The sequence below is a fragment of the Lineus longissimus genome, chromosome 2 (genome assembly GCF_910592395.1).
Source record: "Lineus longissimus chromosome 2, tnLinLong1.2, whole genome shotgun sequence".
NCBI classification, from domain to species: Eukaryota; Metazoa; Nemertea; class Pilidiophora; order Heteronemertea; family Lineidae; genus Lineus; species Lineus longissimus.
In genome coordinates this window covers 14,937,179-15,009,267 of record NC_088309.1, presented here as the reverse complement: position 1 = coordinate 15,009,267, position 72,089 = coordinate 14,937,179, and the positions used below count along the sequence as shown (strand labels likewise).

Sequence of the window (72,089 nt, the reverse complement as noted above, 5' to 3'; positions counted from 1 at the left end):
GACATGCGCTGTGACATGCGCAGAGGCGAGACGCTGATACATTAGCATAAGCTCCGCCCCGTCATAATGACGTCATTATTCTCAGGAGTTGGTCGAGCGATGGGACGATGGAGGTATTATAAAGAAACCCAATTCGATTCATGGACTATCGCAAAACGATTTTTCAAAACTCAGAATATTTCGATGCTTTAGATGCGTTTTTATGACTCCAGCTCCTCCCTCTCTGGGAGCTGGAGTTAGTATTGTTTTCGCTCAGGTTTCTCGTCCAATCACGTGACCTCTCCAACACTCGATAATGCACTCTTTTCGTCCACGTTTTAGGCCAATCTTCGGCATGAACATGAAATCTAATAAGCGCAGTACTTAAATCAGATGTTTCTCTCGCCTTGAAAACATTCCTGGGTAAAATCCATTGAGATTAGCCGAGTTAATCTACTTTTTCCGTGATTAAAATCTCTGCCGCTGAATTCTATAAATAGAAACTATTAACATCGCGGCAGTGTGGTTCCCATTGTGCGCCCTCCCACTTCACACCATGTCTGGAAGTTTTACGGAGAGGGAGGGCGTGCGGTAAGAAGAATGGCCAAAATGACGTCACGTTTTCCTGGCAATGCCTCTTGCCGGACCAGTCAAGCATTGGGAAAGCATCTTTAATTCTCAATGCTATTTCAATTTCATCTCAAACATGTCTTTTTACAGACCCACCCCTTACACAGACAATGGGTAACATCAAGTCTTCTGTTTTCAAAGTGTTGGAGAAAGTGTTTTAGGCCTACCTCAGTAGCTGAACTGATAAAACACTGTCCAAGATCAGCAAAGCAGCAACTGAGAATGGTGTCAACAATGTTTTTAACAGAAACAAGCCTCAAACACTTTCCCCAACACTTTCAAACCCAAGACTTTACCTCACCCAGTGAGTGATGCACTCTGAACTATACTTACCAAGAACTGTCTCCACCCTCATTCTCTGGCTAGGATAATGTAATCCATACAACAGTTTACTATCGCTAGGATAACCAATGCTCCCTCCATCCAATACTCAGGGGCCCATTTAATTTGCTGTTAAGCAGATTTCTCAATCTAGTTTTGGTTTCATAAACACAGATGGACAGTCAATGTGTACTTATGTACATGTTGCTTAGCTTCCTATCAACAGTATAGTTATAATCCTTAGCGTAATGGTTTTGAACATACCTGGGTTACCGTTGATGTGTATTTCTTCAGGCGTGTGGTTGAAATCAAGTCTGGGCATTTGCAATCTGCATTGATTGCAGCATCATTTAACACCTGAAATGGAAGGGATATAATGCTTTATTATCCCACGATAAAAGTTTCGTGATTCTTCCTACTAGCTTTCGGGAGATAAGGATAAAGATGGTTTTGCAAAGCGCCCCCTTTATGCCAGAATGGCGACTCAATTGCACTAACTTCTGGCTAACAAGCTCTTGCCACAATTTGTCCACGCCCCAAGTTTTAAGTTTCTAGGTCTTGTGGATAAGAAATGTGTCCATATGGAAATAATTGTAAACAATGGACAATGGGAGATGCTGAGAGCTCACCAGGTGAGCTGAAATGAAATACATGTACATACATAATGATCCCTTTTAATTGAGGAATGTGTCATACCTTCCATGGTGACAAGTGGGTTTTCCTTCCAGGCACACCAAAGTAGTATTCGCTTTCAACACCACAATCAGCCCTTTTTTCTACAAGCAACTGCATTGGTTTCACCCATTCTTGTTCAAGAAGTAGTGGAACTTTCCGATCTCGTTCGCCAGGAAGATGGACCATATCGAGACTGCAAGGATAAAATCAAAAAATATCATCAATAGAATAAAGCACTGCAGACTTCCGCCAGATGTGCAAATAACAAAGAACACAAGGCCTGTACAAACATTTCTGAACTTCATCAGCTGCTCAATCAGTTTTGTGAGCAAAGGGAAAAAAGATTCGCCAACCAAGGGTCCTGCAGTGCTGGTAATTTGAAACATCCTGTTCGGAACTGCAACATTTCGAAAAAAAAGATGGCAGTTAAGTCATGCATGGCCGAACAAAAAAGCATAGCTCGTCCACATTACTACCATCAAGCATAGATTAATCTCTGCTTGCTACCATGGAGGGGAACTATGCTGTATGTGAATGAAATGAACACTATATAAGCCCTACCTTTTAAGAAGTCGCTTTTCTAGTGGTGACAGGGACCGCAGAATGTCTTCATTTCCATCAGCTCTCCAACTTGGACGCTTGACGAAACATGAAGTATGCATTTTGGCAACTTCACCACCACGACGTTTATTGAACAGTGTCACTGATGTGAATACGGCTTCTGACAGCCGCCGCCATGTTGCCGGAGATGGATTATCAGCTAATTTCTTCTCTAATAGAAGGAGTCCTCTCGCTGAATGGTCCTTCAATACAAGGACGTCACTCGTAACCGGCAATAGCTCTGTCGCATTGTATCGCCTCTCCTTCAAATTTTGCAGTGCATGCGATGAAATGTTTTCCATCCACTCGGCATTGAACAGATCAGTGAATCTTCGGGCTTTGTCGAGTGTTTCTTTCCGTTGTTTTCTTAGACCGATACCTTGTTTGATAAGTGCACACTTTTTCAGGGAGTGACCTATATGCAATCCGATTGATGGTGTTCCTAACAGAGAAACACCATTCATTGTGGTACCATCACCGGCTTTGCAAAGCACTTTAGTAGCTTTGATGACTTGGTCGAAGTATTGGCCATCTAAAATCTCATAGAGGGAAGTCGGAGACGTGCGTAGTTGTCGGAATTCAACAAGAAGTCGCCCTAGCTGTCGCATTCGCTGAGCAATCAGATGATGCCTTTTGCTCCCAATTTTGTTCAATAGAATCGATCTAAATTTCAGAATCATTTGGTCATTTTCTATAACGGATTTTGCAATACCTGAGCGCATTCTGCTGATCACGTTATCCTTCAATGATTGATAGTCCTCAAACATGGGAATGTCAGCTTTCGCAGCTCCCGCCAGGAACATTCTGCACTGCATCCTGACAGACTTTTTTCGTATCAAATCGGAAGAATCATCATTCTTTTCATTGTCACAGTCCTCAATTATATTGTCAATAGCATCGTCTGCATTAAATTCATCAACGTCGGTATTGGAGGACTTTGGTTTAAAGAAGCAGTTCTTAATACGTGCCTCCATATTTCGTCCTCATGTATGAATGACAAACAGTGCAAGCATGGTAAATATTCCTCCGCATTGCGGTGGGATACAGGCCTACGAGCAATGATAAGCGACCCTTCTCTCTTTTGTAGAATTTTTATATTGTGATTGAAGTTTCCCATGTGCCTCAGACGTTCAAACTCTTCCTCGTAAATACTTGTCTGAAATGGCAAGAACCTTGGCAACTGTTGTTTCTTCCGAATGGCATCGCTCAAAGTGGCTGGTCATCTTAGACATGAGTTGGCAACAGTAATAACATGCCTGTCTCTTGTCGTATGCACGGGAACTATCTGCTCTTGCCTGATATATCGGAACAACGACTGGAAAGAAAGAAGTGATAATTAGAACAAATTGCATGGAAATAAAATAGGAAATAAAAGTGGAAAAAAATAAATCCCACTGCTCAAGAATCAGGCTAACGACGAGAATTTCTATTATTAACTGCCACATTGACTTGGTCTTTATTCAGTGCCAATAAGTGCCGTAAAAAACTGTAATATACAAAACGAAGAAAGGTCTTACATTTCAGTATAAGATGAGAAATGAACAAGAATACTCTGAACCAAGATATCTAACATCTTGATGCTAAATATAGTTTGTCCTTATGATGACAAGTATCAAAAACAATCATGTCCTGTACAGTGCTGCCATCTTGACTAAGCGAGACGAATTACCTGTGGCTTGGCCCTGTACTCTTACAGGCTCATAAACTAGCACAAATCCCAATTAAATAAGACGAAACTTAATGATACACATCTAGAAATGGTCAAGACCATTTGGGCCCACTTTGAATGGAATTAAACATACATAACATGAATTGATTCTGAGACCAAGATCCTGGTCCAGCCAAGGGGGCCTATCTACAATGTAGGTCAGCCATAAGTTGAAGATGCTTATCATTGGCATCACTAAAACCTTAATTACTCATAAAGGAAATAATGTCAATCAATCAAGATATACCCTGAGGGTGCTATAAACAAAAAGTAAACTAATTACCTCGTGCTGACTCTTAACTTGAACTTGGGAAGTACGAAAAACGAAATTAATCAAGGAGGAAAGTTGCGAACATAAACACTCCTCCTTGCTACATTGGCAAAAGCCCAGACTCCTATATTACAGTGATCAAGTTAACCAACAGAAGTTGAATAGACGAAAGATGTTATAAGTGAGATGACAAAATATCATTTTGCGCAAATCCTATAAAAAACATGAAACTTTAGACTGCATTTGCAATACTGAAAGCAATAAACTTAGAACTAATTTGTAAGTGTAAGGATACACTGGAAGACAAAGAAACATATGTAGGTGAACAGGTACCTAAACTGGAGGTAGACTGAAGATGTAGCCATGGTAACGAAAAAGCCTAAGAGCTGCAGCCACACTCCCGCCCAAAATCACCTATGATTTTATGAACAAAATTTATAAAAGAACCAAGTCATGAAGATTTATCAATTAAAACAAAAAGGCGTCTTGTATATACGCGGGTATATACACTGATGACTTTAACGTCATTTCGAAAGCTATTCTAAACAGTCAGGTGACTAGATAATGATAGATATACGCACCCTTTAATACATGATGTCCCGGCTATTCAGCCCTAGGTGTTGGTAAACAATCTTATTGCAGATAAGTATTCTTACCTCTATTCCAAGCTCCCTTTCTAGGCCTCTGGTAGTATGACGGTGGTACTTTGAGTCCCCGCAGAGGAAGAAATGTTTTCCTCACTGTGAAGGCAAGTTGGGTGGTTTTGGTTACACCTTTTACAGGTGCTCCGTCTTGGGCATCTCTTGGACATGTGTCCATGCTGGAGGCATCCGAAGCAGAGACCGCCTTTTTTGACAAACTCCTGCCTCTCTGCCATTGGTTTCAGTCCTAGGGTTCTACAATCCTGGACACCATGATTTTCTCTTTCGCAGAACAGACATGGGGACTTGGTCGAAGGGGGGTATTTTTCCCTCGCATCTGTCGCCAGGGTACGTGTCCCTGCATGGCGCTTTGTGGGGCTTGTCTGTTCCTGTGCCTTGTCTCGATCAGATGGGCTCTTTAGTGATCCCAGGGACGTGATTGGGTCGCAAGCGATCTCGGCTTCCATTGCGACGAAATTTGCAACGTCCTTGAACGGGGGAAAATTTCCTGATGTTGCATTTTCCTTGGACGCTATTCTGCCCCATCTGGGTATCATCCATTCTGGAAGTTTAAGCAGCATCTTCCGGTTTTCACGGGGGTCGTTAAGGATTTCTAAACCTTTAATGTCCATCATAGCGATTTTACACTTTTTAGGAAATCAGAATACTGCCTCAAGGCTTTGCTGTCTCGTGATCCGATTTTGGGCCACGATTCAAGTTTCTCTCTGAGACCGTACCTCTTTTCTAAAATCGATTTGGCTTCTTCGTAAGCATTTTGGCTCCTTAACAGGAAGCAACCACTTACCGCTTCTCTGGCTGGTCCACCGAGGTATTTCTTCAGAAAATGGATTCTTTCTTGGGGAGGCACACCTCTGTTGTCGATCAACGCTGTGAATGATGCTGACCAGTCTGGGAACATCAGAGCATCCCCATGGAAGACTGTAGGTTCCGGGACGGGAAGGCGTCCCAGGTTGACTGAGGCTGCCAGAGTCTTGATGAGGTCTTCAATGTCATTCCTCGGGGCCGTGGGTTGTGGTGTGGCTTCAGTCTTGGTATCCTCAGGATTCATAAGGGGAAGAGATGGTTTGCTGTTCTCTGCTGGTGGGTACCATGGAGATGCTTGGGGCCGAAGGTTATGATGGATTAGTGGCTCTGTGTGCTACGCTGGCGCTGGCGAAATTTGAGTCACGTTTCGTGCAGGTAAGGCGGGGATAACCTCGGCAGGTGAGATCCTGGTAGCATCACGGCATGTCTGGCTGAGGGTGAGTGGGAGCAGGTCTCACACAACAATTCCTCTTCTGCATCTCTCAATGCCATAGCTTGTTCCAGGCGAAGCTCTTCTGCCATTTCCTTTCTTAGGAGTTCTCTTCTTCTTCTTGCCATTTCAGCCTCCACCTCTGATCTTCTGGCCTTCTCTTACGCATCTCTGCGTAGCTGATCAGCAGCTAGCTCTGCTTCTCTTAATGCTCTTCTCGTCTCTTCAGCGATTTCCAGTCTTTGGAGCTCGTCTTCTCTCTCCTCTCTGAGGAGGGCAACCTGCAAAGCAGCAGCCTTTGCTTCCAATTCTCTTTTCAAGCTTGCCGTGTTTGAGTGGCGCGAGGCTGATCCTCCGACTGAAATATGAGAACGCGATTTGCGACTACTAGGCCTGGCCGCTAAGGCTTGAGCCCGTCCTACAAGTTTAACTATTGTAGCTGACAGTTTATCAGTACCCCGTCTAATTTCTGAAGGGGGTGAGCTCGTGCAAACATTACGCAATTCTCCATACGCACCATTTAAACTCTGGTGTTCTCTTTCAAACTTACTTACCAAATCCTCCAAATCAGATTGGGAGTGGGCTGAAGTAAGATCTCTTGCTACAGTGTCTGTAATGGAAAGACAATGATTGTGTGCTTTCCAAAATGTCTTGGTCAGGTCTTGCTCTTTGCTTTGCCTGGTCTTCTCTGTGAGTTTCCTTGGTCTGGTTGATCTTCTCAGGTCGAGTGGATCATCAGCCTCTTCATCTGGTTCGACGGTTGTCTCTTTAACCGGTTCGGCACGTGTCTCAAGTTCCATGAGTGCCTGCATCTCTCTCTTGTGCTGGTGTTGTTGTGCTTTCAACGTCTCAAGTTTCTCTGGGTCGTTCCAGCACCCTAAGTGCAATCCCCTCCTCTCATTCCGGGAAGTATTGGGGAACATCATACATATTCTCGTATGATATGATAGAACAAGAGAAGGGATCTATCCAAATGGGTGGGTGGGTGGGGAAAGCACGTCCTTCGCCCCATATGTTCGTCCCACCATCCAGTTTCCATTTATCCGCCGTTTGCTCACTTCAGCGCTTCCACGCCCCTTTAACAAGCAAATCTATGGTTGACGTCATTCGTCACGTGGATTGTCACTTAGAGTGTTCCAGCACCCTAAGTGCAATCCCCTCCTCTCATTCCGGGAAGTATTGGGGAACATCATACATATTCTCGCACATTCTGTACAACCGAATATGCCCTATTCATTTCTTGTCCCATCTTCCCCCAATACTACCCAAAACTCCCAATTCTCAATCATAAAACAAGGAGAATATCTGTGAAGCAAATGACCTTTATTATTCATCTTCAGCTAACCGACAAGCTAATACAACGTAGTCACGAGTACAACATAGGACATGAGAATGTGAACATTTATTTAGTACAATCGAAGTGGGCATTTCATAATAGAAACATTTAGAAATACACTCTCATCATACCGCAGACTAGGATTGGTAGGCTACAATTCCATCGCTTTTAACAAACATCTGAAGGATCTAAGCATCAAATGCCGGGGGCAAATTTGTAGGTACGAACTTATTAAACATTTTCTCATAATTGCCGCCATCCAACACGGACTTGGACAACCTTCCCGCCACCACCGCCGCATCCCTCACAGATTCTACCCTACTGTAATAAGGAGCTGATTTGTCAGAAAAACAACCCATATGGTTATTCATTTGATCTTGATCGTCCACAGCACCCGACAAGCCTAATAATACTGCACAACCTGCTCTAAAGCTGTGTAATGTTTCACCCTCATAAACACCCAAAGTGACCAAATACTCACGAAGACGTGGCAATGTATGTGTACAGTACATACTAGTCTAGGACATTGAGTCCCAGCGGTGCTACAGTGCGCAATCTATGGATCCATCTGATTTCGATGGTGTCCCTGAGTACAGCACTTTGGGGCGAGAATTTGGTGGACGACGACGTGAGGGTCGGCGTATGTGATTGATCCTGGGAATTGTTCACGGTTTAAGAGATCAAGCGAAGACTTTTGAGCCTTCACAACGGTCACACAAGCCAATTAAGCTGGTCGCATCTCATCGCATTGCCACGTCAAAAATATCAATTCTTTCCGTCTGAGATGTCTCGTAACCCGCCTAGGTCTTCCCACAGTGAGCTACTCACGGGAGTGGAGGGCATGGACATAAACAACCCGATTTCTTCAGGTTCAGAACGAGGGAACAGCACAGGAAATCCACCTGCAGTGCATCAGGTAAGTCTTTCCTTACTTGATTCCATCCCCGTCATTCAGGTCAATGACTTTTCGTCGTTAACCGCTCTTCCACCCTCCACAGCACTTTGCGCCCACCATTTATCTGAAGGACCCTTTAGGTCCTTTTCGGATCTGGCACTCACGTCAGGATCTCTCCCAACTTCAAGGATGTTCCTGACTCCGATATCATCCTTGGAAAACTACAATTCCCAGGATCAATCACATACGCCGACCGTCACGTCGTCGTCCACCAAATTCTCGCCCCAAAGTGCTGTACTCAGGGACACCATCGAAATCAGATGGATCCATAGATTGCGCACTGTAGCTCCGCTGGGACTCAATGTCCTAGACTAGTATGTACTGTACACATACATTGCCACGTCTTTTAACAACTTTTCCCTATGTGTACTCTACAGGGTTCCCCCAGTCTTACTCCAAAGACAGGGGCAGCATTACTTAAACCGTATCCCGACACACTCCATGTCACATCCTATCCACTCAGGACAGGCTATCCGTCAAGCTATTGACCCCTGGAACTAACATCGGGACCATTCCGGTCCCAGACTGTCCGACGTGTAAAATACTTACAGGTCAACTGGATATGCGGCCTTTTACTCCCCACAGCCGCACATCTAGGATAGGAACATTTTTCTATCAACAGTCCACGGCCCGCCTCTGCAAGGCCAACCCATCTTGATCAATATCGCCTTTATAAGTGTCTGATGAGCAACTCCTGCGAAACCGTTCACACCACCCGTGGCATAACCCACATGGCGCGCCTCCCCGCCATTCCGCGCAACTTTGCCGCCATGCTCCCCAAGGAGCATGACGTTATGTCCGTCTCAAAGCCATGACGTCATAAAGGGGCCCAGCATCACGTCAACCACTGCGTCTTGACGTCAGTTCCAACACCTCACACGGTTTAAGAGATCAAGCGAAGACTTTTGAGCCTTCACAACGGTCACACAAGCCAATTAAGCTGGTCGCATCTCATCGCATTGCCACGTCAAAAATAAAATACTCACGAAGACGATCATACATGGAACTAAAGGAAATGTTCTGATCCAAAACCCTGCCAGACTGATCGACTATCCTGAAAAGGTAACCTGCAGATATATCCACCCCATGATCATTGCACCATCGAAAATAATGATCGAGTGCCTCCACCGGGCAAATCACCTTGTCATCACATCGCTTTACCACAAACCTATTGGCCTTTCCCCTGCCACCCCTAATGGTTTTTGTCAAAGTATGACAAAAGAGGAGGCCAGAGCCATCGGGTAACCGGCGAACTTCTTTTGCCGGAATAATACACAAATCGGAAGCTCTATCACCCGCAAAAAACTGCAACTTGAAAAATGCCTGATCTCTGATCAATACGTATCTTTGTCTTAAGGAAATATCCGGCCTCGAAAGCTGATTATGAATATACTTCGACATGTGACGGATCTTATCTATAAATATAGGTTTTGCCTGCTTCGGCATTACATGTGATTTCGCTTGTTCAAGTGCAATTTGCTGAGAGTAATTAATAACCTGAGGTGCATGACTTGGGTTACCCGACGAGGTAGAGTGATTCCACAGCTTTCCCCTACCCACCTGTTGAAATATGTCAGACAGGCTCTGAATCATGTTTTTGACAGAGGTTGACGCAAAACGGGTAGGGCAAGAACATTTAGTGCCATCATGTGTGGCTAGTAACAGACACGTAAAATCATGCACCTTAGTTTTACCTTTGGTATCTTTCCATACTAAAAATTCACACACTTCTTGAGGGCCACATGTCACAATCGACGGTTTCGAGGGGAGCGAAGACAGAAATAACTCAAACGTATTCTTGATGGAATCCAATCGTTTCTTCCTGGCACTGTTTCCAAAATGATTCTCTAGGTAATCTAATCTTTTCAAAATAGCATCCCTATTAACCGCGACCATAGCATGTTGGGGAATGGCCACCTGGAATCACGAGGCAAACGACAAGCGATGAGCAAATATTTTACACGGCACAACTACATCTGGAACAAAGCCGTGCTTTGAAGGAGTGAGTAACACCCCTGTATCACCCCTTTCTTCTACGAGCAGAGATGACTGTCTGTACATGATTAACAATGGTGCCCATACTGGTGTCATGCCCTCATCAGGCAAGAGCATAGTACAATATTTCACCTTATTGTCAATTAACAGCTGAAACACAGGTACAATGAGCTGCTTTGGAGGGTATACATAATAATTCTCATCATTACTAAACGTCTGGGCGAATACATTGACACCCGATGATTGCGGCAGAGGAAATGAAGTAAAGTGTTTCAAAGGAAGCCCAGCCGATGATTTCATCGCATTGCTGTCCAGCGCCATTAAATCAATGGAGTGTGGCCCATAACGCCTTTCTATTTTCTCCCATGTTTTCAATGATAACGTAGTGTGGGAGAGATCAAGCGATCTTGATGGCGTATCCGCCGGATTATCTTTAGACCTTATGAAAGACAATTTTAATTCTACATTGTTTGTGAATATCAGCTGGAATATGTCCTTCATTATATTTACCAACTTGATATCTCTGCCACCCTGACTATGCCAGGCTTTTACCAATATCATACTATCTGTGATTAGCAATTGATGATTCTAAAGATTGGAGGGCTTTTCTCAACGCATCCGCCTCTTTTAAATGGATTGGGCGATGATCGCCAGATAACCAAAAATCCGAGATGCAGCACTGCTTTACATCCCCGGACAGAACTACCGCTCCATATTTGTACAAAGAAGCATCTGTTGCTAATAACACCTATTTGTGGTATTCTGGTCGCCACTTAACATACCCATCCCAATCATCAACAAAACGCCAATGTTCGACTTCCTCACTCAACTGTTGCGATAAAGGAAAGAGGTTTTTTTTATTTTTTATGGCACTCGAAATGGCATTATTCATCTCATTAGTGTAGAGCCGAGCAGCAGGGACTACAAGCGACATGGAAATGCATTTACCTACAAGCCGCTGCATAGTCCTGATGTCTATCATTTTAGAAGCTAATATGTCTTCTCTTAGCTGCATAAATGATATTTTCTTGTCTACGGGCAAAATATATGCTTGTTTCTCTGAATCCACAATAAAACCTAAATGTCTCAATGCTAAATGGTCTCCTAGGTTACTTTTATGGAACGCAAATGTATAACCAAGACAAGTGAGCAACTCGAGAACTGAATACCTTATAATCTCAATTGACAATGTATGTTCAGATACTAGCGTACTCAATGATTAAGCGGAAAATCTATCATTGATATATTGAGTTGTACGAATACCAAAACTCCTCATGTATGAAGTAGCAAGCATACCAATAGATTGGTACACAAAGGGCGAGGCCTTCCAACCAAATGGTAACGTATTATACACCATAACCCACCCATCGAATTGGAGTCCGAAGCAAGTTTTACCATCTTGAGACAACAAAATATGGTCGTATCCGGACTTATCATCACAACTTATCATTCTTGCGTTATGCTGAACCAACCTATGAATATCACGCAGAGTTTCCAATTGAAAATGATTATCTTTGACCCATAGGTTAAGATAACGTTCATCGTGGCATAGGCGTGGCTTGGAGGGTTCCGCTGTGAGAGGCATAACAATGCGTGGCATCTGGCAGTTATCGAGTTTACCTACAAGGCTAATCGATCCCATAGCTATTCTCTTTTCAAGCTCACACGAAATAAATGACGCGTGATCCCAACAATTAATAGCATTAGGAAAATAGGCAGACGGCGGTGTTTCGGAGTCGTAAGCTTTCCCCTTAAACTTTCCTTTAAACGGCCGAAACATATCCTGAACCGAGACACCATTAACAAGCCATGCTCTTAGAGTATCGTTAGGTGGATTATCATCTAAACGAGATTGCATTAACTTCTCCCACTCATCAATTTGATTATGTAGGCCTCCAGCTACGAATGTATCAGGGTCCCGCAGTGGCAATGTCTGAACGTTGAAACTAGAACCACCTTTTATTACACTTTCAAATCTGATAGCTGAGATTAGGGTTGAGGGTTGGATGTCCTTCCCATTCAATAATCTCCAACGTGGGGTCTTTTTCATACTATTTGCGCCCGCAATGGGTTGAACTCAACTGATTTTTCCCACTCGGGCACATGCATACTTCCTCCCTGAAAAAGGAAAAATAATCGCGTATGGGAAGGACTTCCAACCCTCAACCCACAGGAAATAAATTCCATAGGGCGAAGACTCCCCGGGATGAGGGTTAAAAGATCCTAAGTAACCTATTTATATATGACACTGAAGTGAATGTGGTATTAACATTTACTTTGGTTGTGCTTCTTTCATTTTCTGGCAGTCTTTAACGAGGTGATCCAATGACCCGCAAAAATAGCATGGCATAGGCCTTCCCCTACCTCTACCACCTCTTGAATATGGATACCGACCATAAGGTCTATAATTGCCGTAATTATGTCCACTATTATAACCTCTTCCATATGAAGGATACCCCGAGGAATACTGATCGTGGAGCTGAGGGAAAAGACCTTGCAGTGGCGACTGTGGCCTCACCGGCGACTTCTTTTTACGTTTGCGGGTCACCTCATCACTATCGGAATCGCTGTCCGATTTCGCCCTCGAGGAGCGCTTACATTTCGCTAATGCCTTGGCTATGGAATCCGAGGCTCCTCCTCCTAATACTTGCAAAACAAATGTGGATAACTTCATTTTCCCCTGATGATTACGAGCTTGTCTGGCAAGCTCGTCGTAAACAGGCAACTTCGCATCTTGGGCTATTCTTGCGAGGTTTACCAAGTCATCCAATAATAACAATATCAAGGATTCGTTAGGTTTATTCTGTGACGCCACGCTTCGTACCTTTTCCTTGATGACTCTAACGGCCTCGCTCTTTGCCGACTGGGTATTGAGCATCTTTCAGAATAGTCGTACTAGCTGCACTTGGTCCAGCCATCGGCTCCAGCTGAAATACAGCATGTTGTATTATTTGATACGTATTATTGTAAGTGATAAGGCACGTTGACAAACATGCTCTAAGGTGTTACTTGCACAGGGTGCCGATCTAGTTCCACTATTATTGCCCAATTCTCAGATGGGAATAACGACAGGGCTCGGGGTGAGCTACTCTAATGCCTACACTAACATTGGTTAATTAGGATCGCAAAAAATGCTCACTTACCAAATCCTGGCCCTTAGGTTGACCAATCTCATTCGCCAGAAGAATTGCCGAGTGCACCAAGATCCTTAAATTTACGATGTTCATCTCTCTATCCGTTAATTCTAGAAAATCTTCGGACTCTTTCGCTGTGATGTCTGTGAAGGCTTGGGCTAGGGCTTCCTGCGTTAGGTCCTCCAACCCTTTGTCTGGCTGTAACCTCGCCCACTCCTTGGGTACCTCTGTACTGGCCTTCACCTTTTTGACGAGTTGAATGACTATGTCCGATCCTTCAAGGAGTGACGTCTTTTTAGTCCTGGTGGCAATACCATTCTACTGCAATAAATACCGGAGTATAAGAACTTTTCTCGTACGGTGCCGCGAGACCCGCCCAGAAATCGAGCTCCAACCGGGAAAGTAGAACTTACCTGAATATTCGCATAAACCGTGTGAGTTTCGACGTATGAGTGACTCTCTCTGTCTACCCGTCACCTTATATAGCCAAGCTTCACAATGGTGTTTTAGAAAGTTATGTGTAACTCTTACGCAATCGTCTGAAGGCCGTGGCAACCAAGTTGTTTTCTCAATAGCAGATTTCTGACGAGCGCAAAAATGTGCCCGGCCCGATAACAGCTTCCCTGACCATGTTGTAATACCGACATCTACACAATGGATTTAATCCCGTGCCGTTCTGTACATTACGATTTCCTCTGTGGCACAGGTGTCAGATTACTCTAACCAGCCTTATATACTATGCTTTATACTATATGTCAACAACCGTGTTGTCCTCCTTCCTTCACAACACTCCAACTATGCTGAGATATTATAACCTTTCTCTAGGAAAATGAACAAATCCAAGATATCGTAACTATTTGCCAACAAAGCAACCGTGATACTTAGCTAGTGTTAAAGTTTTTGAATACCGAGCCAGCCTCTCTCCCTGCTGTAGAAATTATAAGGATACCGACACACTCTCAAATGCCGACGCCAATCATCCTACTAGCCATTCCCGGGAGCTATGATCCAACATCATGTACCATAACTACCGATACCAACCCAGACACTAAATATAAGCACCCCTGGTGCTACACTATTATTCACATATCAAAGCAATCCCACATGCTGTTGCCAACAATCCTACATGTTGGACCTAAATCACACAGATACCAGCAATCCTACATGCTGTACTCAAATCAGAAAGATACTAGCAATCCTACATGCTGTACTAAATCATAAAGATACTGCAGCAATCCTACATGCTGTACCCCAATCACAAAGTAATCCCACGTGCCTGCCACCCTCAAGCAGGTGAACTCAAGCCCCGGCCTGGCTATTCCAATATTCGCATAGTGTACACCGTAGTCCAATCGAGCTAACATCAAAACTAAGCAATAAAATACAAACTGGCTTTACAAAATAGATTTACTCAGAAAACGTCGAGAAATAAACCATTATAAATCGGCAGTATTACTTACATTCTAAAAAACGCACGAGCGACATGAAAACGCGTCCTGTCAGCCATGCAACAAGCAAATCTATGGTTGACGTCATTCGTCACGTGGATTGTCACTTAGGGTGGTTTCAGCTTCAATGGAAATAGTGAAAGATTCGATCTTACCTTGTAACTCCAGTAACCGGCTTCCTTGATCGATGGGGGTTGCAGTCTTGTCTTCTATGCTGGCCATTATCACGGTCTTTGGGCAGATTTACAGGCTGTTCTGAAATATTCTAAGTTTAAGAATTAAACCAAATTCTCTATATCACGAACGATTTAACGAATGTCTGCCGCGAATGACTACGTGACCAAATAGCGAAATCAAAAAACTGCTCATAAAACCAAAGATAGGTGATCACTGGGTATGAAGCGTGGCTAAAGCTGTAACTAGTGTAAGCTGAAGAATTAATTTGAAGGTTTGAGGTGTTTCAGATTGCAAATGCAGTACCGGTAGCATCGAAAGATACATATAGGCCTACATACGAGACAATTCTGAGCCGAAATAATATGAGAAACACACCAATGAACAATTGTCAAATTCACGAATGTTCATGGAAGTCTCGATAACCATGGAAACAATGGCCATCAGACAGTGTTCAGCATCACGGGAACAATCAGCAGACAGTGTTCAGCATCACAGGAACAATCAGCAGACAGTGTTCAGCATCACGGGAACAATCAGCAGACAATGTTCAGCATCACGGGAACAATCAGCAGACGGTGTCTGACGTCACGATACAATCAGCAGGCAATGTCCTGCATCACAGTCTGATGAAGACTGATTGAGTCACGGGTAAACCTCAGGTGACTTCTAAAAAACACGAATGGTTTCGATATCCGAAATTCGATGCGAGTGCAGAAGCACAGACGATATGTAGAAGCTCCTGACTAAGCCTCGGCTTACGAGTGCAGCATAAGCTACAAGTAGAGTCCATAACATTATGGTTTTTAACGAAGTATCAACACGTCAAAGCGTGGCTGTCGGTAGGCCCGGATAAGCAGCTTCTTGCACTTCCACGTTGTCGATTCTCTAGCCTTTGTTGAAGGTCTGAGTTTTTTACTGTAAATCCCACTGCTCAAGAATCAGGCTAACGACGAGAATTTCTATTATTAACTGCCACATTGACTTGGTCTTTATTCAGTGCCAATTAGTGCTGTAAAAAACTGTAATATACAAAACGAAGAAAGGTCTTACATTTCAGTATAAGATGAGAAATGAACAAGAATACTCTGAACCAAGATATCTAACATCTTGATGCTAAATATAGTTTGTCCTTATGATGACAAGTATCAAAAACAATCATGTCCTGTACAGTGCTGCCATCTGGACTAAGCGAGACGAATTACCTGTGGCTTGGCCCTGTACTCTTACAGGCTCATAAACTAGCACAAATCCCAATTAAATGAGACGAAACTTAATGATACACATCTAGAAATGGTCAAGACCATTTGGGCCCACTTTGAATGGAATTAAACATACATAACATGAATTGATTCTGAGACCAAGATCCTGGTCCAGCCAAGGGGCCGTATCTACAATGTAGGTCAGCCATAAGTTGAAGATGCTTATCATTGGCATCACTAAAACCTTAATTACTCATAAAGGAAATAATGTCAATCAATCAAGATATACCCTGAGGGTGCTATAAACAAAAAGTAAACTAATTACCTCGTGCTGACTCTTAACTTGAACTTGGGAAGTACGAAAAACGAAATTAATCAAGGAGGAAAGTTGCGAACATAAACACTCCTCCTTGCTACATTGGCAAAAGCCCAGACTCCTATGTTACAGTGATCAAGTTAACCAAAAGAAGTTGAATAGACGAAAGATGTTATAAGTGAGATGACAAAATATCATTTTGCGCAAATCCTATAAAAAACATGAAACTTTAGACTGCATTTGCAATACTGAAAGCAATAAACTTAGAACTAATTTGTAAGTGTAAGGATACACTGAAAGACAAAGAAACATATGTTGGTGAACAGGTACCTAAACTTGAGGTAGACTGAAGATGTAGCCATGGTAACGAAAAAGCCTAAGAGCTGCAGCCACAATGGCTGGACAGGACTCTCTACTAAAATAAAGCCATTACCTTGCGATTGGTCCCTTTGCTTTTGATTAGCACCATCTTGACAATAACCGGCTGATGGATCTAACCCATCTTTCTCTATTATTGGGGAAGATTTGGTACAAGTAGGCGTATCTAGCTTGTGGGGATGATCGGTTTCTTCAACATCCTGGTCGAATGCAAGGTCGAGGGGGTCAGTCTCTCGAACCTGTCATTTATCAAATATGGAGAAAAAATGCTGTCAGTTCAAATGTAAATGACGTTGACATGTGCATTACACTGTTTCTCATATTTGCCATGCTACTGTCTATCTTATAGGCACTGAGTTGTACTGCTTTCAATGTAAATTTTAATTTATTATGAGGACCGACTGCGTGTTATGTGCCAATATACACAAATCGCCTTATTAACTGCTGAACAATTTTCTTTACAGGGATAGATTCCAATTTTCGATTGAATGTAAATTGTAAACTCATTTTTGTCTCCTTGTGCAGATCGATTAGCTAGATAAGACGTTCGAATATTCATATCTTCGCACTGACTGAAGAAGTTAGAAATTTAAAATGTGTGTCCCCAAGTTGCTCTGCCTTATCCCATACTTTAATGAAGGTAAAATGCATCATATACCTGTGATATCTTGTTCACATCCATTTCGTTTCGCCCCGTTGCACCATTGTCTTTGCCCCGAATTGGTGTGGACGTTCTGATATCCTGGAAAAGAAAAGAAACGTTCAAAAATGGTTGTATAGGTTTAAAGACAGATATAACAATCGATTAAACTGTTCACTATGGGCCTACCCACATTAAGAAAAATCAGAGGGGGCAGACCAAAAGGTCACCCTGAGAAAACATTGTTGACCGAGGCCGGGATTTTAGGCCGATTTGCCCAAAACTGCGACCTGCCGCTTGTTAGGTGGACGCGATAACCATTGAGGCTCCCTCACTCTAACTTTATAGCTATCAAAATAGAACGTTTACAAACAAGATCAGACAGCATTACTCTACCTCTGCCTACCTCCGGCATTGCTACTATGCCTTCTTTATTCACTGCTCTTTCAGTTGGTTCGACGTTCAATGCATTGAAATCTGTGACCTCTTCTTTCTCAGTATCAAAACTGATGTTCTGCTCACTGTTAACCAAGGCCTCTACCGCTGAAAAGACCTCTTCTTCTCTCGCATTGTCATAGCTTGTCCACTGGTCTGTCATGTCAATCGGAACATCAAGCGCCTTCTGAGTGTTGACAGGTGTCTGAAGTATAAGAAAGGATATGAAGAGTGCACGCTTGTCAAGATTAATATTCGACGGAGTTCTGGGGACACGCATCATAATAGAAGGCGGTGTATTACGGGAACATCGGGGAAGACACCAGTTTTTCACAGGTGAACAAAACTGTACGTTTTTAAAAGTATTATACGGGGTCTATAAAATGACTTTTATATCCACTGCTGAACCATTCTGTTGATTCTACTAAAACATATTCTACACAACCAGGCAGTAATAACGTAGGAGGGAGGTTCTCCCTCACCAAGGAGTCACTTAATACACTTTTTTTCAAATAAGTCAAAACAAATTTAGGTTGCGATGTTCGCCAAATTTAATATCGGTTGTGATATGATGATCATCCAACATTCCGCGACAGTTTATTCAAAACACGCCGACATTCGATGATTTTGTCCGGTGATCTGACCCAAATCGAAAAGAAAGGCAGGAGGTGGTTCCTCTCAGAAATTGAAATATGTAGGCCTACTGCATGCGCATGACAATATCCAGGGCGCATTTGCAAATATGTCCCCGGGAGGAATAAAATTTGCGCGATTTGCACACAGGGACACCTTTCACGTCTCCAAATTTATTGCCTCCTAGTAGATTTCCTACCTTATTCACTGCTATTTTAGTAAATTATTTTTCCTTTGCATTGAAATCTGTGACCTCTTCTTTCTCAGTATCAAAACTGATGTTCTGCTCACTGTTGACCAAGGCCTCTACCGCTGCAAAGACCTCTTCTTCTCCCATATTGTTATGGCTTGTCCACTGGTTTGTCACGTCAATCGGAACATCAAGCGCCTTCTGAGTGTTGACATGTGTCTGAAGCATCATGATTGATATAAGATGGTGTTCCGGGGACACCCATCATAATAGAAGACGGTGTATTAGGGAGACACATTAACAAGTGAACAAATTGTACGCTTTTTGTAGTATTATATGAGATTATGAAAATTGACTCTGTATTCACTGCTGGACCGCTCTCGATTCTTCTGAAGTACATTCTACACAACTACACTACTATCAAGTTTTTAATAAAGTTATTGTTTGCCTACTGGATTTACTGCTCTTTCAGTATGTTCCTTTTTCTTTGTGTTGAACTCTGTGACCACTTCTTTCTCAGTACCAAAACTGACGTATTGCTCACTGTTATCCAGGGTCTCTACCGCTGCCTGGACCTCTTTTCCCCCCTGCTTTGGTGCGTCAATCAGTACATCATGTGCTGTCTGAGTGCTGACTGTTGTCTGAAGTAAAAACTAAAATTTAACATAAGATATTTTGTAATTCGTCATGGATCACTGAACACTATTTTCTTGAAACTACTGCGCAAATACTTCCTTGGTTCACTTAATACTCACAAAAATAATTCTCCGCAACAGTCGTCATCATATCTGCATCAATCTGTACGAGGTTGCCGAAATATTCCGCTCCACCAGCCAACTTTTGTGTCTGCTAACTGAGTTTGATTCCAGCGCGCCTTGGGATGTCTGGCAGAAATATTGAGCATTTATACTCTATCTGCTACTATCGATTTCGTTCAAGTAGGTTGCTTACCGGTTTCTTTGCTTGTTCGGTAAGTTTCTCTTCCATTTCGATGACCCCTGTGACCTCTTTTTTCTCAGTTTCATAACCGATTTGCTGCTCACTGTTGACCAAGGCCTCTACTGTGTCAAGACCTCTTCTTGTCCCGTCTTGTCACAGCTTGTCCACTCGTTTGTCACTTCAAATTCAATCAGAACATCAAGCGCCGTCTTATTGTTGACAGGTGTCTGAAGTATAAATAATAAGACAGAAAGCGTGTGCGATTGTCAAAAATAATACAAGTCGGTGTTCTGGGGACCACATAAAAAAGCCTTATCATAGGCAATACAGGCCAGGGGCCGCATATCTTATTTTGGTGTAGTTGTGCAACATGATCAAACATCCATGCTGAATGAGGAGGCAGTTGACATCAAATTGTCCCGTTAAATGACAACACACTTGATTGACCTATTGCGTCACATTCTCTGATATATCACAAATGGCTGATAAGGTGGTCCGGAATCATTCATCATACCCGCCCTTGTCTCGATAGAAATGAACATCAAACAACCTGGACCTCATCAACAAATTGCAAATGATTGGCTTAACCAGGGACAATGTTCCTCGGCCTCCCTGTAGAACGCAATTACGGTCAGGTTACCGGCCGTGGATTATACTGCAAAAACTTAGCATGTCATTCCGCCATGTACCCTGAGCATCTGCAGTCGAATCAATATGACCGCTACTTTTATTTTAATCGTGTGCCCATGGCCAGTGGTGCTCTGTCCCAATAACGTATACCGTTACCCTTTTTTATTCATGAGTTACGGTGAGTTCAATATGCAATTTTAACCATTTATGTGGACCGACTGCTGTTAAGCGCAAAAGGCCTGTGCATCAATGCCCCACGAAAAAAACCCCCCCCCCCCCCCCCTCATGATAACATGACAATTTTCACGCTTATACCCGGATATTTAGGCTTATTCTAATTTGAAAGCTCTGTACATCTTACCAATTAACATGTTCTTTTTGAAATTCTTTTTTGAAATTATATCTATTACCATTCGATCTTGTGATTTTACCGATATAGACATAGCCTGTACTTTTAATATCCTGAATGAAAACAAATACTTTTGTCACATTTTTAGTTCTTTGCATTATTATATTCTTGCTGTCAACCATCCATCGCTCAAAACTATCCGGGGTCACTGAGATAGCCTACCTAAGAAACAGCCTGGTAAATGAGTTCATGACCCAAAAATACACCATATGATTAAGTTGTATACATTGGGTACACAGGAACAATCCTTGGCGTTATTGGGATACAACTGCTCCTACAAATGTTTTCATTCAGTTCGTTTAGATAAAGCTCTTTAAAATAATCGAAAATATCCCCTTTTCTGTCCACAAGAAATGAGCTTTAAAACCATCCTCTTGAAAATCATCTTTTTGATGAAGATTCCGAGGGATTCAGCTTGAAAAGTAATAGCATGGTAAAACAAAGAAACATTTACCTTTATGTCTTCAGTTGGTGCACTGGATCTGCGAATTTGATCAATGGACTGGGGTATTTTTGTCTGCAATACAGATAAAGGGATAGTGGTATAATGTAGTGATGTAGGTAAATCTGAAATTGCCAAAGTACCATTCCTTTCCGTTGCTCGATATCTATATGGAAAGAAATATTAAATATTTTTGTCGTGGAAAATTGATGCATGACGCAAGCTTTGATTTTATAATGATGACGACATCTTTAGCCGGAACTTTGGGTGTAAAACAGGTTTCATACTACATTTACTTTGTACCATTCAGTTTTCAGGCAACTAAATAAATTACTGAAAAGTTGAAATTGAAATAAAGGAATTTACCTTGGATTCACGCCATGGCAATTGTCCGACACCGTAACCGTACAGCAGTTGTTCACCTATCTCTATACCCCTTTTAGCAAATAGGGCTAGATATGGATGTCCATCCTGTTAATGAATTTGTTTTTTCATCGCGCAGTTGTCATGGCCTCTCCATCCATCGTTGGCAAGTCGGCCCAAGCTCCCATCATCGGTCGTAACATCAATACTGCCAAAATAAATAAATTCATAAATAATGAACTGTACACACAGTGGCATCCTGCTGTTGTATTTCCACAGGTTACAAAAGTAAGAAGTTCTGATTTTGCCTTCTAACGTCCGGATCCTTTATTCTAAAACTCTTTCACAAGATTTAACTCGTCAAAGTGATAATTGCTAAAGCAGTTCGTCAGGATGACGATTTGTGCACGTGACTAGAAATACTCGGGAGACTGGAATAACTGTAATCACTCTGATAACTAACTCTCTCTCTCTGCCGAGAGCGTGCGGACAGCTGTTTTGTATCCACGCGTAGCTTTGTCTGCACCAATCAGGAGGCAACGTTGATGCGTCTCCATCCAATGAGGAGCCGCATCAATGCTGACTTAATTGATCACGTAATTGATCACGCTGGGGAGAATGGAGGATTATAAGTAGAATGTGGGAATTTTCCACGATTATCAACCAGAATCTTATCTGAACCCAATTCCAATAATCCCGCACACTTAATTCCAAGAATTACACATTACAGGTCTACTCATAAGAAAGGTTTTACAATTACTATACAACATCCCGCGCAACTGGTAAAATATTTTACGAAGTTAAAATATATTTTTAAAACAATTAGAGGAATATGACTTTGGCTTAACACATAGTATTGTTGAATGGGGTACAATCAATGATAATAAGGCTTTAAACGAGGTGTTCATTCAGCGAATGAACTTAAATTACATCATATAGTTCGGGGTTCCCATCAGTGTTTGGCCAGCGGCCGAACTTAGTTACAATATTTGTATTTTGTTGTCCACTTACTAATGAATGACCACTTCATTCATGACAAAGTATGATCATAAGGTTATAATATAATTATACATCAAATCATTAATCTCATGCTAAACAGCATGTTGAAATATGCAATGATACAATGAGAACCTCTGCTGGGAATATTGCGAAAATGACTGGACCGGTCGACGAGGCATCTGAAAACTGTGAAAAAATAAAGTTTAACTCGAAGAACTTCTGGATGACACGCGTATTTACAAAACCTCAACAAAAAAATATTGTTGTCGCTTAAGTATCCAAATTGCTTAAATCATACACTATTGTATGAGCTGTCTCGAAACAGCAATTGCCACAAGCACTGCTTGGAGACAGAAACCCATCACGAAAATAAATCAGTCCCAAGACTGATGAGAGTAAGCCGTACAAACATCCAATAAAATGAAGTATTTAAAATAAAATACTGAAGCTGGAAAATTGTTCAATAGACAGAATACTGTTGCACAAAGCTTCAATGAAGACAAGTAGAAAAAAGGTCACATCCATAGCTAATAGATGTTTCTACAATTATCCAACTAACTACTCACTAGCTTTAATAATGAAATGTCCTGGGGACATTGTGCTCACCTGGGAATCATTTAGTTGCAGATGAAATTACATATGGAGGTTAAATTGACTTTTAGATATGACAAAATGTGGCACTGTCAATGACACTTTTAGAGTTTCACCTCTGTGAGCTTCATAAACAAGGTCACAATTGACCTGAATTGCGTCAACTTGTACAGATGCTCAATAGGTGTCTCCATATAAAATTTGAAAAATCTCAGACAAATAGTAGTGAAATGCATCAACTTCAGTGGAATTTTAGAGTTTGACCTTTCTGATCTTGGAAACTAGATCAAGGTCAAAATGTTCTAGTTATACGCTCTATGTCAATCTTGATTACATCGATTAATGATGCCCCTTTGAGAATCACACAGTGAAGGTTTCTTGATATAACTCACATTGCGTTTTATGACTTGACTTACTTACACTTGAAAAGTAGCTCACATTGACCGGAGGTTTTTGTTAATATGTACAGATGCCGAATAGGTATCTACATATCAAATTTGAAGAGTCTAGGACAATTAATGACGAAACGTGCCACCGTCGCTGAAATTTTAGAGTTTGACCTCTGTGACCTTCAAAAGTAGGTTAAATCAAAAACTCGTACATTATGTCATGTCGTCTCATCAGAAGTATTGACAGTAAAAATTTCATTGTTCTAGCTATCGACGCTCATGAGATATTGAAAAGATAGGAATCACACTGACTTGGTCATTTTGGCTGTTCTACCAGAGGGGGTTCATTCCTGGCACTGCTTTGATATTGTTGTAAGTAGGCATGCAGGCTATTTACATACTTTACTGTTGAAATATTGCCTAATTTAGCTATAGTCTTGAAATAGAGAGGAGCAAATACACAGAGAGGAATCACACTGACTTGGTCAAGTCATGTGTAACCTTGGGCAACACAATTTTCTATAATAATGTCTTCATAGGATTTTACAAACTTGACCTACTTATCACTGAAAAGTTGGTCACATTGACCTACTTTTTTGGTCAACATGTAGAGATGCTCAATAAGTGTCTACATACCAAATTTAAAGAGTCTCCAACAAGTGATGACGAAACGTGCCACCTGCGGTGAAATTATAGAGTTTGATCTCTGTAACCTTGAAAAGTAGGTCAAATAAAAAACCCGGGTATTATGTCATGTAGTCTCTTCAGAGGTATCCACAGAAATAAATTCAAGATCCTAGCTATCAGCATTCATGAGATATTGTGACAAAATAAGGTTTCCAAAGATGGCCGCCTGGAGCCCAGAAAATAGGTCAAATTGCAATGATTTTGGGTATGTCAGGTCATGCTGTCAAAAGACATCCACACACCAAGTTTCAACCTCCTAGACTCAATGGTGAGCAAACGTGCCACCATTGTTGATGGACGCCGGACCGCCCGACGGACCGCCCGACAGACGGACAGACGACCGACAAGACGTGACGACATAAGCTCACCCAGGTGAGCTAAAAATAGCAATGAGGATGAAATAATTATTCTCGTAAAGATTTGTTTTGATAAGCAATATAGCAACGTCTTGTTGCAAACACCAATGACATCATTACCATAACAATGACAACAAGAAGTCACTTGAGATGTTCAAAAACAAACTATATTCTCAATAAATTGTCGTCTAATCACTTTTCTCTTGGCTTTTTGCCAAAATATGTGACTTATCATGAATGGTTTTATCTTTGAACATTTTTACGGGTTGGGACACCCTGTACATCTTATATCCTTGGCACTGAACACAAACTGGACAATGCTGACAACATGTGGTTCAAATTGAGGTGACCACCAATAGCTAAACTGTTTCTGCCCAAAAGGCACAGAGAGCAAGAGTTCTAGGCATCCATTCTTGAAACGCGCACGTTTCAAAGTGGTGTAATCAAACTCTGAGGGAGATTGCCAAGTGAGCCTAGACAAATCATCCTGTTGCTTAGTGGACAACACAGAGGGTGCAACCATGCCATGGTTACCCTCAGCATGAGACAAATGAATATTCAAATCACAAAGTTCAGCCTGTGAGGCATAGATGTCGCCTCTATAGGTGGTGGATTCATGAGCAGAACCTATCTCAGCAGTGAAATCCAAAGCATAAGCAGCATGCACAGCTTTCTCATCCTGTGCCTTGTCTGCCTTATGAAGCAAGTCTTGCAACTGCTGGAGATGTGCTATATTTGTCTGACCTGTGGCCCTCAAAAATGCTGGTTTCAACCTTGCAAAATTGAAGATATCAGGAATGATGTTTCCCTTCAAATCTGCCATGATATAGTGTGTCCTATCCAAAACCTGGTGTACAACAAATGGGCCAACCCAAAGAGTCTTAAACTTTCTTGTGTTGGCTGTCATCCCTGTAGTATTGGGTTTATGTAGATAAACCAACTGACCTTCAGCATAGATGGGAGATTTCTGAAGTTTGTTAGCAATCTTGGCATTTTGAGACAGTTGCTGGTGCTCTTGGAGCTGTAGCATACATTTGGACACATTCTGAAATTTCTGTTGCAGATGTTGGACATACTCAGCATGTGACCGTGGGAGACCTAGACATGGTTTGAAATTCAAAGTGGACAAATCAGCTGGTTCACGCAAGAAGAACAAATAGAAAGGAGAGTAACCTCCCAAGTGAGCACTTGAAAATGAATTGTATGTGTACATGGCTGTGGACACGAATTGAGTCCAAGAAACACCATACTCAAGGAGATTTGCTTTGATGAGGCCGGCAATGGATTTGATTTGCCGATCATCCATACGACTACCATGATTTTCTACAGAGACAAGCTTCTGTTGAATGCCAAGTGTCGCACACAGTAATTCAACAAGATGACCGGTGAGAGATGCTGCTGCATCTGACACAATAACAGATGGGACGCCAAACAGAGCAATCACCTTCTGGAGAAGGGCTTCACAAACAGTGGGGGCGTCAATTGTCTTTAGTGGGACGGCCACAACAAACCTGGTCATGGCACATGTCACCACTAGCATATGACGGTAACCTGATGGAGATGTGGGCACGGATTTGAAATCCATACTAATGGTCTTGAATGGTTCAAAACTGGCTTGAATGCGTTCATGAAATGTCCGCATAGTATCAGACTTTCCCTTAAGTTGCTGACACCTATCACATGATTGAATATACGAGACAATGCGTTGGAACATAGATGGAAAATAGAAATTTTTCCTTATGGTGAGGTAAGTTCTGGTACATCCTCCATGTCCCAGAAGCAAACCTGAGCCATGATGCTGGCCTATGATGGTATTTATATACTTTTCCGGAACTGCCAATTGAAAACAGAAATTCTCAGAATTGGTTGGAAAGAAAATCCTGAACAGAATGCCATTGAAAGTCAGATACTGCTCAGATTTGATGCTAACGACCCCTAGCAGCTTTCTTATCTGCTGGCAAAATATAATGGACTAAGTAATCATAGATGGGTTTAAAATATGGAGATGTCTGTTGTGCTGTACTAAGCTGTTGTGCCTGAATAGGGAGAGTGTAATCCCGAATCACCTTGCGTCTGATGATCTTCAATACCTTATTCAGAGATGCCTGATCAGGGAAATGCTTGGTATGCATGCGATCAATCCTTGGAACCAATGGTGTGGGTCTAACGAGGAGATCTAAAATATCATCTGAATACTCTTCAACGACAGAAGATGGAGGAAGAGCGGAATCAATGAGCCTAGGTTCATCAGCAACCTTTATTGATGATTGAGATTTGTCATTCTGTTGGAGAACAAATGAAATCACTGACACTGTTGGCCACTGTTGATGTAACAATGGGCACACGTGGAGCTTTTGGCAGTATAGGTACTGGTGGCACATGGTTTTGAATGCCATTAACAAGAGGAGTGTGTGTAGGTGCAACAGACACTGTCTGCTGACAAGGAACATGTGTTCGTGGTTTGGGAATTGGTTTTGGCCTATGCAGAAGAGGTACAGGAATGTTCATTTTCTTTGCATATGACCTGGTAACAATCTTTTCAGGAAGTGGCAGTGTATAGAATGCATGCTCCTGAACAGGAGTTGAAAGAGACTCTAATTCATAAATAACAGGTGATTGTGCCTGGAACGCGATTGGCATAATCCTATCCAACTCAGTATCATCATCTAGAGGAGCACGTGACAAGAAATCAGCTAACACAAGCTCTTTGCCTGGCATGTACGACAACTAAAAACTATAGGGAGACAATCGCTCAAGCAGCTTTTGCAACCTAGTGGTCGGTGGCTGCTTCTTTGACTTTACAATCTGAACCAAAGAAGAATGATCAACAAAAGCCTGGAAAGTCTTGTCTTGTAACAAATAAGAATATCAGGACCAATGAAATTCTCAGCTATGACACAGTATACATTGAAATGGTTCCCCTGAATAGTAAGTTTAGGCTTGATAAGTTGATGGCCTGTTTTGCAAACAAAAATTCGCCATTACCAATACGAAATTTGACTGGTTTAATATCAACCTTGGGCAATTTGGACAAATAGGGGGAGTCCCTTACAGTTTCCAAACCAATCAGAGTCTCAGTGGCTCCTGAATCAAATAAAATGACCAAACCTTGACCTGTGGGTAAATAACCTTTGGCATAATTCCTAGAAGTGAGCTGAATGTCAGCAGAGGATTCACCAAGATATTCAGAATGTGGATTATACGATGAAAACAAATGATCACTAGAATGTTGATCACCAGAATGCTGAGCAGAAAATAGAGCCGGAGAGGCATCTAAGTGGCAGTTAGTGCTTCTCCTATCTAAAAATTTTGCTGTTGTGGTCCAGAGTACTGATAAAACCTAGACCTATTATCTGGCTTATATGATTGAAATGGGTAGGGTTGAGGACATCGACTGTCCTGACGGAACTGTTGACCATTGTCGGATGGCTGATAATGAGATTGAGAAAAGGGTGGCGCTGGAGGCCTGACGGGCATGAAAGTAGGGTTCATTCCGCGACTTACCATGTTCTGGTAAGTATAACAGTTTCTCCACCCATGATTGGGTTTGTGGCAGAAATATCAGACAATGTTGGAGGTGGCACGACGGGGAGAGTTACCAGAACGAGAAATACCATAGGATCCCCAGAACGACGACTGTCCCTACATGGAGATCTACTGGATACACGATGACTATCTGAATAGGAACGATAACGGTCTCTAGCCGGACTACGACTATGACGTCTAGACTGATGACTCACAGGAGATGGCGAACTTGAACGGTAGTTCGAGCTATATTCAAATAAACTTTTCAAATAAACTTTATTGTCACCATATAAAAGGTTATTTACATAGGTATATGACATATAAAGTATAATACATGATGTATACATTCCTACACAAAGCTAACCACTAAAGAACTAATAAGACATAAAACAACTAGACAAAATCATGACATCATTAAACAAAATAACCAAGTTATTTTATCAATTTCAAAATTTTCCATAAAAAGGCATCCACGATATGACAAATATTTGTATCATTCCCCAGTAAACAATAGTTAAAAATCTGTTGACTCCCAAACTCCTGAAATATACCATTAATTAAATTTAATTCTTCTAGGGCTTGAAAACGTATTGCCTTCAGATCAGGCTGAACACATTCCATAATGACATGATACTCAGACCCGATCTCACCTGAGTTACACAAAGAACATAGCCTTCTTTCCCTCGGGATATTTTTTCTTCACCCAGACTCAATATCAAAATCATGATCAGAAAGACAAACAGAGTGTTAACCAATGAGTCTAAATACCGTTCTCTTCCAAAGTTGACCTTCAGAGAAGAATACAACTCCAGCTTACTTTTGCTTTTAAGTTCATCCATCAAAGCACGCTCTAACAACTCCCTAATCTTCACCCTTATTTTCCCCACAAATGACTTATTTACAGAATCTAAATCTAAATCTACCAAGTCAATTCCTATCAACTTCAGTAAAACAGCTGGGAAGTCGAAATAGCTGGAGATGCCAACTTGCAAGTTCTTAAACTCTGCTCTCATAGCTAATTGAGCTAACTCATTATTCATAGATATAATATGATTTATAAAATTTAAGACCGATATAAAAATAGTATAAGATAAAGGAAGACGCCCCACCTCAGCCAGAACGGCAGCATTACACGTTTGGCGCCGAACTCCCAAGATTGACTTACAAAATTTCACATGCACCAATTCATGATCAAAAGGTCCACAAAATACCTGTTTTCTAATGTGAGCAACTGTAGGCTTACGAAAAACATAAGCACCCCATACCTCAGAACCATACAAAAGTTGTGGTTTTATAAGAGAATCGAATAAACTGAGCAGAGTCTTTACTTGAGTACCCTGGTAAATATTAAAATGTTTGTTCAACTGATAAACTGCCTGCTTTGCTTTAATTGTTAATGTCCGCTCTGCTTTCTTAAAAGATCCATTACAAGAGAACATAATACCAAGGTACTTGACAGATTCAACAAACTCAATCTGTTCATCACCAATTCTAAGGGAAAGACCCTTCTTGAACCTTTTATTGAAACATATTGCCTTCGTTTTCGATATATTAACAACCAACCGCCAGCGCTTGCAAAAAACAGACACTTTATCTAAAGCTCTTTGTAAACCTTTCGAACTCTGAGACAAAATTAAGAGGTCATCCGCAAACAATAAACTGGAAACAATTCTTCCTTCAAATATTACTGGGTCCGTGTCTGGAGTATTCAAGTAATCTGGTAAGTCATTAATGAATATGTTGAATAATGATGGACTCAAAATACACCCTTGGCGGAGGCCAATATTCTGTTTGAAAAGATCCGAGAGTCTGTCATCTACTTTAACACAAGAAACAGATTTCTCATAAATATCCCTAATCACTCTTACAAATTTCCCACTTATTCCACTTTTTAGAAGTTTATAAAACAAGCAATTATGATTTATCCGATCATAAGCTTTTGACAAGTCTACAAAACATGCATATAAAGGACGATGCTTTCGCTTAAAACTTTGAACAATAGAAGACAACACGAACACGATCAGCAGTTCTAAACTTGGGACGAAAACCAATCTGATTCTCACATAATATTTGATTTTCTGAGAGGAACACATTTAACCGGTCATTTAGAACCCCTGTAAAAACTTTACTCAAACAGCTTGACACTGTCACTCCCCTATAATTATCTACGTTAGTAAGGGAACCACCTTTATGAATTGGGGAAACAATGCCCGTCCCCCAAGAGCTAGGATATGATTCACTCTTCAACACAAGATTACAACTTTTGGTAATAGCCTCAATAATAGCTTGGGGACTTGATTTTATCATTTCATTCAGAACCATGTCATTACCAGCCGCTTTACCGACTTTCATTTTCTTTACAACCCTTGTCACTTCCTCAAGTGTTATCTCACCATCCAGTAACTTACAAACTTCATGTGCCCCATCCTCCCTAATCATCTCATCTAATTTAGATGACATATCCTTTAAAAAACTGTCATCAAAGGACTTGTTCGTAGATTTTGCTAAGTTATTCAATAACCCATTGAAATGATCATACCAAGACGAAATATCATCAATGGGATTCTCTTTGCGGCATTTTTTCAACTTCCGAATAAGAGACCAATAACCTTTCGGATCAGATGAAGCAATACTAGTCAACTTAACCATTAAGGCATGTTTTGCCTTTCTATTTTTCTCTTTCACCACTTTCTTAAACTCTTTCTTCTTCTTCATAAACCGACCACGCAATATAGGATCTCTTGGATCTTTACCAAGGGCCTTTCCTAAAGAAATAACCTCACGCTTCAAGAAGATACATTCTTTATCAAACCCTAATTTATCCTTCTTAATCACTTTCTTTATTCCCTTCTTTTTTAAAGTCATTTTAGCTGCAGCCTGTAAAGTGGTAGTTAATTTTTCCACAGCTAAATTACTGTCATTCATAGAATCACACAAAATTCCCTGAATTTCCTCCTGCAGAAAAGGCACATTAAGGGCTTGCACAAAATTATCTCTATTCAAATTATCCCATACAAAACTATCCAACCTAAGAACATCCCTTCTTGGTATTGTGGAAATACGATCCCTCTTCAAATAACTCACATTCATAAGTAATGACAAGTACGAGTGATCCGACATGTGGTTTGGTGATGATACATAAAGAGATGAAATGTTTTTAAACACAGATTTGTCTGCGATAGCATAATCAACCAAGCTCACTCCAGCATGCGTGTGGCATGACACCTGGCCCAAATAATCCCCACCCACGCGACCATTGACGATTCTACACTCATGTAATTTACAAAAGTCAAGTAAATGCCGACCATAAACATTCAATCAAGAATCCCTATTACACCTGGTTCTTAAAGTCTCCCAAACCGGTGTATCCAATAACTGATTGGAAATGGGTGAGAACCTTTGACAATCATCAAAATCGTCCTCCATTCCCGTCCTAGCATTGAAATCACCCATTAGCAAAACACCACCTAGCTGACTGTATTTCTGATAACCATCTCCCAACAGACTGAAAGCATCAAAATCAGGTGATGCTGTGTAAACGATAGACCCCGTTGGTGGTATGTAAACAAAACAGATATAGATATCATCCTCAGTACCAAAATGAGTTTTTATCAATTTTAACCAGGCACAGTAAGTATTAATCTCCAATACCTTCACACCATGTCGAACATCTTTACGAACAAAAACAGTGGTGCCACCTGATGACCTGCCTCTACCATCACCACTATACTTTCTCCCAGGTTGCGAAAAGTGAATAAATTTATCTACATTTGTTATCTCATCTATTCTAGTGGAACTAACCCACGTCTCTAAGCATGCAAATATATGGAAGTCTTTAATAATATCATAAAATGATGAGTCATTACTGCACTCAAAAAGGCCATGAACATTCCATGACCCAACCCGTAAAGCTTGAACAGATTGCTTCAAAGGCATCAACAGATAAATGCGAAAGAGTTTCTCCCAAGAGAAACTAAGTATTCCATATATTGTTCATAACACAAGGAGTCAAAAGATTGGTCTAAGCTTCCCAACACTAAGCATTTTCTTCCTAAACAACCTCAACCTAATATCAAACAGGAAGCTGACTACACTAATAACAAGGCTGGGGCATAGGCGGCATAGGTGGCATGGACGGCATACCCATCCACGGTACTGGGTGTGGCCTCATCCATGGTGGTGGCATATTCTGATGCTGGTATGGAAAAAAGAAAGGCGGTGGTACCATTGGCATAAAACCCTGACCTGCATGCTGAAACCGATTGTCAGTTGTTTTCTCTGTATCCAATGGAGCTCTTTCCTTCAGGGGTCCCCTTCGTTCACTAGGGGATTTCACAAACAGCTGTCTCTGTCCCCCCTGCTCAACGTGGCCACGAAACCCTTCCTCCCTTGGACTATTGACCGGACTATTGAACTTTATTCCAACTTTGTTCAAACAGTTCTGGAGATCTCGACACATTCGCGTCAACCCATCGTCATTCACATGTTTCTTATCCACTAAGTGATTGTGATATATATTGCCATGAGAACAAAAGGTCACGTTTGGAAACTTCGATAATCTCCTCTTAAGTTCAATGTTAATGTCATTTACTTTGAAATCCTGCCTTGGCAAGAGACCTGACACAATGACTTCTGATCCAGGGAAATCATTACAGCATTTCTGGACAAACTCACTTATGATATCCATACCCTCCTGCACATCTGAATCTAAGTCGTTCGTTCCACAACATATGATAATGGAACAGGGGTCCTCGAAATAAGGTCTCTCCAGGATATGGAGACTGTACTTTGCTGAGAAACATTTGATCACCTTACTTTTCACTCCCGGGCATATTCGATTACGTCCAATCTTTAGGCCGTTAGAACCAAGGAAAAGCACAACACCATCTGTCAATGATCTCCGCTTCCTAACCGGGGTAAATCCATTCTCCTGGTTGTCACCACTTTCCTCCCCTTTGGCAGCCGATGACACTGCCCGGACTTGAGACTTGGGTATGCCTTTCCCAACTGGTGTCTCTGGCGCGGCTCCGAGTTCTGTCTGTGTGTTACTGTTTCTGACCACAGTTTTAGCGCTCACCCTGGCCTCCAACTTCCTTAGTCCTTTCTCGAGCGCCTCTACTTTACTCACTTCCTTCTCAAATGCGCTCTCGAATGAGTCGAAGGTATCATTGACATCCTTCTCCAAGTGATCGATCCTGTCATTTAAATCATCTTTTACATGTGTCACTTCAGCCCTGAAGCTGTTCTTGGCAGCGACTACCTCATCGAATAACCGACTTGTAGTAAAGTCCATCTCGTGCCTCACACAGTTCCACTTTTTTTCAAATGTCTCTGCAACTTTTTCCACATGTTTCTTTACTGAGACCTCAATCTTGTCCTCAAACGACTTTAGTCGAACATCCATGGTGGATAGGCGTGCATCCATCGATGTCCAGCGTTCATCCATTGTAGTTTGAAACACATGAAGCGTGCCCTGAATAGCCTGAATTGCCTCAGTAATTGACAAGAGCGACTTATCATACACCGAACTTTGCCTCCTCTTCGTCTTCCTAGCCTTAATCACCGTACATGGGGCTTTTAGCGTTCCATTAAGGTCCTCCTCCGATTGGTCACCTTCAGCCCAGCTATCCTCTGATAACATTGAGTCCTTACTACCATTAACATTAGGTTCAGAACTAAACAGCTCGTCACCGATTACCTGAGAGCTTGTCTTTACCTCATCGCGTAACTTTGGAAAAAGTGTAACGAACGTCTCCAAGGCATTCTGAGCAGTACTCTGCACCAACACCCGTCCGGTACGAAAAATACTCACTGATAACTGGCAGTCTTGATCTAAATCTATAAACATTTGTTCCCCATACGGAATGTTACGTTTTCCACCTAAATGTTTATCGAAATGCCCATATAAAACCTCTTGCCATCTCAGTGTGTTATGCGTCATGAAAACAATATCATAGGGTGAATACGTCACCTGCCCTTTAACAATGTCACGTCTATAGTCTATAAACATATGATCAGGCTGTTTCCTTATAATTCCATCTCTAAGGGTTTTCCTCCGTTTTGAAGCAAGCTCGGGGTTAATATCAATTTTTGAAGAGAACTCATCTATTCTAGAAACTAGCAAATCCTTCCTCCCAGTACTCACTGTGGACCCACAGTCTGACTCGTAATGTATATCAGGTTGTTTATCATTATTGGCCTCTACATTGTGTACATCCCTACATGATCCTATGGAATTAGCCCTTGTCCTCCTACCTGTACCTGTATCTGTACACAGGTCAGCAGGCTGTGCATTGTCCATGCTATTAGCCATGCCTGGCCAACACAGCCAGACTATAGCTACGAAAAACACTGCCAAATACACATTATTGTCCAAATAATCGGGATAAAAATGGAATTAATCGTATCCTTGGGATCCACTCTTTCATATGATCCAGTTCAATTCATTTCTTCATACATTTTAAAAGTCAAAATAGAAGAAATTATTGGAGCACCTCTTTTGCATGTATTTGCATGTAATCAACAAGTACCAGAGTTGGACTGTGGTTGACTAAAATGAACCTGAGGTGGAGTCCTGGCCTCCATAGACAAATCTTGCACTTCTGTTCGAAGAGCAGCAAGTTGCTCAGTAAGCCTGTCAACTGCGCAAGCACTACTGTTAGTGGATGCACTAGCAGTGGCCACATGGACCTGATCAGTGATAAATGATACCTGCTTATTAGCAGTAGTTGGTCTGTCTGGCTCAGAAAAATCTAAAAATTGTTGAACACGTTCAACAGGAACTGCCACGTCTGCATCTGCAGGGGCAGCCATGATGACTGATGCCTGACAATTGGTAGGCAAAACCTGTAAGAATTTGTCACGAACCTGGACCTCATTATAATGAATACGCTGGGCTGCTAAGCGTATCTTATTCAGAGTCATTTCAGCTGAATCGCCTGGGGTATGGGAGAGAATGAAAATGCTGGATATTGGCAAAGTTTAAATGGGTTGGACTGAACCTCTGCATAAACTGTGCTCTGAGATTAGCGATAGTGGGGAAAACTTTTCCCTCTGCCCACAGACGGGCTTTGCCACGAAGTCTAGCCTTGAACAATGTTATTATATGAATCATCTCTGCAGCATTTACCGGCTCGTGGAGATTGTGGAAGTGGAGGTAGTCCATAAACGACAAGATATGTGCATGACAAATGTCATGGTCGATCACTTCACCATCAAACAAAGGAGGTAGAAAATCGGTGCCCCTGAAAGCAGGTGGTGCTGGATCTGCTGGCTCTGCCATTATTACTGTAAAGGGATAAAAGTTAGTTATAAAGGAATAAAAAGTCAGGTATTTGGGAGCAAAAGTTAATTTCTTCTGAAAAGAAAATGCAACATTAAAGGTTGGGTTGGTTCGTTGTCTATCTTGCTGTAACAGGGCAAAGCTAAACAAAGTTCATATTACAAATATACAGTTGTTAAATGCATTAAATGCTATAAATCGACTGATATTGCAAAGTATTGTACTTTACTCTGCCAAAATTGAAATGATGCACAATATTGTCCTACTAGTTTATAAATGTCTTTCAAAAAGTTATTAAATGTCTTTCAAAAAAGTTTATAAATGACTATCATTAAAAAGTTTACAAATGTCTCTCAAAAGTTTAAAAAATGTCTTTCAAAAAGTTTATAAAATGTCTCTTTTAAAACTGCAACGCTGGATCAGCTGGAGCCTGGAACGGTATCGAATCTCGAGTTGACATCAGGGCGAATTAAAGAGTATTCTGGCTGCTGGCCCACATCATCCGTGGACGTTATAGAACATGTAGAAATTGAATAGTTCGGTACACACAGAGATAAACGTGTACTATGCGCACTGACGAAGACGGTGTCCGTCAATCGATTAAAAAATGCTGCGCTCACACTCGCAGTGATTCATGGCGATCACAGTGACTTATAACAAAGAGACAATATATAATAATTCGCACTTACGTCACGAACAGTTTAGAAAAAAATCACGATTTCATAAATACGATATTGACAAACGAACGTCACTATTCTGCCTCCCGATGAAATGAACGAGTTAGAAATGCACGTAGGTGTACACGTAATGTACATAATGCACTGCAGTAGCACTAGCACGTGGCGTGAAAAACGGAGTCCTCGGTTAGAATGGGATCCAAGATTGTAATGCATCCAGACTCACTGTCCTCACGAATTGAAGATCCTGGGAAGGTCGCCATGTTGTATTTCCACAGGTAACAAAAGTAAGAAGTCCTGAATTTGCCTTCTAATGTCCGGATCCTTTATTCTAAAACTCTTTCACAAGATTTAACACGTCAAAGTCATAATTGATAAAGTAGTTTGTCGGGATGACGATTCGTGCACGTGACTAGAAATACTCGGGAGACTGGAATAACTGTAATCACTCTGATAACTAACTCTCTCTCTCTGCCGAGAGCGTGCGGACAGCTGTTTTGTATCCACGCGTAGCTTTGTCTGCACCAATCAGGGGGCAACGTTGATGCGTCTCCATCCAATGAGGAGCCGCATCAATGCTGACTTAATTGATCACGTAATTGATCACGCTGGGGAGAATGGAGGATTATGACCGTGGGAATTTTCCACGATTTTCCACCAGTATCTTATCTGAACCCAATCCCAATAATCCTGCACACTTAATTCCAAGAATTACACATTACAGTGCTACTCATAAGAAAGGTTTTACAATTACTAAACAACATTGCTTCAGTTGTGCATATCATGATTTTTTTCATGCGGTTGCACAGATATGTCGACGTTTCGTTCCACCATGCTATAACTTTTCGAGATGACAAAATTTGAGATCTAAACTGGCATGTGGACACTTCAGGATGTTTAGCTTATCATCGGTTACGGTGTTATTGATAAATACTGTCAAATTTCACACTCGTTGGTAGAACAGAAGTACCATACACCAACCTCGTCCCCGAACATTATTACACTGGTACCCTGTCTCTAGCTGTTGGATCATGCCATGCGGTAGGTCACGTGACTTTGTTTGGTCACGTGAATGTTGCTAGATTTTTTCAGTGTTGAACAAAAAAAATGTTGCGAGATTTTTTTGAAATTGTTGAACCATAATTTTGAAATTGTCGATATGTATTTTGGAAAAATGTTGCATGAATTTTTGAAATGTTGGATTATAATTTGAAATTGTTGAGATGTATTTTTGAAATTGTTGAACCATAATTTTGAAATTGTTGAGAAGTAATTTTTTTAAAATGTTTCACGAATTTTTTCAAATTGTTGAACAATTCTTTTGAAATTGTTGCCACGTATTTTTGAAAATGATGACTTGACTTATAAATTGTGAAGTAAATTTTTCAATGTTGAGATAAATTTGACAAGATATTTTTGTGTGTTGAATTAATTCCGCTTTGGCTTGCCATAGTTTTGAGATGAATTAGTCCTAAATTCTAAGTTAAAAAAAGAAACCTTCAGTTTGAAATCGAAACATCAAATTGACTTCGTTCAGACAAATTTCTTTTTAATTGTTGAATTGGGAAGCAATCATTCTCAATATTATCAGTGCAGTGCCCTAGTAAGCGCGCAGCGCCTTTAGGTTGGGGGGAAACCCCCAAACCCCCTGGTTGGGAACCTGCTATAGTTCCTTCCGCCAATTTTTTGTTTTGATAGACAGTTTTCTCCGTGTATCTCTTTAGCAGTAATTCAACTCCATTATCATAATAGCCGGAAAAGAAATGGAAAATGCCCCCCCCCCGAAAGGTGTCCAGACTAGTCTGGCACTCTGGCAGATTCTAAAGTAAAGTGCAAGCTTTATCGTAGTCTTGCACTCTGGCAGCGCCTTCAGGTTGGCAACCTGCAATAGTATGGTTCCTTCCGGACATTTTTTGTTTTGATAGGTGGTTCTGCTGTGTATCACTACTCCAGCTAAACAATAACGGTTAGTAATGTAAGTTGAGTACCTAAACTGCATCACCATAGGGCATAAATGAACCACCCCTGGAAAAGTGTCCACGCCGTCGACACTTACTACTACTATTATTGTTGTAGTAGAGATTGATTGCACGGTCTTTTGATACATTGTAATTCAATGAAATGAAGCATTATATTCTTCACAATAAACTACATACCAAGTTCATCAGACATAATGTTATTTTGCAGCTCTATTTCTTCGAACCACTGTAGGTATGATAACGGCTACCAGTTTGAAACTAGACCATTTATTCTCCTACCGGCCAGTAGATTAGATGCATGCCTGAATGAAATGGAATGAGAAATATTAAAATAGCATAAATTTCATTTCGATATGTCCTAAAACCTTACGCCGTTAGCTGTTCCCCAAATCGAAAATCATCATTGCTATTGTCCACTGCACATAAATGTACAGCATTATATCTTATATATTTTTTCCGACGGCTGCTATGTAATTGTTCGAAACCAATATGAAGAAAAAATTTCGACTAGAAAGGTCAGGACTCGGGTGCGAAGATGAATTGAATTAAACAGTACTAATAGGCCCCCTACCAATTTTTTCCGCCTTCCTTCCAAATCCATGAGATGATAATGACGTTGATGTGGTGATCGAACCATACCAAAACTACAATCTTCCTCATATCATTTTCAAATGAGATGCCGATTAAAACGAAATATAACCTATTTACAACATCGCTGACTAAAAGAAATAAGAGAGAAAATGAATAAATTTGCTATTCCAGGAAGTATTCCTAGAAATTTCTACATCATTTATCACGTGACAATCTTAACTACGTCATTTTTCACGTGACTGGGTTTTAAAAATCTAGGTCAAGGTCAGTAAACAACGTGTGGCCAGCGCGCATTATTCTAATGCAACGGTTTCTTTCCGCTCGTGGAGCGAATTCATATCCTTCAAATTTTAATAAAAATAGTCGAAAAAAGTTACTTTTTCTGTTAAAAGAGTACGTAGTTGTGTTACAAACATCCTTGATAACAGATTATAAAGATTGAACCGATATGTCACAATCATTCGGGCCGTTTTGTGGACTTCCTTGTACTTTGTGACTGTGAGTCAACATCCGCCATAGAATGATAGATTAGATGCATGTAGCCTACAATACATTATATACTCGGCCTATGTATTGCCGTGGACATAGTGGAAAATTATTGTAGTTGTCATTTTTGTAGTGAACTCCAGGCTGAACTTTAAAGTTCCCCCTGGCATAGGCCATGGGGTCGGCCTAGAATGAAGCGGGAATAACATCTCATTGAATTGACATTAATGACAATGTATCTTAAGACGTAGTAGGTGAAGAATGACTGACTTAGTCGTTCTACCATTATCCATACCCCATCGACAGTGCAGTGGGAGTGGCTAGAAGTGGAAGTGCCCATGAATAGGGCTAGGGGTAGGCCACTTGGCTAAAATAGTTAAAGGTATTTAGCCAGTTGAAGGGCGCCTTTACGGGTATTTTGTCATTTTTAGCTCAGCTGACTAAGTCAGCCGAGCTTGTCAAATAAGTTGTTCAGTGGTGTCCGTCTGTCCATCCATCCATCCGTCCGTTAAACCCATGGTGCACATTTTGTAACCGTAAGACCTAGAGACTTCAATTTTGCATTTCTGGATACTTCTGGTCAAACTCTACTTTCAAAACAAAATTTGTCGCCATTTGACCTACTTCCTGCGAGCGAGAGTGCATGAAGGAAACTCTCCTATTTGCCAGTTCTCAAAACATGGCAGCTACACAACAAAAGCAGTAGGGTAAAATCGGCAATTATCGGCCCCCTAAGCATTAATCCTCGCGTACATCGCTCTCCTGCACAGACGTGCATTGTGAGCTATATTTAGAAACGAAGTGACGTCATTGGAATTCCCTCCATACTGATTTGCATACGCCCAAGGAAGATTGAGGGAGCATTCATTATTTTTCGCATGGTGACACTTGGGTGAGCTATCGGCCGTGCAAAGGGTATTTTCGGCCCACCTTTCGTAGGTTATCGGCCCCCCATGGGTATTATCGGCCCCCACTCCTCTTTTTAAAAAAACCAAACAATTTCATCTGTAAAATTAACACTTGTTTCAAAATTTTGTCTCAAAACGATTCAGCTACTACATACTCAATGGCTGGTACAAAGTAATGCCTTCAACAGTCGTATAAATCTAGTAAGTATACACATATGTATGGACTGAACAAACAAACAAACTTGGCTTGCCCTGGATTGTGGGATTGGGACAGATACTAGTAGGGAAAGACCTCCCTCAGGCATGGAAGGAAAATGTCAGGGTTAGCCTAGCTGAAATCATTCAGCATATCATTTCTCAGAATTCCTTCAAGTGGGAGTTACAAATCCCCCATAAGACCAACCCGGAATGTGATTTACATAATACAGCACTCACATTCCCACTCTAATGACTCAATTTCGTCCTCAGGGAGATCATCCAATCCCACACAGGCCCGATGATACCAGCGATCACAAGAATCGCAGCCCAGTGAGGCATCTGGATCGTTACTGACTACTTCAGAACAAGTTGGACAGCTAGTCGGCTCTTCTTCGTCTTCTTCTTTTTTCTTCTTTGAGTTCGATTTGGGCTTAGCACTCTTAGATTTTTTTTGTTCTCTGGCAAGCTTGCGTGCCTCCTTTTCTCTCAGCTCTAGATTTTTTCTCTCTTGCTTTTCCTCTAAATATTTCCTCATTTTTCCCCCTGTTATCGCCTTAGGGAGGTCGGCCTTTCTCTTTCTACTACTAGTGCTGCTGGAACTGCTCACAACTGGATACCGAACAACATCTTTAAAGACTTCTGAAACGAACTTTGAGTCCCTAACCAAAGATTTCCTCATTGCTGGACTCGGATTGGGGCGTGTTGTGCAAGGCTGAGGAGGAGGGGTTGCAATGGTAGGCCTAGGAGTGAGGCATAAGTCTGGGAGAGTAGGGGTTGCCAGGGTAGGGCTGGGGGTTGGGCATGGCAGAGGTGGGGATGCCATCAGAGGTGGGGATGCCATGGTAGGCCCAGGGATGGGGCATCGGTCTGAGCCAGGCTGAGGTGGGGTTGCCGTAGTCCTGTTGTCCGAAGCTTTCCTCAGCATTTTCCAGATGTTAAAAAGTCCGTCTGTGTTTAAATCATACCCTTCATCATACCGTTTTTGGAATTGGGCGATTTGGAACTCAGTCAAAGTGGACTCAAATGCTTGTAGTGGTGGTGTGAGGATCACAATGTCTCCGTCATCTTCATGCGAGTTTTCTTTCAAGGGGACATGGGTAGGAGGAGGGGGAGAAAGCTGATTAGCAAGGACCTGCGACTGATCTGAGAGGGCAGAGGACGGGACAACAATACTGGACACAGAGGATGAACCAGCGAGGCCAGACTCCGAGGAGGAGGGAGAGGAAAGGGCTGACTCTGAGGGCGGAGAGAGAACTGAAGATGGTTTTGTCTTGCTGAAGTCTACAGCATTTGGATTCAATGGAAATAACCCGGCTTCCTTGAATCCATTTACTGCCTTTTCCTTTGAGACAGTGGCATAATATGCTCCTTTAAAGACTGCACTGAAACATTTTTTTGTAACACACTGACCAATGTTCTCATTCTGCCATCTTCTGACTGCTTTTCTCCATTCATCTTTTAATGGCTTGAAGAAAGACAAGTCACAAGGCTGCAGAATGTGAGAACAATGGCTTGGGAAACAGTTGAGGTGTATCCCCTTGTCCCAGCAAAACTTGGCTGTTTCAAGATTAACATGAGAGGCATGACCATCCACAAACAGAATGATGGGCAACTTCATGCCCATGTCCTTAACTACAGGGTAGAAGTGGTTTGCAATATATTCAAAAAAGACCTCAGAGTCCATCCACCCATTTGGGGATATCCCATGGCAAAACTCGTCAGCCCCCTGAAGCAGGTAATTTTGCATCCTCTTGCCAGGGAAGATCACCAAGGGAGGCACGTACTGGCCTGCAGCACTGAAACAAGCCATTGTGGTTATTTGGCTCTTATTTGAATTACCAAAACTGTAGACACTGCGCACACCTTTGGCTGCTAGAATCTTACCAGTTCTTACACAGAGTGGAAACCCACTCTCGTCACAGTTGAACAATCTCTCTGGGTGTTCAAAGATATCTAACAAGTCCAAATCTTTAAAATATTCAGTCATCTCTCTGAACCACTTAAGGATCTTCTCTGGAGTAACAATGGCCCTTTCTAGGCCCAAATGTTCAGCTGTCCTAATGGAGAGTGAGGGATTCCGTGCCATGAATGCTTTAAACCAATCTTTACCGGGACGACCGTCTTTGAATGGGTTGGGCCTCCCATCTTTCTCAATAATTTTCTGCACAATATCAAGCAGTTCCTCTTTCACACGTCCATAGCCGATCTGAGACATGTATTTCACATACTTAGTAAGTTCCTCTTCCTCTGCTTGTGTTAGTACAGGCTTGGGACCAGGTTTCCCGACATCAGGGGTGCGGTTGTGCACTTTGTCTTGGAGGGTTGTCCTTGGCAATTCGTAAACTCTGCTCGCTTCTCGTATTGCCATTCCTTCCTCCCGTATTTTCTTTAAAGCAGGGTCCATAGTTTCCTGTCGGTAGTCTTGGCGTTTTCTACCCTTGGCAGCATGCCCAGCAGCAGCAGCAGCAGCAGCGGTAGCACCTTTACATGTCTTGGCCTTCACTGCTGCCTTGCAAGCACCTCCAACTTTCAGGATCCTTGCCATATCTCTAAAAAATTAATTATTCTTTTTTCAGAACTTGCAATTTTGATTAATAACAGGATTCCAATTTCTCAACAGAAATAATGAACAAAATGGAAACATGAAAAAAATGCTGCTGCTGCTGCGCTTACTTACCAGTCTCATGCCAGAAATCATTCCTTAGCAATAACAATGCATGAAAAGAACTAGAAAAAAAACATGAATACATTTGTAACAACAAAGAATGAAATAACAAGAACAAGAAGATTGATAATGAGTTTTTTACTAAGTCTGAGTCTATGCCTTACAGCCGAATGAAATATGTATGTCATTCTCTTAAGAATTTCATATGAACCATGCTCATGACATTGGACAAAACAACACAAACAGCCCGAACAGCAATAACAGAACAAAAATGAATGCTCCCTCTTAAGTCATAAGGTCAAGGCCGATAATGTCCGACAGAGTTGTTTACTGGAGTTTATCTTCGGCCCCCTTGATTTAGCCAGCTTAGGGCGCGGGAAGACTTAGATTCAGCATATTTCACACATTCAGAGAATATTCTGGCAATATAACTAGGTTTTATGTGCGTCAGGTAAGTCTACGGTGATTCAGACACTGTTTAAGACACCGAGTCTTGGTCGGGCGCCATCGAACTCCCTGACATTTTGCGCAATACTGACCTACACACTTCGTTGAGATCGGAAAATACCCGAATGTGGGGAAACCCTGGGAAACCCCTGGTGTTTTCTTTGAAGCTGATTGGTTGAAGCATTCTTCTGGGTCAAATTCAATGGGATAGACACGTCCAATTTTTGCTGAGGGGTGTTTTACTTCGTGAGGGCCGATAATTACTCGGGGCCGAATTTACCCGCATTTACCCTAGCTCCAGGAATAAATCACTGTTCACTTCAGCTTCGTAATCGATTGTACCCCCACTTTATTGTGTTTTGTGTGGTGTTCCTATTCAATCAACGATGTAAGGCCTTATTATGTTGGTTTTAATTGAGAAGGTACGGTGCATTATAAGCGGCGTACGAAATACCGAAGCGGAGACAAAATGGCGGCATGTTGTTTACTCCATGTGCAATAATCTTGGAGCTCAATGACACTCAAGTACCCAATTTTCTGCTTAAAAAGTAGTCTGGTAGGCGATATTATCACTAGTTCGTTTCAGTGGTAGTCATAAGGTCTTTAGGGATTATTTCAGAAATTAGTTCTTGAAAATTTGGCCACATTTCTGTGAAAACGATATCGGAAGTGCATGCTCTGTTCGCGATGACATCGCCGATGTATTTTGAAGTGGAGAATTCCCACAGTATGTGCAGTGAATCGGCATGATTCTGTTCGCCTATTATGTTTTAGTTCTACGATTCTTTCATGAGTAAAAAGTAGACATTCTAAGCAATACAATAATGTCACTCCCATAAAAATTGATTGGAAATTGAGGGAGCTACGGCATTCTGTTCGGCAACTGGCAGCACTGAAAAAATACATTGCATACTGTACAATACCAAATGGCACATTTTAAAAAGCGCTCATTGGACAACGTAGGGAATCACCAGAAATGATGTCATCGCTGGTGTAAATAGAAAACTACGGTGGCGCAGTAGAGCACAAGAAAAGGTTTAGCATTAACTTCGTCATGCAAGCTTCAGCAACAAAACGATTTCTCATGAATGATTTATTTGATCATCATCAGCTTGTTTCCCCTGATAGATAAAAAAATGATTTACAATTTCCATCAAAGTTTTCTATTTTGTGTATAGTCACATGTTATTTAACTGGCAAGGAGCCAAGCAGTTTTGAATATTCGCGGGAAAATACTTCGTACTTGTAAACGAGGCTATGACAATGAGTATCCTCATTCATGGCATAAACTTCATGTTTCGGTAAATATTTTCATACGATGATTTCACCCGAATTATGGTCAGGATTGAGGAATGAACAGTGGCATAATTATGTCAACCAAAAACATTGGTACCGTAGTGAACGCAAAAGGATATCAAATACCATGGAGCATGCCATTTTCATGCATAATGAACTAAACACCGGGAGGATATTAATGATATTAACTCAGCTGAGCGCCAGGCTATTGGGCCTCTTGTTACAGCAGACTAGCCAGACGTGAAACTGAGAGTGCCAATTCAAAGTCTGCCACATTATGTGAATTGGCATGATGAGCCTAGCTTCATGATTTAACCTAGAAATAGAAAATGAAAAAATAGAAGAAAATGCTAATTACCTGACGCAGTCAGTGATGTCTGAAGAGATGTTTTCTTGTACCAACAGTAACATTCCCCGCAACAGTAATATAATGATAGTCCAAGAATGAATAAGACCAACATGAGCAAGAGTAAACTGAATAGCTGAACCTGGAAAAAAATTTGGACATTTATATTGTCTACCAAAAAACGTATCCTACTACTGGCTGTGTAGCATGCATTTCAAATGTAAAGATTTGATGAATGTCGAATTAGTATAAGGGCATGATCATTTGACGTTAATAGGTAATGCAAGACATGGCATTCATTGGCTTACCTTGATTGTAAAGTGAATCATCATAATCGATAAGATGAGATAAAATACTTGGAATTCCCGTTAACAACAATAACTGAACTATTTACAATGTTGAACCTGAATTGAAAGAAACAGAATAATAGTGAGTTGCTGATATGAATGTTTTGTCTGATTATTTTTAGTTTTTTTGTAAGTTATTAAGCAACAACTTGAAAGATATAATTTATCAAGTGCCAGAATTGAATTGAAATTGGGATGAAGAGTGAATGAAACCTACTAACTTTGATAGAATTTTAATGTCTCTTAACACTTTCAGCGCCCAGCCATATTTAGCGTACTTCCCCCAGGGGCCAAGGTTACGCCCCTTTTTACCCTTTTTCAAAATTATGAAAACAATAGAAGGAATAAAGATAATTACATGAAATTTTCTGTGTTGGTTCTTCTTTGTTAGATCTCTTTACAATGCTAATTTGGAATGATAGTCAGCAAAGCACTTGATTTTGCACAATGGTACCCCACACATAGAACAGTAATATCTGGTGTCTTTCCGAATACCCACTTTTTGGCATACTCTCGGCTACATCTGCCCCCGTCATCAATCTTCGACCCGCCATTGCGCCTATTCGAATGCAGACAATCTTGGCTATAAATAGCACATTGGCTGAACATCATACTATCACTTCAAGCGCTGTATAGTTAAATTGTTTTCCCCTATACTGCGCTGCTAGTCGCCTCGAAGACAAAGCGGGAAATTTAAAAACGCGACGTAATATTACGTCGGATGGCTCAACCGTGTGAACTTGCAAGACGTAAAATTACGTCAGATGGCGCTGAAAGTGTTAAAGTCCCAGGATGACGTTGATTGTCTCTTGGTTGGAGTATATTCATGTTGGTCATGTTTTTTTAAGTCGAATTCATTTTGGATGATTTTGATTACGTGATCGGCCCATATTTTAGCTAGTGTGTACGTTGGGTGAATGCCATCATAGAAGTTGGTGTAGCAGTGTCTGACATTAAAATCCCTTGTTCTTTTCATCTTTCCCTCTTTTCTTTTTGGTGGATTTGATCAATGTCCTGGCAAAATTGATGGTAGCTCTTGGTTTGTTGTTGGTTTCAATTGCGGAGTTGATAGCTGTGATGTCGTCTTCAAGTTGATGTTGTTGAAATTGGATTAGTTCTGGTGATGTTGGCGTTTCTTCTTTTGGATTTTTGTGGGCATTGTATAGTCTCAGGTTTGTTGGTGGGATGGTGGCGATGATAGATGTGATGTGGTCGTTGTTAAAGGCTGTTATGAAGGATTTTAGGTTGTGTATTACTAAAGCTGCTTTTGATTCTGGATAGGTTGTTTCGGAACATGCATCATGATAGGTCGTCTTTTTTGTAAGGTCACATATCCCTGCTGCAAGAATAACATAAATTTTGGCATGGTTGTCCTCTCTTTTTATCGTTTCTATTTCCTTGTTGGCAAATTGTCTTAAAATGTTGATGGTTGCTCCACCTCGTATCATAAAATGTCCTTTCAATTGGAGCTTCTGTGCCATCATCCTGAGCTCAGCCTCCAGTCTGTAACCTCGTGAGTCCATCAGGAATATTACATGCTTTGACATCGCTAAAATATGTATGTACCGGTAAGTTATTATTTTTCATATTTTTTTAGTTTGATGCATTTTGATTGAATTGGCAAGGTTATCGGTTATATTACCACACACCTCGACCAATAAAAAATTATATTTAAATTGATAGGTTGTAAACATTTTGACAGCAAAAGTTTACTTTTCTTTTTGCTAAATGAAATGTGAACCACCCAGTAACACTTAACAGTCAGTCAGCAAATTATATTCTATCTCTAACATTATTTGATATAAATTTTTGTTAAATTTAGCTATTGTAACTGAGTGATTGATGATGATAGAGACAACATATTTAAATCCAGGTAATTTCAAGAAGCAAATCAAGTTATTTCTTTTTGTCGGGGGTGGGGGAGGAAAATGTTTTATTTTTTGCATAAAAAGTCACTTGTTCTTATTACTTACAGGCAAGTCAAAAGGAAGTGCATTAATTATAGATGAAGATGACCTGGTCGATTCTGTGAACAGTATCTACTCCCAGTCAGATACAATTCAGTTTTAAGATGACACTGTACGTATGGAGGTACATTTATTTTGATCGGGATCCTATTGAAAACTGTTGCTGCACTAGAATCCAATTCATGACCAAAGAACAGCTTCACACTATTGGAAAACCCAGTTTTAAACTGAATGACCAAGAACAAAACAAACTGTAGGTATACATCTTATTCTAGTTGGCAAGGTTAGCGGTTATATTACCACACACCTCAAACAAGCAAAGAATAAGGCATAAATGCAGATTAACTGTTGTCCATATGGCTGATGTCTTAATGATGATGAAAGGTAAGTTTGCAATGTCTCTGCTAAACTGTCTCTGCTAAACTTGCTTTATAGTTATGGCATGTTGAGTGTAAAAATTGGTCTCTTCACAGATTTGATGTTGGTCTCCATTAATCCAGGTTAGTGTCTACTGTATCTCTGAGCGGCCAATTGTTGATGAACAAGATGATGAAATGAAATGCTGAAAATTGTCACTCCAGTAGGATCCTTAAAAACCAAACCAGCAGAATCACATTATTTAAAGAGTTCGGGGGCCACCCTCGAACCCCCAAATTGATATAGTGTCTTTTTACAAGATTTCATATTGTCCTTGATAACTCCAGGTGAATTTTTACTGCATCATTTAGAAGGCACTAGGTGATGATGAAATATTGAAAACTGTCGCTCCACTCGAATCCAATGGATCACCAAACGAGCATCCCACTGTTTGATGAGAAAGTTTCAAAACTGAACGACCATGAGCAAATTGGAAGGTAGGTGCACATGTATAATTCAAGGTGGCAAGGTTAGCGGTTATATTACCACACACCTCAAACAAGCAAAGAATAAGGCATAAATGTAGATCAATCGTTGTACTGATGGCTGATGTCTTATTGATGATGGAAGCAGCAGAATCACACTATTAAAGAGAAGGGGCCACCCCCAAACCCCCAAATTGATATAGCGTCTATTTACAGGATTTCATATTGTTCTTGATAACTCCAGGTGAGTTTTTACTGCATCATTTAGAAGGCACTAGGTGATGATGAAATATTGATAACTGTTGCTCCACTCGAATCCAATGGATCACCAAACAACTTAAAAACCAAACCAGCATCCCACTGTTTGACGAGAAAGTTTCAAAACTGAACGACCATGACCAAATTGGAAGGTAAGTGCACAGGTACAATTCAAGATGGCAAGGTTAGCGGTTATATTACCACACACCTAAAACAAATCAAGAATTAAAGCATAAATATAAATTATTCATTTTTTGGACGGGCACTATCTAATTTTTACAAGTTACAATATACAACATGCTACAGTTTTAAAAGTACAATAAATTGATTAAAAGAGAAGTTTTTCTGCTGACGTGCAGTAGATGGAAGGTAGGTTTACATGAACATGTACATGTCACAGGTAAGTGGTTATGTATGTGACAAAACACCTAAACCAATCAACTTTAATTTCAATTTTAAAGGAATAAGTGTAGATCCTTCCTAAGCAGAGAATGCCAAGAGACTGACGATTTACAGATGAACTCCATGTTAGTTACTCCTCTGCTGGCTGTGGAATGTTGTCAATGTACTCAATACATTGCTGGTTTCCGAATAGGTTTCCATATTTTAGAAGGGTGTCTTCTGCCAGTTTTTGCAGCCTTGTTATTTCTGCTAATCTAGCTCTTGTTGTTGGTGTTACTACTACATGGCAAATTCGGTCAACATTCACCAGGACCTGTGGATTCCAGGCAAAGTCAGGGTCATTGGCATTGTCACCAGCAGTCTTGGCTCTTGACAGTGCTGCAAAAAGTGCTCCAGGATTCCCAGACTCGAAAGCCTTACTTCCTGGACTGATCACAATGTATCTATTTGGTTGATTTTCCCCAACTGTCATACCTTGACATCGATGTATAGTTGTACCCCATCCTAGTCTTAAGGGTATTTGCTTCCTCTTGCAGGAGAAACAGGCACAGTCCATTCTCCGCTGTATGGGAACCAAAGGTACTATGTGTGGATGCTCATCAAGAAATGGTGGTCCTGTGTATTGATGAAAATCGACCATTACAACATCTGGTAATGCTGTCTTTGGGTTATTACCAGCTAGGTAAACTATATCGATGCAAGTTCCCATTGCTCCATTGTACAGACCAACTTCGACGTCAAGGTTTGAGGTCAACATAACCTTCGCTCCTTTGCAGAGATATAACTCTGGTAAGAGACCACCTGCTTTGTCAGCTGGAAGGCCCTTATGAATACCTTCTGAAAAAGCAATGAGCTTTGCAATGGGAGCATTTGTGTTAGCCCTCAATAGCATGGCCTTGTTGTGTTGCCATTCTTCTGCATGAGAAGGAAAGACAAAAAGTCCCCTATCCATCATTTTTTCTAGCATAGCTGCTCCATGGGTGACCCTCAGTTGATCCCACTGAAATGTCTGGAGCCACTTGGCCTGGTCTTCAGTGGCTTCGTACATCCTTAAAGCTGATAGGGTGTCCTTGAGTTGTGTCTGGTCTTGGTTTTCGCGTATAATGGTGTTCAGTTTCACGACTGTAATGAACTGCTGCCAAATAAGGGTACCATGCATTGCCGCTGGATTGGAGACATTCTTGGTGAAGTATACTGGTTGGTCGCACACAGGTGGTAATTGAACATCATCTCCGAGAAAAACGACAGCTGGAATATTTCCCCAATTCTGGTCCGATTGAGAACCTACCAAAACACCGCAAGAGCAGTTGTACTCCATCCAACCCAATGTTCTGCATCCAATGAGGGATCGTTCATCAACCAATAAGGCAACTAAATCTCGACAGTTTTTCTGCATTTGATCGCCGAGACTACCATCTGGTGGGCGCATTTCCTCAGTGGACTTTTTCGAACAAGGAACTTAAAAAAAACTGTGCAGTGTTACTCCTGAAATAAGATTAGCACTGTTGCCTGTGGGACAGACAACTTGAACAGATTTGTTGTTGTTGAAAAGCAATCTTATTGCTTTAACAAGACACTTGATCAGGTATGCTTTGCCTGAGCCGGCAGTTCCAGTTACAACTAATCTTAGCGGTGTAGTAAATGAAGTGGGGTCATCCTTGTAATCCATAAGTGTCTGCATTGCTATGTTGAAGGCAAATTGTTGCTCAACATTCATGGTATGGAGATCAACTTTAGGAATTTCAAGGCTTTCGATATTTGGTTTTAATGATTGAAGTCTATCGAGCCAATTGACGCCTAGACTTAGTGGGTATTGAAGAGATGTAGAACTCCAATCACGGTCTGGACCTCCGTCATCATAAATGAAGTCATGTACCTCATCTTCAAAGTCCTTGTTGGGCTGAACCAAGTCAATCCATTCTGGCTGCAACTGGCTGTTTGGTTGAGTATCCTCCGAATCTGATGGTTCATCTTTGTCTTTTTGTTGGTTCTGATTGTCATGGCGCCTTGCACTTTCTATATCCGCCCTAAGGAAATTGGGGCATTCATCCATAGTTAGAAATCTGGTCATTTTGTCCGTCCGAGATGTTCTGTTCTCCTTGATGTCCTCAAGGCGTCGCCAGTTTGGCCAGTGCAAAACCAGCATCGTGCGGCAATAATCTTCATTCATTGGCCATGATGCCCTTGTGTTGCTGCCATTGATCACTGGTACTCTACCTCCTCTACACATGAAGTTGTAAAAGGAAGCATTGTCCTGTTTATCCCTGGCAAGGTATTTATCGAGAGGGGTGTTTTTAGTTAAAGTGGAGACAGACCTCTCCTGAGTTCGAAATCCGGAAATGCTGATCGACTGGAACTGGTGGCTACACCTGTACAATGGCAAGGATGTGAGCTCATATGAGGCTTCCATGGCAGAAACATCTCTTTTGACAGTTTTCATCAGCAGCTTCGAACATAAAGACTTGGCATCTGTGATTGCTGAGTCTGCTGAGTTAACCATGTCTTTGAAGATATCTGCGACAGCTCCGGTTGGCTCATTTCCTTTACAGGCGTAGCCACTGACATACTTTTCTGTGGCAATAATCTCATTGATGGACGGATTCTCTGGCTGGCTTTCTGAAACAATGATGGAGAGATCACCATTGGCCCTCCAAGCCTGTATGTGCAGTCGGGAGTGCTGCACCATTGAGGGATGATCCCGTTCCATTTCTAGCCTCTTGTTTCTATTGTGATCAAGGACAATTGCTGGGACATCTCGGAGTTCGCGGCCTGGCTCCTCCTCGGTTCCAAAGCCCATTCGACAAACCCGCACTTTTTTTCCTCTGACATGCCTCAGACAGTAGTCTGAGCACATATGCATATTGATGCGGTTTGTCAGTTGGAGGTGGTCGTCAAGGAGAGTTGCCTTACTTTCACAGACATCCATCAACATCTTGGTGGCTGGGTGGCAACCTGTCAGTGAACAATTGGATTTAGCCCAGTTGGATAGATCATTGGCACATTCTTCACTGCTTAACCCTTTCTGGATTGCCTCATACATCAGGTTGTGTGGTTCCCGATCTTCCCGCCAGCATAGCCCGTGCCAGTGGATCATGCCCCTGGACTTGGCAAACTCTTGTCTGTACCAATAGGTATTGACGCCGAAAACAGGGCCCATTACTTTATCAAAATAAGACTTGGTCCTCAGGTCAAAATAATGACCTACAATGTGGGTGTTGTCTTGTAGGGCGCTAAAAAGCTGAGTTTTGTTTTCCAAGTCTATGTCTTCTCCGGTGGTTTCCATAATGTATATGTTCAAGAGTCGTCTTAAAGGTTTAAAATAGTATTCAGCACAGCTTCCAGTTGTAAAAAAAAGGGAGTCCTTTTTCCTCATGGATTTGGTATTGTATTAGACTTCTGAGTTCCCTGGAACGCTGTGCCCAGTACTGAGACGACCCCCTAAGACTTGCACTGAAGTACAGTATTTTTTTCACAATCGACTGATCTCCGGAGTTTAATTTGTCTCGAAGTTCATCAATGGTGAAATGGTTGTCACCAAGCTGTTGTTTCACAACGTATTTTGAGCTGTCCAAAGCACGTTTTCGAATGATGATGTTGTGGACGATCAACTTGAAATATTGGTGCTTTGCAAAGCGGCCATCCTTATACCACTTAAGATGTTCTGCCCAATTTGACATAGATGAGCAAGTCCTTGGACGATTCATGTGAAAATCCCCTGTGCCATATGGAAAAAGACAGGGAAATCCCATTGTAAAGAAATTCCTCGTTGTATGTTCTGACATTGGTTTGTTTTCTCTTGTAGGCCATGGTATACAAAAGGTTCCCTGTCTGTTAGAAGTGACTGCCCCATGATCAGGTCCAAGGATGTCTTCTACAATGTCTTCTACTTTTTTTCGTACATCATCTGGTGGCTCAGGTAAAAGTACCCCTGAACGTGTTTGTTGTTCCCTGGTCATCTTCAATTTCAATGTTCACTTGGGCTGGCGCTGGTCCTAAATCATTTTGATGTGTTATATTTGAATTAAATTCGACAGTAGGGATCTCAAGTTCACCATCAATTGGAAGTGCATCCAGTCGCTCTTGAGAGATCGCTATATCAAAATACACAGGATTGTTTTGTTTGAGCCAAATCAGTGCAGCCTGAATTTTAAATCTGTGCACTCTAAACTCTTTACTGGTGTCACCTTTGCCTTTCCTGCGCATCTTTATGATGTTTATCTCATGTGGCAATCTTGGAAAAATTTGCCCTGGTTCACTTACAGCCTGGGGAAAGGCAACACAATGCCCATTTGCTCCAATTCCACCATGCTTGAGCATGTGAACATTTATACATGGAGAAATGCGTGCAATGAGCTGTTGCTCAACCATGGTGAGGTTTTTAAGTTGTTCTGGTGTATCCATTGGATCCATTTTGTTTTCTGTAGAAAACATTTTGATCACATTCTTGTCCTTGTGACACCTGAGGCAAACATTCCCTCTTGACATCTTAACCTCTAATCGGCGCTCTTTGCAAGTTTCACAAAAGCTGAACTAGCCCAGTTGCTCGAGTTCAAAAGCTCTTATGGCATCCATTGCATTGTCAAATTTTTTGTCATCTGTACTTGGTGCGGCCTCTGGAATTTTATGTGCCTCGGAAATATCAAGTTGTCTTTGTTTGGCTCGTAGTTTCTTTCTGTTTTTTTCAAGACATGCCTTTCTTTCTTTAGTTGTGTCTGTTTCACTTGGGATGTTAAATGGTACCCCATATCTTCTGGCTTCCAGCATTGCCTCATGTGCATTGGATTGGGAGACAGATGGCTGTTTTTTCTTTGGCGGCAAAATTGAGGCTGTGATGTTGGGCACTTGGATGACTGGGGGCTGTGGTAGTGACGAAGGTAAATTTTCCTGGAGTAAAAGACTGAAATGTTGATGATTAAGGAGAAGGTGAATATCTTTATTGATATTTCTGGCATTGCCTTCTTGGTATTCAATGATCTGTTGGTTGTGACAAAGCTCATTGTCACCTGTCAAAGGATTGGTCCTTTCACCTTCTATCCAGATCACAAATGAACACTTTAACAGTTGACTGGCTGCTTGTACTTCAGCTATTGTAGCATATCCACTTTTTTGAACCATTTCATTCCAGTAGATATTGTGAGTTGCCTCCTTTGCTATTGGTAGTTCATGGCAAAGCGTCACTAGATCCTCGAAGTCTTCCCATCTTTTATAGATGGTAGTACAGATTTGGTTCCTGTACCTCTCATGAAAGGAATTGTGACCGTGTAGAGCCAAGCTCAAACAATGAAAGAAGCAGTTGCCGTCACCAGATACAGGTAAAATCTTAAAATCTATGTTTGGGAAGGAGAGTGTGTTAATTGTCCTAACAAGGGGAAGTAGAGGAAGTTGATGGAACTTGTTGTGCAGTGGTAGTTGTGACATCATCAGCTGAAATTTTAGAACTTGTAATGAATATCTTCAGTTTTACCTGGCTGTTCTTTTGTCCTCGAATTCGACTGAGATTTAGACTTGGTTTTGGGGGTGTCTGTCTGTCCGGCAAACATTCGCGTGATGATATCAGACATAATTTTTCCTGCATGTGGATGTTCCTCCGCATTCATTATTGTTTCTGTCATATTTAGTGGGGAATCGGTGTATGGTATCGTCGGTGGTTCTGCCATTTTTCGTTGTTTCTCCAATGGTTGTGCTGTTGTGTCCGACTTGTCTTCTCGGTTGGTGATCATTCTTGTCACATCTGCATAGGTTCGGCGCCTAGGTTTTATCGATGGTTGTGACTGAGAATTGGACTTGTCTTGGGGGGTGTCTGTCTGGCTTTCAAACATTGGAATTGGGATCTTTTCCTTGGGCTTGGATTTATTGTTCTGATAGATGCTGCTTTCCATTGGGACAGGGAGTGGTGAAACGGGAACTTGGCTGCCTGGCGCTGAAAGTGGTTTCACGTTTTGGCTAGCAGTAGCATTGTTGGCTAAAGTTTCTGTTGTCTTCTGCAGTGGTTCTGCAACAAGTTGTGATTTTTTTGGTTTCTCTTTATTTGCAGTTCTCACAAATTTCCAGCCATCTGGTTGTACTACAAGGGTAAATTTCTTGATGCCCTTTAATGCTGGCTTTACTACTACATTCAGAGGTGCTTTTTTGCCACCAGTGCCCATCTCTGATATGCGCAGATCCGGTTTATTTATTCTCTGTGTTAAGTTCTCGGTCTTGGTCAGTGCTTCATTGACACAGACTTCAGGACAAAACCGTCTTTGCGTGGGCATGGCCTAGTTGTGATCAAAACCATGCGTGGTATCGGTGGCATCTGTTACCAATGGCATGACCGCTGGTTGTTGTTTGGTGTTGGCCGAATCTGGGCCAGTAGAATTGTGGTCTGTTTCACCTGAATTTGTCTTCAAGTTATTGATCGAAGGACGAGAAGAACTTGACTTGGTAGTGATGGCATAGTTGTGATCATGATTAACTTCTTTGACACTAACAATGTTTACATCCATTGCATCTGTGATTGTAACACTACTGTTAGCTAACAATGACTTCATGGCATAACTGCGTTCCATTTTATGATGAATAGGCGGAATGACTTGCAAACCTATCTGAATGACTTGCTAAGATTTGGGGAATAATACTGCTGGTAGTGTAATTTAATGGTGCTATAAGTTGCTTTACTAAGATATACCCCCTGAAATAACTGACTGACTGACACTTTGGGTTTGAAGCTCGTCTGTGACTGACAATTCGCTGTGAATGAGATTATGGTAAAAGAGATGATTATGAATTTTTGTCAAAAATGTACTTTTCACCTGTAGGTAAGTTTTTAAACAATAAATTTTATGACTTCTCAATGGAGAAGATATTTGCTGAACTATAAAATCAGAAATAATGGTCAGAAAGCAAAGAATTCGTGTAAAAATATGGTATTCTTGGGAATTCCGAGGAGTCTGTGTCTGTGTGGAGAAATTTTCTGCAGCAGACGACACAAGACATCGAAGACAGTTTGTTCTGGGACGTTTAGTTGCTGGGATTTCGGACAGGTGGCAGCACATCAACATTTGGGCCATTCCTTTTAGAGTTTCTCCTAAATCCCGACAGTTCACAGCCCTCGAAAGTTCCTTTGTATCAGGCCTTGCTACGGGACAATGCCAATTTATAGATCATGAAATAGACATTCATTTTGTGGAGACCATATTGTCCAAGCTATTAATGAGGGTTATTGAATAGTGCTGTCATGCCCTTTTTGTCTGACCTCATCCCAGTATAAATTACGCGCATGCTGTTGGGCCTGTCCCTCTCTGGGAATTACGAAACCAGTTCCACCTCTACCTTGGTCAGCCATAGAATTTGACTCGCCGTTCCGTACTGAACATGGATTTTGATAATGAGAACATGTTGATTTTGGCCTATGTGATAAATGAACAACAACTGGAGGATTTTACTCTGGCTGTGGCTGCAGTTGTTACAGCAGAAGCCAATATCGGTGACATCTATAACGCTCTGTTTGGCATATACTACCAAGATCACATTAGTGTCGACGTCCTTGCTTATCTGGAGGGCCGGCCACGACTTTTCTTTACCCTATCAGGGATTACCAGAAACGACTTCAATGATATGTTCAATACTTTTCGTGATCACCTGGTTCCCACTCGACGTCCCGGACCTCTCTCCCCTGAAAACAAATTACTTCTCTTTCTCGTTTGGGCAAGGCAATACCCATCCTATGCCATTCTTTCAGTAATTTTTGGAGTAAGCGAGAAATACATTTCCGAAACCATTACCAAGCTATTACCAGTCATAGCCTTCTCAACCTACCGGCGATACGTCAGGTGGCCGAACCGCCAGGAATGGGCCATGATGAGACGACTTCCTGGTAACTGTGTCGGTATAATTGATGGCACCCCACAGCCCATCCAACGGCCACTCAGGGGAAACTTGCAAAGACTGTTCTTCGCTGGACACAGGCATTGTCATGTCATGAATTCCCAAATGGTTGTCGACGCAGAAAACTACGTCATCATGTGTCGCCCAGGATTTCAAGGTTCAACCACAGATGCCCTGGCATATCGGTAAGAACACCAGTCTGACTTAAAGGGACTCTTGCGAAAAGTTTTTGTACGCCAGACACCGTCTCCCGGCAGGTGGCAGCACGTGTTTTCCCCAATAAATTTCCACAGAATTGGGTCCAAAATCAACAACTACACATGTGTACAGTGTGTGTATAGCGACTATGATCTATTTGTAGACTGTTTCATTACGCATTTATGACATGCGGTGATTTTAGAAGCATTCTATCTTAGGGGGAAAACGCCTGCTGCCACTGCCGTTAGATGGCAGTACTGTAGTTCTCGGCGTGAAATAACTTTTCGCATGTGTCCCTTTAAGACAAGCACTTTTAGAACGACGTGCAACGCCGCCACTATTGGCAAAATCTGCATGGTACTCCTGTACAGAAATGAAAGGGAAAGATGCGAGAAACAAAACCAAAAATCCCTCGAGTCACAAAATCACTGCACTTATCAGTAGTCATCAGTACTGTGGTAAAAGAAGCATACAGGGTTCTCAAAAAGTCTCCCTCTTGCCTGGAAGACGCCCTTCTGTTAAACCCGTATGAATCAATGTTGATTTGTTGCGCTATGCTGTGTGACAACGGATTAACCCTTTTGAGCCAACGAACAACTACAGAAGGTTTTCTGTGACACCCTGTTCTTGCACGCAGTCCATAATTTAATTTCCATTCCATTGACAGGATGATACCCGAACTTGATGTCCCTCATGGTCATTCCATACTAGCCGACCAGGGATATCCTGATGAGCATCCTTTACTAGTTGCTGGTGGCCGAGGAAGGGAATTTCGTGCAGCCCGAGTTAGGGTAGAACATTGCTTGCACGATGTCAAAATTTTCAGGTCATGTGCAAGATCACGACACCGCAGGAAAACTGTGCCGCCGATTTTTTCATGCGCCGCTGGTCTTCGAAATATGCGACGTGGTTCATTTAGAAGAGCAAATGTTCTTCTTGGATAAGCTGGTGGTCAGTAACATTCACATCTGACTCGAAGGGACATTGTGATGCGAACGAACATGTTTGAGGATAATAAATTGTGTGTAGACAGGGTACTGTCATCTGTCTTTCAACCAAGGTGTTCAAATAGTGAGGTTTAGATCTCTGACGTTAGCGTAAATGCCAACAGGCCATGTTCCAATGGATTTCAATAGAGTTTGACATCATTACCGTTGGCGTTTATGTTAACCTCGGAGATCGAAACCTCACTGATGGAACAGAGATTATGGTGCAAATAACAATTTTGCTGAGAACCTAATCATTAAAACTATACTTTTGGATTACCATTTTTTACCATATTTATTAGACAAATACAATTAATTGGCCCCATTGTTGGGGTCGGCTGGTTCCAGGCGGTTGATGAGCAACCTGGTGAGGTGATCCTGTTGATCTTGCCTGGCCTCTAGTCTCGTCAGGATCCTCTGCAAAAGCACCTGGTTTTGCACCTGCAGTTGTCTGAGTCCACCCCTGTGAAGAAAGGAAAGGTCCTGGTGTTAATGCGGAAGGATTGACGATTACGCAGAAGAGTTGTCTCAAGTAAAGGATCATGAGGAGTCTCTGGACGAGTTAACACTTTCAGTAGCACCAGCCTCTGAAAAATTGATGGCAACATTGCTAGTGCCAATGATCAATTTAATATTTTGAAATGTTGGCAACCATAGATGCTGGCTTACCTTGGAAGTTGGTTCAACTCATTGACATTGTCTTCAAATCCGGCTCCATCACCACCTTCTGCTTGATTGTTTTGGGCAACTCCACCATCTTCCGGATTGTTTGCCTCACCCTCATTTGCCAGGGGGTCCGCCGCCTCTCTCTCAGCCGCATTGTTCATGTTATCCTGCAAATGGAAAACAACTTTTAGTATTCCAATGGGGGTTCACCTGGGATTATACAGGGTGTTAAAAATTAATTGTTTAAACTGCACTGGTAAAGCTCATCAAGGTCTAAAATGCTTCCTTGATTAAATAGAATTGCCCTAGTTCTCATCATGCCTGGAAGTATTTTGACACCTGTCAAAGGATTTCACTTTAGGTAATAATTTAAAGATTTCGGGCTATTTTTAAAACCCTGACGCGTATCGGTGATCAGGTCGTTGTTGGCTACTTACCTGCAGTTCCCTCGGATCAACCAGGCCTTCTAGATTGAAAGCAAAACGGTCGTCCCGCCGATTTGGGTCCTCCGGCAAATGCCCATTCACCAATTGCCTTCGCTGTATGTGCCGGCGGACAACTCGCAGGCGGTTGGCCACGCCCTGTACAGGACCCGCATATATGTTGCGGGCGTGTTCCGTCAACACCTCCCGTTGCGCCATGTGGGCAGCTATCCGCACATTATCATTTCCGAAACGATGATTTGCCTCTTGGTAGGCCGCAATCTCGGCGTCGGTGACCGCGTCTCGTCTGTTTCTTCTTGCTGCCATTTCCGAACTGTTCAGAGGAACTGTGCCCTTGGAGTGAGTAAGGATAGTACACCAAGAACTATCCACCCAGTCCATTGTATTCAAGCATTCAAAAGTGCCAAAAAGTTCATTGAACAGTTCCACCCATTAGATAATATTTAGAGGGAGATGACCCAAGAAATATTCAGGAAATGTACACACCATGAGGTTACTGACAACAGGCCGATGATCCTTTTCATGGCAAGCTGAACAGCCCACCTAGGTTTGTGCACTCATGCCAAGTGAAAGGCAGGTTATTGTCCCGTCAACAATGCCTATACAAAAGAGCTACTTGGGAACTTTAGAAGGGTATGAACTGTCAGGATATAGGAGAAACTCTATTAGGAATTCATTGGATTAAGTTAATGAAATATGTAACTGTGTGTGTTGATGGGTCATTTTAAACTCGCTTGCATATAAATTCCACGTTGACCTTAATTCACAAAAACAATGATTCTTCACAGTGATGTTTGAATTATTTCATACAGCCACAAAACAAAAATACAGCATCCATTATATTTCTAAGATGTCTGGATTATAGAATTTATATATTCCTGGGCTGTGATTTTAGAAACAAACCACAGGGACCATGCAAAGAAATTTTCAAGAATATATTTTTTAATCTTTAGCAACTTATTGTCTGTACACTCAGCTTCGTTTTTCTCTTATCAATACAATTATTATGGGTAACCTACTATTATAGGTAATCATGGGCTGGGTAGATTGCCATTCTTCTCCAGAACGAAGAAACTTGAAATCCGTCTTCGACATCCGCACAAGCTCATTCAAGACATCATCGTCATCAACTTCATAGCCATCTCCATCAGCCACAACTGTGACAGCGTCTCCATGGGTATCGCTAACTTCTTCTTCCCTGAAACATTTCAGTATCCCTATTCAAATTATCGTACGAGTGATACCGCCAACTTTACTTCATCTCAATCAATTTTGTCGAACTCCAGTTTTTCATATTAAAGCTGAACTTAACACATAAAAGCAGAAGGTGCGTCCCAGTGCGACTACCGCATGAAGTACAAACAACCAGCCACCATTTTTCTTCACTTCAGTAGTATACTACAGAGTAGACCCACTAGGTACTTTATTACTACTGAGCTAAAATGTACTACTAAGTTGTAAAGCTGTCAGTTGAGTAGTATACTACTAAGCAGATTTACTACCAAGTAGTTTACTACTGAGAAGACCAGTGGCATTGTAGAATTTTTTAAGCCCAGTAGTAAAACGATAGTTCTCTGCAGTATTCAGTAGTGTTCAGTAGTGTACTGTTGATGGATTTTTATAAGGGGTGACTGTCAAAGGCAATTAATAGAAATTCATTTATCATCCTTGGGTACTGGTTCAATAACAAAGATCGACATCAAAGTTCTTCTTCATGGCCTAATAAATTGTAAATTGTCAAAAACTGAACAAAAATTTACTGCACCTTTAGAAATCAGTTCCTTGAGTGATGATGCACAAATCATGACTTTTTTTCCATCAATCGTGGGACAGCGGACTTTCATTAAGGTCATTCTGATTAACTGTAAATGAATGCAAATCTTTAGAAAGCGACATGGTGGATTCCAATCTGCTAATAATTTCTCATTTGGCGAGTGGTCATTTATTCATTCAGAAGATTCGACTCGTTTTGTGCCCCCTTTTCGTATCATACAGGGACACAGTACCTAATGCAAGTATGGCCTAGAACAAAGTTACAACTCCAGTATGACACAGAACAACATGTAGGATTCCATTCACATTATTCACTGGCAATGGCCACGGATACTTGAGGCCTTTAATACGACCAACAACACTTGTAGTCCCTGAAGTAACTGCAAATGATCCATAGTGATCATTGTAAGAAGATAGTTCTAGCAGTTCTGCTACAAAGAAGTGAACCTGGTTGTAGATTACAAGATGTCTTATTTGCATAAATTGTGGACAGTTATACATATCCATGCTATGTACAAGAACTACACCTGGCTTGTAGATATGTCCATGGATCACAATTTTCCTAGAGAGAAGTACTTCACTGGCCAGTGTTGCTTCACTCGTCTCAATGAAAGCCATGTACTGACTATGAATGTCAGCTTGAAATGGAAAATTGGAGATGATAACCCCTTCTGAAACTTCAACATTATGATCCAAATAATTCAAACATTTCCCTCGACCAACCCCCTGTTGAGCATAACAGATATTTAGTTGATGTCTAACAGCCATGGTCTTGGGGACATTCTTGAAGTTTTTCCACTTTAGACCTTTGAAATAACCATTTTTTGCTTCGTACCGCATGCACCAGCTAAGGCGAAGTCCACCAAACCTCAATATTTGACTCGGGAGATGGACGAGATAGTGGAGCTTTGGAATATATGAAGAATGAGGGTAGAGAACTAGAAAACTCTCGTTATGGACAAATACCAGGGTTCGGAGCTGGTGGACCGTACTCTCACAACTGACTGATGACAGGGATAAAATGACAACAGATTGCAATCTGAGCCGATTCATCCAATATGGACAACTGCTTTTAATGAGGTGTCCAATCATGAAAGGAAGATGAATCATTAAATTCTTCATCTCTTGTGCTGTCTGGCGTAAATTACTATCAATTGTTTTCATTTGCTTAGGGTCTATGAGTTGTGGCCGATCCCGGGATTCTTCTTCAGAAAGAAAGACGGAATAGTTGATAATAATACTATTGAGACCTGCGATGGTAATTATATCCTTCTTAACCAACTCCTGAAGAAGAAGCTTGGTCTCCAGTTTACAGACTCCCTCAAGGAGAACATGCATTATATCATGAAGCAAGCACTTAGTAATGGAGAAGTCGGTGATCTGTGCAAGAATGCTCATATGATTGATGCCAGAGTTCTTAGACAATTCTCGTCTCTCAAGATATGTGGTGGCATTTTCAAGAGCATCACATCTCTGTTTGTGTTCAATGTCATCCCTTTCAAGAAAATCCCAATCCACAAATGCATTTTGCATGTCATCTTTCATACCATTACATGAGCGGCATGGGCTTTGAGCATTCCCAACACCCTCTTTGAAGCCACCTATTTCCTGGGCAGCCAGTGTGTCCCCAGTGTAAAATAGTAGGCCTCCCCTGTTGAAATACAGTCCTTGAGGGAGATTGAATTCATATCCATGGTAGAGAGTATTCATTTCTTGTATGAAGTTTGCAAGCAACTTCTCCATGGAGGTTTTGACACCACATCTTTTCAAATCTGTTCGCTTAACCACAGCTACCAATTGAATGCATGTCAATTTCGACCTCAACTCGGGCCTTATGTTGCATAATACACAATAGAATACCGTGACTTTGTGCTTTTTAGCATGTGCCCCAATCGGATTTGAAATTTCCAGATCATCATTGTAAAATGAGAATGCAAGGGCATTTGGAAACTTAGAGAACAAAGGGTGCTCAGAATAGCATGTACCATCTGATACATCATGCATTAAGTCATCTTGATATTGGTGAGGGCTTTTTTTAACTTCTTCAAAGACTTCTGGCAAAGACAATAATGACTGGAGATTTGCAAGAAATGGAACAAAGTATCCAAACACTGGAATGGTGCAATGTCTTATCTTTTTACCAATTTTTTTCCTGACAATTTTAGTGCCAATTTTCACACGGTTTGGTCTAATTAATCCCATGTGGTCTTCAAAGAATTTGTCCTGTTTCCATCTAGTTTCTAGGCCCGAGAAAATCCCTTCTAATGAGCATTTGCTCTTGATTTTTTCCTTTTGTTCAGGTGTGAGATCTGGGATTTCTTGAAAGATTCTTTGCTGCATATCAGTTGTAAGAGCAGAAAGGAACAATGGTGTATTTTGTACTATATCTTCCATACCATGTTGGGAAATGCCATGACCCTCCCTTAAATGGAGTAAATATTTAGCTGCAGCAAGTTTCGATAATGGAACTGATTGTGCAGTAATCCCAGCTGTTTCCCATTCCATTTCATGGTTTTCTACAGGCTCTCCACTTTCTCGGCCAATATCGTCATCTAAGCATTCATTTTCGTGGTTTTCTACAGGCTCACCACTTTCTTGGCACACGTTATTATTGTCATCTAAACTGCTAGAAGGTTGCAAATTTTCATTGCTATTATTACTGTCACCACAGACAGTGGTTGGGTGCCACCGGGTTCTATGCTTAATGTATGAATTATATCTTGTAAATGTAGCTCCACACAAGAAGCAGGAAATGCTGAAATGCTTACTGTTCTTATGGGAATGAATGATGTGAGTTTCAAAAGCCTTTGGGGAGTAGGCAAAAAAGTTACAAAGAGAACATTCGATTTTGTCACCCATGACGGATACTAATTCCGGCTATGATATTTCTGATCTACAAAAAAGCAATGAACCAGACAGATTGAAGTCACCCACCTAAGGCAATGATACTAAATCCAAAGGATGCTAAACGTGAATTTCTGTGTTAAGCAAAACATAATAATGATGCAAAGTGATGTGAAGCTGTTAACTATTATTCCCCAGCTTCCAATTGTTGTCTCTGTTCTGTTCACTTCGATACCCAGTTCTCTACACTTTTCAATGGTTTCATTGTACTGTCCAACCTGCTCAGATAAGAAGACAATTACTCCCTTATTCAACGCCATTTCACTTTCATTTATTGAAAAACAGATTGGAATAATGCCTGCTGTGTTAAAAGAATTTGCATTTCTAATTTTACAGAATAGAATTTTAAGCCTAATCAATCTGGAAGAGAAAAAATAAATCAGTAGACCGATTTAAATCCTTGCCCGGGTCGGTTCAAAACTATGGCACTGGCACTGGCAGTGTTCTTACCAGAAAATATACTAAAATATAGGTTTCAACTTAGTATCAAGAAATACAGGGTATGAAGATAAGTAAGGCCTGCAACATGATTGTGTCTGTAAAACTAAAAGGGACCAACTTAAATTTTTATATTTAATCAGATTCCCTTATTAGGACTCTGAGTGCAGTAGTGGCTGCAGTCTACCTTTCATACTCCAGGTGGATCCCTGGTCTGAAAGCCTACCACCATGGCATCCCTACCGCACAATGATTTTATTCAGAAGAGGACATCTTCTAAAACAGGTTGTCCCAAAAAAAACCGAGCCAAAGTTGGCATCCGCGCAACTTATTTTTCACTTGATTTTTATTTGAGAAAATTTTCTTTTTTTCATCAAAATCGGACCAGCCAATCATGAGATACATCATTTTTTGTAAAGCACTTTTTACACATCTCGTATCTCACAGCAGCAAACCATTGATTCCAACACTAAGTGTATTATACGTATGGTATACTAAATACTTAGGCCTACGACCTACATGATAAATTCCCAATCAAGAATCCGATAATAGGCTACTGCCAGTGCCAGTGCCAGGTTTTGAACCAACTCACCATTGCCAGTTTTGCAGGGGGGGTCAGAATGCCAGCAGGTTGTTCCAGGGCCAGGCTATCGCCTTGTAAGCCTGCCAGGTCAAAACAGATCATCCCTACGGCCTCTCACTCAGCAGGGCCGGGGGTTATTTTATAAATATGCATGGGTTCTAGGTACAGGAATATACACATTATAATGAACAGCTGCTGTTTGACATACCGGTACCGGTGTATGACAAGACAATGACATAGGCCTATAGTCTACTAGGGCGCGTGCCCATGCACGAGCAGCGCGCAGCCTCCATCATACACCACAATGCATTGTGGCATTTGTACATGTTGTATGTCATGTATACCGATAGTCCTAATGCCAGTTGTCACAGTGACCGGGCATGCCAGTTTTTTTAGGCCAGGATTGCCAAAAGGTGCGAGTGCGATGTGGGCAACCGAGAATGTCAAAAGGACCTATGCATTTTACTCTCCGAAGTTACCAACTGGAGACATCTTCATTGAATCGGGAAATCGGGTGAATTTAGAGGATTTGAGGGCCACACGAGCTTATACCTTTTTGCTGGCAGAGACGCGTGTCGACTGACCTTGACTAGATTTGGAACGCTTCATGATGCATCACGGATACAGAACACTCCCGAGACACGGCGGCCGTTTAGTGGGTGTTCCGCGCTGCGCCTATCCCGTTCATCATTCTCCGCAGGTGTTCTGGTAACGTTACTTAACTGTTGCCGGTTTAGAAAGACAATTTTTGAACACGCGGGAAACACATGTGGCACAGACAATTTTCTCTCGAACAGAACTAGAACATATATAAATCACGAGAACACGTTAAGCACACGAGAGAACGCGAGGAAATGTTCAATCTAATGTTGAGCCGGTGTTCCGATAGTGTCTCACTTTTTACAGTGTAGTTTCGCCTTCATGTTGAGGTGGTTGTGTTCAGCTGAATGGGTTAATCTGAAATCCAACAAGGAAGAATTATCAGGCAGAAATGACTTTAACAACATTATCATCTGAGCACCAAGGAGGAATGAAAGTTACCTTTTTTAACCGGTCTTCTTCTAATTACATCTTCTAATCGTATTGTAATAAAGCTTACTTATGCACAAAATACTCGTTAATGCAATCATAGTAATTATGAAGATAATGGCCGTACGGGTAAGTGTATTTAATGTATTGATTCTTTAATTAAGTACCATAACTGCCATTATGCACCGTGAATAAAGATAAGGTCCTCTATAATATTTACCTATTGTTCGTATATGTTGTGGCTTTTATTTAGCCCTGCAGGTCTTGACAACGCATTTCCAATATCGGCCACCATCGCGTGTCTTCGTGTTAACACGAAACTTGTAATTCTGATGAATTAAATGCTCGCCGGTCCGTGAGAACCGGTACAAACTCAATGTGCTGTTATCGGGCTCCATTTCCGATCTCCTGGGTTTCTGCCTTGGGGAACTAACTCATGGATGGAAGAAGGAAGAACATCCGCACGAGAATGTTGTTATACGTACGTGTTGTTTATTACTCTCATCTCTTGGAGCCTTGTCGAAACTTATCGAACTTAAGATGGAACCCGAACTGAACTCCACTAACTGAACTGAACTCCACTAACTGAACTGAACTCCACTAACTGAACTGAACTCCACTAACTGAACTGAACTCCCGCTGCCAAGGGAGAGGCAGTTTATATCCAGGAAACAACCAACCAGGATACAGGGAATGAACCGCAATGCGCCACTGCGCCACTGCATTACGAATACGTCACTGCGCCACTGCACCACGAATACGCCACCAATCAGGAGGCCAGCAGCGTACTGCAATGCGCCGAGGCAATGCACAAAATACGCTACCAATCATAAGGCCACCAGCGTACCGCAATGCGCCGGGCAATGCCGCAGTCAGTTCAAATCATCTCGCCTGTACCTATTTGGGTCCTGCATGGAGCCTACCTGTCCGTCAACGGTAGGTGATAAAGCTTGGAACCAGTGAAACCTTGAAACCAGTGATAAACCTTGGAATCAGTACTAAAAATGCATAAAAACATGAAATAATGCCATTTGAACTAAGGTGGCTACGAATCAATATTTGGAGCTTATTTTTACATGATCAGATCGGAATTTTACGGTAGTTTAGAAATCAGTCGCATATCCGATTCAATAATCTATATTTTAGAACAACCCAGTCATACCTCGCCTCCAGTGTACATTACTGATCTCCCAAATATAGGCATGCACGTCACGACACGCCCACCACTCACCCATAATATGGACCAATCAGCGCTCCGCTTACTACGCCACCACACGGGGCCTATTTGAACTACGGAGCGGTGTGATCATACAGGGTGATACAGAGAAGTTGACTACATCATGCAGTACCGGCTGGCACTTATCCGTAGAAACGTAGATGAAGATTTATTACCGAAGGTTTTAGCCGGGTTTGGAGATGAAAAATGTGAATAAATTCCTTCGCTGTGAGCGATTTCGTACATATTCATGTACACATCGAGGGATGTAGAGATATTTTCGTGATGTAACCAGTTCTAAGCGGACACATTTTTTAGTGATTCCCGTGTGTATGTTTGTCATATCTACTGAGCTTTATCAGAGCATTATATATACAAATGATTCTTCTAATAAAAAAACGTTTTATTTTCACTCGCACAACGTAGTGAGTGTAATGGTTATGTAAAGTGTAAACAAAATTCATATATCCATCATGTCCATCATATCTGGAAAAAATTGTGAAGGCCCATGACAATTCTGGTTCCGGTACAGTTTTGTCGCATTCCATATGGGCCGCGCGTTGGCCGATCCTGCATCATTGACGCGCCGCACCCACAGTTACGACGTCCGACGTGAATCCCATTGTTTCCTTCCTCGTGACGCAATTATTCCATGACGTCATGAGCCATTGACCATTCACACAAGTAGATTTATTCACACCGGCGCCACTGAAGTGCGGATGTGGGACATCATGTATTTAAAGGTCTCGTTAGGGAGTTTTTCCCAAATATACGCGATGATGACGTGCCCCATTAACAGGACGTAACATCTATTTTAATATGTAAAGAGCAAGCTCTAGTGAACTCACACAACTGTTTGACATGGGGGAGCCCCCCAAACCCCCGTCCTTCTGACATATTTAGTCAGTACATTGGGGGATGAGTCCCCCAATCCCCCTCCCCCGATCTCTGAAAGTGACAGGTTTTAGTCAGTACATTGGGGGGAAGGCCCCCCCCCAACCCCCCCCCCATTGGACTCTAAAAATAGAATTCCTTGGAGACGCTGAACAATAAGGCCCCATAAAGAAATAGTCCCCGCCCCATAGCGGTCTCATATCTGCGTACAGATCGCAGCTCTTTGTGGTGAAATAATAATTGAATTTTCCACCTGCTAGCCTAGATATTTGTGTATGTTTCTTCACCAGTCAGTTAATAACGAATTTTTGTAGCTGATATATTCTTAATTGTTAAAACGCGTTTTTGGATTCGTTTGGCGCCAAAATCAAGAATGGCAAATTTACGATCTTGACACTAGAGGCGCTGATGTCGTTCCGGAACGGTAGATGCTAAATCGGATAGCCATGCGGTACGGGAACGCGTCGCTACGGGTGTTGAGGATCTAAACCTCGCTATTTGTATTTGGTTGATTGTATGTTTACTGCGCATGTGCAATAAAGCAGGTTCTTACTTCCTGTGTTACTAAAAGAGAATGAAGAGTTGATTTTATTCTGTCGATTTTTATATATCTTTTATCCGTCCAATCTCTCAAAATGTAATATCATCCTCCGTCCAGCTGCTACATGATGTCAACCACAACAGGTTATGGGCCCAGAAGAAGGCTTTATTTCGATGGAGACGAACGAAAATATGAAATTTGGGAAGTGCGGTTTCTCGGACACATGCGTATACAAAAACTCAGAGACAGATCCTACTAAGGTAGATGAAGCTAAGAATGCTGAGGCTTTTGCCGAGATGTCACAATATATAGATGACCGCAGCTTATCCTTGATTATGAGAGATGCTAGGGACGATGGGCGTAAGGCGTTAGGAATTCTCAGGGGGCATTATATGCCCAAAGGCAAACCCAGAGTAATAACTTTGTACACTGAACTGACTTCGTTAAGCTTGTGCCCTGGTGATTCTGTAACTGATTATATCATACGTGCAGAGAATATTGTTGCTGCCCTCAAAGACACTGGTGAAACAATCAGCGATGGTCTGACAGTGGCCATGATTCTGAAGGGTTTACCGTCCGAGTTTAACTGCCAAAGGACGTCGTTCGACGTTTTTGCTATAAATCACTTGACTGCCAAAGGACGTCGATCAACGTTTTTTTAGTTCAAGGTCTTATAGCAGATGGCGTGGCGATTTGAGCTCATAGAATCAATGTATGACTCATGTGGCATCAAGCAGACGATCGAAAGTGTGCGTAAGCATTACGAGGCGACGTCATTGGCCAAAAATGGCGGGCAGGAGAGGGAAAACTTTCACTGTGGAAGAAGTCGCTGAGATTTGCGCTGATTCTGGTTCGGAAAGCGATCCTTTTGGCGATGATTCAGACACTGAATATGATTGTGATGTTGAGGAAGGCCTTGATACAGGTGAGAGAGCTGTTGAGTCTGTTGATGGCGATTTTGGTGGCCCAGATGTTGACTCTGATAACGATAATGGTAGAGACAATGACTATGTGCCTGTGTATCAAAGTGACAGTGAAAGTGGCGATGCTCTCGGCAGTAATAGGCCTGATTTAGATATAGATATACATAGTGACGATGGTAGCACTGTTGATAATGAACCTTTACCAGGGCCTAGTACTACTACTAATGCAGCTAGGGGTCGTGGGGCTGTACGCCGTGGTGCTAGAATAAGGGCACGCCATGGCCATAGTCCAGCCCGCATGGACACTTCCGGGAGTGATGCAGGGAATGCCTCAGGTGATTCAGATAGTGATGGTGGGCCTCTAGCACCAGTTGCTACTCCTAGGGGACAGGGCAGGGGACGTAGACGAGGTAGAGGTCGACGAGGGAACCAAGGAAGGGGGAGAGGGGCCCAAGGTCAACAAAATCGAGGTAGAGGTCAACCAAATCATGCCCGGGGCCAACAGAATCGTGGAGGACCTGCAAGAGCCAGGAGAGGCAGAGGGAGACCACAAGTTCTTCCCCCTAATCCATTTGGGCCTGCTGGACGTCAGCCAGTGGTGCAGCCCTGTGACGGGAACCCTGGGCCTAGAGGGCCTGCACGCAACCTAGGGAATAACCCACTCGATCATTTCCGCCTGTTTTTTGATGACGATGTCTTGGAAGGTATCGTAAATGAAACAAACAGGTATGCAGATCAATACTTCACTGGTCTGAATGCTATTCCCTCCCCTCATTCACGAGTTCGAAAGTGGGATGCTATGACTATGGATGAGTTGAAAAAACTACTCGGGTTGCTCATGCTGACTGGTATCACGAAAAAGCCTGAGTTATCTATGTTCTGGTCTACTGATGAAGTGCTCGCCACCCCATTCTTCAATAACACTATGTCTAGAAACAGGTTTCAGCTGTTGATGAAGTTCCTGCATTTCAACGATAATGCAGCGATGCCTGCTGACAACGCAGACAAGCTTTATAAAATAAGGCCTGTCCTGGACGCATTACTTCCTAAGTTTCGTGCTTATTACACTCCGAATGAGCACATATCCATAGACGAAGGTATGCTCCGTTGGAAAGGGAGGCTAGCATTCAGGGTTTATAACCCTATGAAACCAATCAAGTACGGTATAAAGAGTTACATCCTTGCAGACTCTCATACAGCGTACTGCTGGAACTTGCAGATCTATGATGGAACTCGAAACACACTTCGGGAGATAGTAATGGCTCTTTGTGGCAGACTACTGGGACACTTATCTCACTCTATATGGATAACTTTTATAATTCAGTTGCTCTGAGTGAAACATTACTTGATAGGAACACCTATGTTGTTGGTACACTGAGGAAAAACCGTGGAGAGCCACTGGAGATTCGTGAAGCTGGGACTCGTGGACACGCTCTTCAGAAAGGAGATACTATTGCCAGAGACAATGGACGTTGCCTTATAATGGCTTGGCAGGACAATCGAACTGTGAGAGTTATAAGTACAAAGCATGACAATGCAATGAGAGAAATTCAGATCAGGGGAAGGGGTGGCGCTCGTACCAATGTGAACAAACCTGTGTGTGTCATAGATTATAATGAGAATATGAATGGGGTTGACCGCATTGACCAGATGCTTTCGTACTACCCCTCTGTGAGAAAAACAATCAAGTGGACCAAGAAACTTGTATTATATTTGTTAGAACTGTCCTTACACAATGCCCATGTCATTTACAATGACAATAACCCAAATGACAAGTTGTCATTACTGGACTTTCAGCTATCAATAATCAAAGAATTATGCAAAACTGATGAGGAAATGCCGTCCAGCTCAGATGATGAGAACCCCCCTCCAGCACCCCAACCACCCCGTAGAGCACCCATTCATGACCCCCAAGGTAGGCTCATTGGTGGGTTTAAAGTCCACAAGAAGGCTATGTTCCCTGCTGGGGAGGGAAAGAAGCATAAGCAGAAGAAATGTAGAGTATGTCAAAAAAAGGGAAAAAGGCGCGATTCTCGCTACTTTTGTGTAAAGTGCAAAGTTACCCTTTGTCCAGATGAATGTTTCAATGTATACCACTCAGAAAGAAAGTATTATTGAATTGTTTCATGAAGAGGAAGCATAGACAAAGAAAATAAGACATGTTTCATTGGTATATCTTCTTTATTTCTATTTCATTTTTATTTCACAAAAATGGTCAAAATACAGCAATTCCTGGCAAACTAGGGGTATTTATCGAAAAAATATCTGGCAGTGAAAGAGTTAAACCTTTCACTACAGTTATCACGCAGAGAGAGAACGCCGTCACGTTTGCTGAGTTTAAGGTTGCTTTGAGAAACTTCGAGGACACCGATTGTAATTCTGAAGCTTGGAAAAAGGCAATGGACACTGAGTTTGATGCTTTAAATGATAACGACACATTTGAACTGACCACTTTGCCCCCTGGTAGAAAGGTAGCGGGGGGGGGGGGGGGAGATGGGTCCATGATGTTAAGTTGGGACCAGACAATGAGGAAGTGTATAAGGCCAGTTTTGTGGCTCAAGGGTATTCCCAGGTACCAAATGTAGATTACCATGAGACCTTCGCACCAACAGCTAGGCTCACCTCTGTAAGAACATTGATGCAATTAGCGGTAGAGAAAGAGTTGATTGTACACCAACTAGATGTAAAGGCT

General features: G+C 41.7%; 3 protein-coding genes across 5 annotated transcripts in view; all 3 read right to left on the bottom strand.

Annotated features, from left to right (window-relative positions):
• Positions 1–3,179, bottom strand: part of LOC135482903 (uncharacterized) — a 5,494-nt gene extending 2,315 nt beyond the window's left edge. Inside the window, exons 1-3 of the mRNA XM_064763383.1 lie at positions 2,167–3,179; positions 1,627–1,798; positions 1,195–1,287 (exon numbers count right to left, since the gene is read on the bottom strand). Coding sequence (XP_064619453.1) covers positions 1,195–1,287; positions 1,627–1,798; positions 2,167–3,179 — 1,278 coding nt within the window. The remainder of the gene's footprint in view (positions 1–1,194; positions 1,288–1,626; positions 1,799–2,166) is intronic.
• A 47,217-nt stretch (positions 3,180–50,396) lies between these two features.
• Positions 50,397–52,220, bottom strand: LOC135482899 (uncharacterized). Its single transcript, XM_064763380.1, has one exon. It carries the CDS (start codon positions 52,218–52,220, stop codon positions 50,397–50,399), a length of 1,824 nt encoding a protein of 607 aa, XP_064619450.1.
• Positions 52,221–58,275: 6,055 nt separating this feature from the next.
• Positions 58,276–65,531, bottom strand: LOC135483693 (uncharacterized). 3 transcript variants are annotated; one of them, XM_064764689.1, is made up of 6 exons: positions 64,804–64,819; positions 61,397–61,507; positions 60,862–60,958; positions 59,091–60,294; positions 58,657–58,820; positions 58,276–58,450 (listed from the first exon to the last, which is right to left on the bottom strand). In XM_064764689.1, exons 4-6 carry the CDS (start codon positions 59,475–59,477, stop codon positions 58,300–58,302), a joined length of 702 nt encoding a protein of 233 aa, XP_064620759.1. In that variant the 5' UTR covers positions 59,478–60,294; positions 60,862–60,958; positions 61,397–61,507; positions 64,804–64,819; the 3' UTR covers positions 58,276–58,299. The 3 variants fall into 3 exon arrangements, with proteins under 3 accessions (XP_064620759.1, XP_064620761.1, XP_064620760.1); XM_064764691.1 differs by lacking the exons at positions 61,397–61,507; positions 64,804–64,819 and adding an exon at positions 65,379–65,531; XM_064764690.1 differs by lacking the exon at positions 61,397–61,507 and having other exon boundaries at positions 64,804–64,906.
• Between the last annotated feature and the right edge of the window lie 6,558 nt (positions 65,532–72,089).

What these genes read in the sequence shown, in the direction of transcription:
- LOC135482899 (XM_064763380.1), bottom strand. Translation starts at nt 52,220, where the DNA reads ATGGAAACCACCGGAGAAGACATAGACTTGGAAAACAAAACTCAGCTT.
- LOC135483693 (XM_064764691.1), bottom strand. Translation starts at nt 59,477, where the DNA reads ATGGACTGGGTGGATAGTTCTTGGTGTACTATCCTTACTCACTCCAAG. An exon ending in TTGATCCGAGGGAACTGCAG is followed by an intron (nt 58,821 to 59,090) that starts GTAAGTAGCCAA and finishes TTCCATTTGCAG; the next exon opens with GATAACATGAACAATGCGGC. An exon ending in GAGTTGAACCAACTTCCAAG is followed by an intron (nt 58,451 to 58,656) that starts GTAAGCCAGCAT and finishes CTTTCTTCACAG; the next exon opens with GGGTGGACTCAGACAACTGC.